The following is a 72,089-nucleotide window of genomic DNA, read 5'->3' on the forward strand; positions in this document are numbered from 1 at the left end:
TACTCGGAGGGAACTAGATGTACAGCATGAAGAAGTATGCCCTTTGGAAATGTAAATGACTACAGTTAAGAGGGTACACCGCCCTTTAAAAGAGTTCTTCTGATCTCTTAGGAGCTTTACATTTTGAAGAACATGGATGGATAAGAAACTTGATGTGGATTGTAAGTGCTTTTGCTGTAGATTTTATAAAGTTATACAAATGTGCAGGACAAGCTATGCAGAAAATATGTCTGTCACCTTTATGTTGAACTATACAGACCCACTTACATACATATTGATAAAGCAAAAGCACATTCAACGCTAAGTAAAGTTGAAAAATAATCAGTAATATAAAGATATCAAAGAAGACAGGTGGCTGGTTGGAGTCTTTAAGAAAATATGTTAAGCAAGGAAGAAATGGCATGTTTTCCACCAAAGCAAGTGTAATTTATTGACCTAAGGTCCAAGTTGTACCTGACAAAAATAAAATGTTTTAAAGTCATGAGACTAACACTTTTTGCTGAAGCAAAATTTTACATCTAGAGAGTTTCCAAATGAAAACCATAACATTTTCTAAAGAGCCTAGAAATCACAGTTGACATATTATGAAGAATCATAGACATTTTAATTTACACATTTTAAAAGTATCAAATTAATAATTCATTGGAAATTATTTAATAATGACATATCATGAAAAAATGTTGAGGCCATTTCCTTTATGATCATTCCACAATGCTTTAGATATTTTAGAATAATTGATCAGTCTAACACATCCTTGCTTTAAATTGTGAAATAATAATGCATTATTATCATTAATAATTTTGGAAGTATTTTCACACCCATTAACTTGATAAGGAACTATTCTAAAGCTGATATCCATATCTTTTTCCCTGTGAAGAGAGCAATATAGCCCTCTTGTGTTTCATTTTCCCTAATTCCACTAATATGCTGTGTTTACAACCTTTTAAAACTGTGATATATACTTCGTATTCAAAAGGGGCATGTAATTATATGTATGATTTAAAGAATAATGATAATATAAATGCCTATCTGCAGCATTATCAATATAAGAAGGAGAATGAGGGTGCATTTGTAGGTGTTATATGTTCTTCTCAAGCTGTTGCATTCCCTTCCTGCCAGAAGTGACTAATCATCACAGTGACTATCTCTAAACCATCAGTGTGCTCTGTGGGTGTTTCTAAGATTCTGTGGAAAAAGAGTTTGATGATAAAGTAAGGCTGGGAAACTGAAGATGTGAGCTAGACTTTCAGGCAGACTTTGTCTACTGTAGAATTTACAGGGCCTTAATATACTAATCAGCATTTAAATCTACATGCAATTTTATTTTTAAAAGTCTATTTTATCTTATAAAACATATTTTACGAAATATTGTCCTAAGTGTTTTATCAAACATTTGTATAATTCATCATGAATTAAAGGTCAGACAAATACAGACGTTTCCTCATAAGACTTGAAAAACATGTAATGGTGGTTGAGGTTTTACAGTGGATGAGCAAAATGATGCTTCAGTAAGAAAACTAAAAATTTCAGTAGCATAAAAGAGTAAAGAGCTATCTCTCACTCACAAGACAAGACCATAGTAGGTTTGGTAGGGGTTCTGTTCTGAGCATTCTTTACTTTGAGCCACTCTTTCTTGGACATTGCTGGATTAAGACACTTTTGATCAGACACAAAACAAAAGACACAGGATACAATTGACCTTAAAATCTCAACTACCATTAAATGTTCTTCAAGTCTTATAAGGAAATGTCCGTATTTGTCTGACCTTTAGTTCATTATGAATTATACAAAAGTTTGATAAAATACTTGGGCAATATTTTGTAAAATATGTTTGACACAAGACACCAAGATGTACGACACAATTTATTTGGCAGAACTAGTCAAACTGCTCCGCCCACAAAAGCCAGCCAGGAAATGCTATCTTACCATATATCCCACAAGGCAGAGAGCTGGAAATATTTGGGGAACAGGAATAATGATTATTCTTAGGGGCTAGGGGGAAGGCCATTAGTCTATGTAAGGGGTTGAATTTGTGGGAAAGGCAAGAAGATTCATTAGGTCATTTGGTTTGAAAAAAGCCTTAGGTCCCTCATGAATCTGATGAGGGAGCAACAGGATGGCAACTGGGTGAGAGAATTCTTATCTTTGATAAGCACAAATGTATCCAGTGCCTAAGAGGCTGGTGCTTGTATGTGAATCAGTGTCATTTCACAATGGAGGTAAAACTGGGACCCGGAAATGAGACACTTGGCACATCCATAAAATGTACAAATAGGCAGTGGATGGCTCCTTACTGGTCATAGGGGCTTGGTCAGGGTGACTCTGGAAAGCATGCTAATTCATAGTAGGACTAGACCATTGTGTAGAATGAGCAAGCTCATTACTCTTTCTAGCCTTTTCTTTATTTCTTTTCAATGATTTCAAATAGTATATATATGTAATATATAATGTATATTTATTTATATTTTTTCTAAAAATGCTCACCCATATCAGTTATATGTAATATATAATATATAGCACAATATTATCATATAACATATATTAACATATGACAACATATAAATATATTTATTTATTTATAATATTTTCTCTGAAAATACTCCCTGATTTCAGCTGTGCCTTTCACCAAAGGAAGAAACTACTGTTTGCCTTTGAATCAAAGGATGAAAAGAACTTTTGAGTATAGTATACAACGGAGGATCTATGTGATGTTAGCAACAAAAAATTAACAGAAGAGAAAAACAAATCTCAAGGAAAGAGAAATTTAGTACGAAATAACCTTGAACATTTAGAAATTTTTCATTCATGATTCCACCCCCCAAAAAAAAGATAAACGAGATGCTTCTGAATTTTATTTCAACAAGAGTGAGGGACTTTCCTATATAGAATCGCCTTCTCCATCTGGAAAGAGTTGCTTTTTCATCCCCTGGCTTCTATCAGAACAGCATTTGATGTTCTCAGTGAAATAAGAAGGTACCAACTGTTAATATATTCCTTTAGAAAGTTTTGATGCTTTAAATAGACTTAGTAGACGCTGTAACATCCTTTTTTGTCAACTTTTATTTTATAATCAGGGGATAAATATGCAGATCTGATACAAAGGTATATTGTGTGATGTTGAGGTTTGGAGTGAATCTGTCACCCAGGTAGTGAACATAGTATCCAATAGGTAGTCTTTTTCAATCTTTACCCTCTCCCTTTATCCCCCCTCTTGTATTGCCCAATGTCTGTTGTCCCCATTTTTATGACCAGACCATGTATACCCAATGTTTATCTCCCACATGCAATAATATGCATTATTTGGCTATCTGTTTCTGTGTTAGTTTGCCTAGGATAATTGCTTCTAGCTGTATCTATGTTGCTGCGAAAGACATGAAATCATTCTTTTTTATGGCTGCATAGTATTCCATGGTGCATATGTACCACATTTTAAAAATACAATCTACTGTTCATGGACACCTGGGTAGATTCCATATATTTGTTATTGTGAATAATGCTGTGATGAATGTATTGTTCTTTTCGGGAGAGCCATTTATTTTCCTTTGAGTATATACTAGGTAATGAGATTGCTGAGTCAAATGGTAGTTCAATTCATAGGGCTTGGAGAAATCTCCAAACTGCTCTCCACAGTGACTGAACTAGTTTACATTCTCAGCAGCAGTGTATGTGTTTCTTTTTTTCCAGAGCCTCACCAGCATATGTTATTTCTTGACTTTTTAACAAAAGCCATTCTTGTTGGTATGAGATGGTATCTCACTGTGGTATTGATTTGCATTTCTCTGATGATTAATGACAATTAACATTTTTTCATATGCTTGTTGGTTGTATGTATGTTTTCTTTTGAGAAATGTCTGCTCTTATCCTTTGCCCAATTTTTAATAAGATTATTTGTTTTTTGCTTGTTGATTTGTTAAAGTTTCTTATAGATTCTTGATAATAGACCTTTGTTGGGTGCATAGTTTGCAAATATTTTCTCTCATTCTTTAGGCTGTCTGTTTATTCCACTGATAGTTTCTCTTGCTATGCAGAAACTCTTTAATTATGTCCTGTCATTAGCCAATTTTTGTTTTTGTTGTATAAATTTTTGTTTGAGGATTTGTCCATAAATTCTCTGCCAAGGCTGATATTGAGAAGGGTGTTTCCTAGAGTTTCTTCTAGGATTTTTATAGTTTGAGGTTTTACATTTAAGTATTTAATCAATCTTGAGTTAATTTTTTGTATATGGTGGCATGCAGGAATCCAGCGTAATACTTCTGCATATAGACATGCCAGCTATCCCAGGAGCATTTATTGAATAGGAAGTCATCTCCCCTTTGCTTATTTTTGTCAAGTCTGTTGAAAATCAGATGGTTACAGGTATGTGGCTTTATTTCTGGGTTCTCTATTCTTTGCCTTTGGTCTATATGTCTGTTTTTTACTAGTACCATGCTGTTTTGATTAGTGTAACCATATAGTATAGGTTGAAGTCAGGTAATGTGATGCCTCCAGATATATTTTTTGCTTAGGATTACTTTGGCTATTTGGGCTGTTTTTGATTCCATATGAATTTTAGAATAGATTTTTTCTAATTTGTGAAAAAATTACATTAGTAATTTGATAGAAATAGTATTGAATCTGTAAATTGTTTTGGGCAGTATGGGTATTTTAATGATGTTGTTTCTTCCAATCCATAAGCTTGGGTCGTTTTTCAATTTATTTGTGTTGTCTTTTATTACTTTCTTCAGTGTTTTGTAATTCTGCATGTAGAGATCCTTTACCTCTTTGTTATCTGTATTTCTAGGCATTTCATTCTTTCTGTCGCAATTATGAAAGAGATTGCATTCTTGATTTGGCTCTCAACTTGAAAGTTATTGGAGTATAGAACTGCTACTGATTTTTGTACACTGATTTTGTATACTGAAACTTTGATCATGCCACTTTAACCTGGCTGACAGAGCAAGACTGTCTCTGAAAAACAAGAAACAAAAAAAAAAGAAATGAAAGCACAGTATATTTATGATTAATAACATTTAATTTCATTGAGATTCAATGTTAGTTGAAATTACCCATTTATGGGCATATTGAAATATCTATGTAGATAGCCACTGAATTAGCCTAGGGCTCCTGTAACAAACGTCTTCAAATTTGGTGGCTTTAAAAGCTCTGAAATTGATTCTCTCATGCTCCGCAAGGTCAGAAGTCCTAATTAAAGGTTCAGCAAGTCTTTGCTTTCTCCAAAGAATATAGGAGATATCTTTGCTTGCCTCTTCCAATTTCTGGTAGCTTCAAACAATTTTTGGCTTGAGATGACATAGCTTCGATTTCTGCCTCCATTTTACATGAGCTTTTCTTCTCCTTTCTCTCTCTGTCATCTCTGTTTCATTTGTTTTTCTCATCCTTCTTATCAATGGATATCTTCTCTGTTTTTAAGGAAACTTGTGCTTTGATTAAAGGCCCACCTGGATAATTTAGGATAATTTCAAGTTACTTTACTTCATTGCATCTACAAAGACTCTTCCCAAATAAAATCATATTCACAGGTTCTAGGCAGAACCTAGAATATATTTTGGGGGCCACAATTCAACTCTGTACAAGTACCAACCTAAATACATTTTACTTTGACATCGTTCCATCATGTTTAGATATTTTATTCAAACTGATATAGCTATAGTGCTAATTTTAGTTTTATGTCACTCTCTCTCTCTTTTTCCTTTTTTAGAGACAAGGACTCATTCTGTCACCCAGGCGGAGGTGCAATGGCCTGATCACAGTTCACTGCAGCTACTCCTCCACATCAGCCTCCCAAGTAGCTGGGACTACAGACTCACACCTGGGTACCTTCTCTCTCTTTTAAAAATTTTATTTGTTATCTTTTTCAATTTTAATGAAAATTTTATACATATATATATAACCCATCAGTTAATATAATTTGCTTGTATATGTTATATAAAAGGTCACTTCCTCTTGAATTTGCAAAATAGTTGTTTGCTTAGCATGATTGCCAACAATGTTTTTTTTTAAATTTAAAGATAGCCTACTCTCATATAGAGCAGATTTTTTTATTTTTTTATTTTTATTTATTTTATTTTATTTTATTTTTCTTTTGAGACAGAGTCTCGCTGTCACCCAGGCTGGAGTGCAGTGGTGCGATCTTGGCTCACTGCAGGCTCCACTCCCCTGGGTTCATGCCATTCTCCTGCCTCAGCCTCCTGAGTAGCTGGGATTACAGGTGCCCGCCACCTCGCCTGGCTAATTTTTTGTATTTTTAGTAGAGATGGGGTTTCACTGTGTTAGCCAGGATAGTCTCGATCTCCTGACCTCGTGATCCGCCCACCTTGGCCTCCCAAAGTGCTGGGATTACAGGTGTGAGCCACGGCACCTGGCCCAGATTTTTGAATATATAAAAATAATTCCAAATTTTATTTTATTTTCTGTTGCAAAGGCAAATAATTTTGGAAGTCTTTTTTAAAAGTTAAATCAATGCCATAATATACTCAAATTGTTACAAAGAACAGTCTATTGTAACACTCTGTGATTTATTGATAGCAATGAAGAGTCTGGACTTTGGGGCCAGGAATCCTTGCTTTAATTATTAGTTCTACTACACACTAACCACACGATGTTAGGCTAAGTCTTAACCTCATTTCCTATCTGCATAATTGCATAAGAATGCTATCAACTCATGAGTCAGTGCTCCTCAAGTGTTTATGACAGCGATAATGTATAATACAATAAGAACTCACCAAACGTTTAAGACACTATTTCTTAAAAATCAAGACAATGAAAACTTCTTCCTTGGCTGTCCATTTTTCTGCTACAGTAGGTTCAAAATTATTTTTCAGGTAGCCCTAGCCCTGTATAAGCTATTCATCTGACCTCTCTCAGAGGAGTTGGAATAGTCCTCTCTTCAGAACATGTCCATGTCGTGGTCCTTGGTTCCCCTAACCCTTCTCTCTTCTCATCTGTCAGTTAAGGCTTTGCCTTTAACTGCTAACATAGAGCTACATTTTAAGAGCCCATAATTCAATATGGAAACAAACTCCCTGGCACACTCTATTTCTTGAAAATTATCAAAGAGAATCAACAATTGTAAGGAAGTGTTGCCAAAAAGCTAGTTGCATCAAATGGTTTCTCTACGGGAACTTTTGTAGAAATTGCACTTGCTTGTAATGCCACTGGTCTACCCTAAGAGACTCTTTAAGAAAAAAGAGATCCTAAAGCTTTGAAGATATTCACTCCATTACACAGCATCTTCTTTTTGAGAACCCTTAGGAGACAACTTTTTTTCTGATACTAATATTAGAAATACTGTCACTTTACTGTATTTGGTGTTTGTCTTAAGGGCAATGTGAAATACATGATTTACTAGATTTTCTTCCCAGAGTTTTCTGTTAAACAGCTTAGAGGCAAAATTGTGGTCAGCTGGCCGGGCGCAGTGGCTCACGCCTGTAATCCCAGCACTTTGGGAGGCCGAGGCGGGCGGATCACGAGGTCAGGAGATCGAGACCATCCTGGCTAACACGGTGAAACCCCGTCTCTACTAAAAATACAAAAAATTAGCCGGGCGAGGTGGCAGGCGCCTGTAGTCCCAGCTAAGCGGGAGGCTGAGGCAGGAGAATGGCGTGAACCCCGGGGGGCGGAGCCTGCAGTGAGCCGAGATCGCGCCACTGCACTCCAGCCTGGGTGAAAGAGAGAGACTCCGTCTCAAAAAAAAAAAAAAAAAAAAAAAATTGTGGTCAGTTTATGGCAAATGTATAGAATTATATCATATAAAATTTTGACTAGCCTCATTTGTGGGTGGATTTTCATGTTGTATCTTGTATTTGCTTACTTTTCTTAACTTACTCAATTTATTCTACTTAGGTGTATTGTATATTTCTTATAAAGCCACCTGAATTTGTTTTTGGAACAATGTGACTTAGTATTTAATAACTATGTCACTTATAGTGAAAATTATAAGCCTCTTCATAATTTTATAAAGTACCATGGTATGTAACTAATAAAAAACTAATAATTAAAATATAAATGTTTTGTTGTTGAGACAAAGTTTAAGGTATATTGGGAAACAATGCAATACAGTTTTATAGGCTTTATCATACAACCAGGGAAATACACTTTTTGATTACATGTTAGTTTGGATTCTAAGAATTATTCATACAAAACATTTTAAACTGCTTGGAAATACAATAAAGGAAGAAAACTTAATGATATTCGGATTTTCTTTTCACAAAATTTTATTTCTTCAGAACATACAAATTGTTGCTGTACAGCTAAAGATTTTTCTATACATTTCTTAGAAATAAAATTATAAATGTCAAATGGCAATAATATACAAGGATAAGGTAAAGCAAACATAATTTATTAGGGAAATTGATTTTTTTATCAAGTGTTTCTCCTCAATTAAATTTCGCTGTGCCACATTTAGGGTTAATATCACATGAAATATAATTTGTATGTTAATAGGAATATTTTAAGAAAAAATATGAGAGTATAGAGTTATGTGTTTTTTCTTATCCATTTTGACAAAATGCTAAACTGAGAAACTCAAGGAAATATGCTTCCTCAGAACCATAATTATATAAAGTGACTATCATGGTCTTCCTCCATAACCTGTGGGTAAGTGTTAATTTTAAAAGATTACATGACAAGTGAATCATAAGCAAAAAAGGTAGTTCCTTGTGTTTACATACATTTGTCAAAAGAAATTATCTCTCTTTTAGATCGTGCTCTTTGAGTACTCAGAAATGACAAGCAATTGTTACATATGTTCAGCTGACAATGAGTCAGTGTCACCTGAAAGACAAGTAAAAAATTGGATTAATTTTATTATAAAGAGTTTTACATTTTGCTATTTCTAACATGTCTTTTGGAGATTGATGAATAAGAAATGAGATAAGAGAGCCCTTCAGAAACTACTATTGCTGAATATGGTAGAAAAATTGCTCTTGCTAGAAGATGTATCAAGTTTTTGTCAGGTAAAGCCAGGGAAAATTCTCTTGTGTTATCAACTAATCTTACCAGAGAGGGAATATTATGCAAGATGAATGACATTGCTTTCTCCCTCTCTTAGAACTGTCAGGCGGTTGTGCACTATGCCAATCTAACAAGATTTCTGCACCTTCTTTTTATTTATTTACCAGCTTAGCTGTGAATCTAAAGTATTGTCTGACATTTCCCATCCGCTATGCTTCTTCTGGAAGTTTTTCACCATTTTAGATTAATTATTAAATATTTAATGACAACAATAAAACAATCTATTGAAGTTATTTGCTTTGCTATTTTTTTCATTTTTTTCCTGATTGAAATATCTAACAGTGAGTAGAAGATAACATTTGAATTAAAGGATTATGTATTCTGTTACTTTACCTACTCAAAATCCAAAGCACATAACATATGCTTTCTCATAGAAGAGACCTTGTCTATGTCATTCATTGCCCAGGATTTTTGGTGCTCACTAAATGTGTGTTTAATGAAAAAATATAATTCCTAATTCTTTGAAGTACATACTCTTCTGTTAACCATAATCTTATTTTTTTCTTCAATAGCCTTTATTGTTAGTGTTTACAATAGCACAAAATCACAAAACTGTAATTCTGTTTAATATTAATATGCTATGGATTTCATTGGTGTTTTGCCGAGCACAACACTTGCAATAAAAATCAACTTGGTGTGAAATCTCATTCCGAGAAAAACATTTAAGAAGCCTAGACTTAAGTATACCAGAGTAAACAAACATTAGAAAGAAAATGCCCACTGCAAACAGCATATTTTTCAATCCCCATAGGAGGTATTTAGTGAAGTATTTTAGCGTCTTGACATAACATTTGAGAACATTTGGAACATCTGGAAGATCTTTGGATACTTTTTCTTTTTTTTTTTTTGAGACGCAGTCTCACTCTGTAGCCCAGGCTGGAGTGCATCTAGGCTCACCACTCCCCAGATTCAAGCGATTCTCCTGCCTCTGCGTCCCGAGTCGCTGGGATTACAGGTGCCCACTACCTTACCTGGCTAATTTTTTGTAGTTTTAGTAGAGACAGTGTTTCATTGTTGGCCAGGCTGGTCTCAGACTCCTGACCTCAGTTGATCTGCCCACCTCAGCCTCCGGAAGTGCATGAGCCACCGCGCCCGACGGGTCTTTGGATACTTGTAATAGCTGATCCAATAGCGATACCTCGGGGAGAAGAAAAGATACATGCTTCAAGCACCTTTGACTGTTAAAACACATAAAAATGATTACAATAAGTCATGTCATTCATTACCTAAAACCCTAAATGACATCTTTTTTTCCACATAGAATAGAATTCATGTTCCTTATCCCGGCCCGCAAAGCTTTCTGCACAGTCACCTGCCCTCGGTTGGCCTTCCACTTAGTCCTCATTGTAAAGCTGCCTCCTTTAGACAAACTCGGCTACAGTGGGCCCTTTGTAGTCCTCTAATGTTCTGACTTCCTTTGAAGGAGCTGTTTTCCCTGCCTGTAATAATCTGCCTCAAGATTCTTCACCTAGTTTGCTACTTTTAATATTCAATTTTCAGTTTGCATGTTACTTTTTCAGCAAATCGCTTTTTGATCATTCAATCTAAAGTAGACTTTCAATTCCTTTCCATTACATCAGCCTGTTGATTTTTTTTTTTGTCAATCCACATATGAACTACCTGATAGATATATTCCTGTTTATTGCTTATCTCCTACTGTTATAACATATGCTTTCTCATAGCAGAGACCTTGTCCGTCATTCATTGCCCAGCATATTGCTGGTGCTCACTAAATATATGTTTAATGAATAAATATAATCCCTAAATTATAAAAAGATAGCTATCTGCTACCTTGATATTATATAATTTGTGTAATAGGACCTCACTGTGTCTCTTTTAAATGATCAGTTGGGTTTATAGATAGAATTGTTGAAATCTCTCAGTTACGTATATGAAAATGTACCCAATTTTTTTGTGTATTGCTGGAATAAAAGTTGTTTGATTTCTATACATATGAGTGGAATATAATTTACATCTCCTCATTAAATTTTTGGCTACATTTAGTATGTTCTGTAAATTTCAGGCTCTATCACTATTTTGCGGGTTTCTCCTATATGGCAACTCTTGGCCTAAATGAGTCCACATATTTCAGTTCTACAGAGTAGCTAATATCATCTAATTTTATAAATGAATCTTAATGTAAGAAAATGGTATGCAATTCTTCCTATTTCAAGGTTGTGGTGTTCTATAATTTTATGTTGTCCTGGCATCCATTTTGAATACAGGTTTAACTTTCTTATATTAGAAACAGAGCTTATTCACCCTTGACAGAGTTTCTAGTCTTGCATCTCCTCCCAAGTCCTCAGTGTTGTCAATCCAGATATCTGGCTTATATAATCACCTCCTGGTGACGACCTCTCTCTGGGACATATAGGTACAACCTTCTTGACTGACTCCATCAACCCCCACAACCTTCATGGACTGGGAAGATACGTAACCACCTTTCAGTCACAGTGTGACCACTTAGAGTACATGCCTGCTACCTCTAAAGCTACTTATTAGAACTCCCCTTGGGAGAGCTGCTTGGGTAATACCCTGGATCACAGTAAAGTCCTCCACCCATATATCCATCTCTTTCTGGTTCCCCACTTGCTGATTGAGCATATTGTCCCTGTGAACTTCCCATTGGCCCTTATCAGTCTCCCTCTTCTCCCGTGGACCTGTGAGTAATAAACTGCTCCTGTAGTTTCATCTGTTTTTATTGTGTTGCCTCCTCTGGGTCTCACTTAGCTGACACATCCAAACCTAACTTTTCTCCCAGCCAAGAGGATATCTTGGCAGAAATAAACTAGACACAGGTCAGACAAGAGCAACAAGGGCATCTGCCAGTATAAACAAGTTTCCTATGAGAGGGACACCTGGTCACCGGTCAAACACTCAGGCATCAGCCTGTCTGTCGGGTCAAAAAATATTTTGTGAAAGACACCTTGTAAACATCCATGACCAAATTCCCTGGAGGCCTGTCAGGGCAGTGCGAGAGTTTATAGCCACTCTCCAGAGAGACTTCTAGATAAAATCAGAGAGAAATCCAACAAAGGTGAAAGCTTTTTGCACAATATCAACAATCATTTCTTAAAAGTAAGGCACAATAAAAAATCACTTTTTTTGCATATTGTCATGACAATAAATGTGAGACTAGAGTAAGAAAATTAAATCATTTATGTAAATTATAACAGATACTAATGTACATATGTCCCAAAGTTAAAAAATCAAGGTGAAGACATGATACTGAACAAAATATTATTAGAGTTTTGCTAAATAGAAAAATTGAGTTTGCTATCTGGAAACAAGGCAAATTTGTTTACTGGAAGAGAATTGGACTGGAGGAAAAATCAAAACCAATATAACAAGGCAAACTCTAGCCAAGCAACATAGAAAAAAAATTCCATTAGCTTTTATTTTTGAATCTGAAAGCAGTGTTGTAATGCAAGGTTGCACGATTATTTCTGTATTGCTTTATTCCTTCATTAATGAGATATGGATAATCCATTTCTTATTAATCTTTTAGTACAGCTAAAAGGAAGGATTGAAGTGACATATTTGCTTTGATAGAGCAGATGTATGATTCAATTAGAATGACAAGTACAGAGATGCAAAGTTATAGGTCATACTTGAAGCCTGTGGTCTCCCTTAGTGAAAGTCAAAGTTCACTATCTTGAAGATGGAAATTTGACCCTTGTTTGGAGAAGAAGCTCAGAGAGTCTATTATAAGTGATTTTTAAAATTTAATATCAGTTTTGTTTTATATATAGAGTGACTTAGAAATTTTTTAGCACTATTTCTTCCTTTCTCCTGTGCTTCATATATACTAATTTAGTATAAAATAATTGGATCAAACATAATACAAACAGTAAATATGTTCTTAAACCATATGTGTCAAGGAATAAAAAGTGGGGTAACATGCCTAAGACCTGCTTACATACTGCGTATATTCTAAAGTCCCATTCATGACCATTTTATCTTTGTTTCAGGGACGTAGCTGGTAGAAACACAGATCCACTTATTAGAACTATTTGCAATCACAGCATCAACTAATATGATTTTACCTGCTCTTTTCTTACATACCACTGTCACCAATGACTTCTTTCCTAGTGATGTGGTTCTAGCTAATTTTTCTTAATAGAGTAATTTTCCCCTTAAGCAGAAAAATATATGTTGAGATCATATAGACAAGCAATTTCAAGTTGTAAATATGTGAGCAATTGTGTTTGACGGGCCCCCACAAAAACTACAACATAGTATTCTCTTTACAGTGGGCATGATCATTATAGAAAAGGACCCTCTTTTCAGTGTTCCAAAGCATAAAGCATAGAAAATAAAATAATAGTTTTCATGTAATTATTACAGCATCTTTAGCTCCATTTTCATTCTAATATAATTAACATGTAACTGGATTTACTTAGGATCATAAATGTGTAATTTAAAGAGATTTACTCATGAAAATGAGATGGCTCATTTGTTTATGAATAAACTCAGTATTTCAAGGTTGATCATTCCATTTTATGTTTTAGCATTACGACACAGGCAGAGTTTATGTAGCCAGAGCAGTAACATTAAGTGAGACAAATATAAAAATGAATGTGTTGGTTCTGCAGTGAAAAATCAACTTAGAAATATTTATTCTAGGCACCGAATCCATTTTTGTATGTCATACATTATAATTCAATATAAACCTTCATTTCAAATATCTATTTTTGTTTATTCCATACTACCTATGTTACCTTTGAGCAATGGTTCTCAAACTTGAGTGTGCATCAAATATCAAGAGAGCTTGATAAAGCACGGACCTCTGTGGCATCCAGAGTTTCTGAATTTCTAGGTCTGAAGTGGGGCCCAAAACTGCATTTCTAACGACATCTCAGGGGATACTGATGCTTCTGGCTCAGGGACCAGAGTTCGAGAAACTGCTTTGGATAAATTTAATGTTTTGTCTCTCATCTATCTAACCTGTGAAATAATGATGTTAAGCTGAACATCATTTGTTTATTGAACAAATGATTGTTCAACAAACATACATTAAGTGACTCGTGTGTCAAGTACTATGCAAGGCATGGCCCCTGCCTTTGAGAAGAGCTCAGAGAAGAAAGTGATTAATTCTCCTTGTGGTAGAATTGGGGAACACTTCATACTGGAGATGAAATGTTCAAAGCCTTATTGGTTTTTGAAATAGTCTTTGATATAGTTTGAATATCTGTCTCCATGAAATCTCATGTTAAATTGGAATCTCAGTGTTGGAGATAGGATCTGGTGGGAGGTGTTTGGGTCAAGCAGGTTGGGGGGATCTCTCATAGCTTGGCACTATCTTTGTGATAGTGAGTGAGTTCTCTTGAGGTCTGGTTGTTTACGTGTCGCTACCCCCACTCTCTCTTGTTCTTGCTCTTGCAATGTGAGACGCATGCTCCCCCTTCACCTTAGGCCATAATTGTGAGCTTCCTGAGGCCTCCCCAGAAGCTGAGCCGATGCCAGTGTCATGCTTGTATATCCTGCAGAACCATGAGCAAATTAAACCTCTTTTCTTTAGAAATTACCAATCTCAGGTATTCCTACGATCAACACAAAGAATGGCCTAATGCAGGCTTGTGGTAAAAAGTTAAATCACATTGAAATACATAAATTTAGAAAAAATTATCTCTAGTCCTCTATTCTCACCTCTACTTCATCTCAGAATTCCCACTTTATAGATATAAAACTATCAATAGTTCAATGAAAAATCTGCCAAAATGTCTCTAAGTTTTCCTGCCTTCTGGAGCGATTTAATATAGCCAAATAAAATGACCTAAGCTCTATAGCTCATATACTATCAAAAGTTGAGTAAATATTTCCAAACATTGCCTAGGATTCCCCAGTATGTAGGGAATGTTTTGCTGTTAGCTCTGGCTCCAAATTCTTGATATTGGCTCCATTTCGATTCTGCACTCTTAGTTTTTGCTTCTTTGATTACTGTCTTTTCTTTGCCCTGCATTGCTTAATGCACAGACATCTTTATAACTTCCTTCCCCAAAGCACCACACATCCAAGGCTGTTGTGTATAACACACTTACAGTACATATCTTAAGTTAAAAATGAATAATTTCAGCACTGAAAAGGAAACAAGTTCAAAATGAAATGTTAACTATTATAGTTTCAAAAACTAAACCAGATATTCCTCACAACAAGAAATCTATAAGGGCTGTGTATCTGTTCTTACCATGGGATCTACTGCTGTATCGTTAGGAAATCTTCTCTTCCTATCAGAGAGCTTTAACTAATGTCCATGACACTCACTCTTAATTTAGGGGCAACCAGTGGTCACCCTCAAATTCCCGTTACTCTGTCATGTAAAGTATGTTTATATTATGCTAAACATCAATCTCTTCTCAATTAGACTACTTATGTGTCTTACATTTTATAATTATAATCTATTGTTCTCTTAAATTGGGCCTATACCCTTAGAAGCACAAAGCAGAAGTTTTAAAACATCTATTTGTTCAATAGCATACATTATCAGGTTTATTCATATGTCACAGTTCCAATTCATTTACGATATTTTGGATTGTAAACAATTTCTGTATAATACATTTCTAGAGGTGGAATTGCTGAGCTTATTTTTTAAATTGTATTTTTAAAAAGATTATTCAAAGCAGCACGGTGTGGTGGCTTACACCTATAAGCCCAGCATTTTGGGAAGCCGAAGTGGGTGGATCACTTGAGGCCAGGAGTTCAAGACCAGCCTGGCCAACATGGCAAACCCCTGCCTCTACTAAAAAATACAAATATTAGCTGGGTGTGATGGCACATGCCTGTATTCCCAGCTATGTGATACTTGGGAGGCTGAGGCATGAGAATCACTTGAGCTGAGATCGTGCCACTGTACTCCAGCCTGGATGACAGAGAAAGAAGTTGTCTCACAAAAAACAAAAAACAAAAAAAAAAAAAGAAAGAAAGAAAAAACAAAGATTATTCAAAGCAAACAAAGTTATAAGTTTATGGCAGAGATATCAGGCAACCTTTTGAGTGAGAATCTAAGACATAATGTCAATGGTCTTGAGAAATTATGAAGATACGAATGAAAGTAGTGAATGTGAATATGAACTTTGGATTTACATTTAGGTGATAGAATTTATAATACTATAAGAAAGATTGGATATAAAGGATGAGAAAGAGGAAGTGTTTGAAAATAAATTCCTTGATTCTTTTTGGGGTTATTAGATGAGTGGTTATGTCATTAACTTTTTTTTTTCTTTTTTTGAGGTGGAGTCTTGCTCTGTGGCGCTGGCTGGAGTGCAATGGTGCTGTATCAGTTCACTGCAAACTCTACCTCCCAGGTTCAAGCAATTCTCCTGCCTCAGTCTCCTGAGTAGCTGGGATTACAGGCATGCACCACCACACCTCGCTAATTTTTGTATATTTAGTAGAGACAGGGTTTCACCATGTTGGCCAGGCTGGTCTCGAACTCCTGACCTCAAGTGATCCACCTGCCTTGACCTCCCAAAGTTTTTCATTAACTTTTTTACCTCTATTATCTCATGTTTCAGACTTTGTTTCCATGTCAATTGTATGATTAAGACTTGATATATATCAAGAATGTGGCTGTTGAGAGGTGGGCTATTAACATACATTAGGCCCAAAGTTAGACTGAGAAATGTAAGTCTTTTATCTAAACTATGATAAGCACGTTTTATGTATCAAAATAATCTTTGTTTGTTTTTACCTGGCTGAAAATAGTAAACAGTTGATAAAAATTCACATTTAGAAAAAGAATAAAATGTTTACCACGTGATTTCTAGTGACAAAGAAAGCCAAGTGACGTAATAGGATCAAAGAGGGATGCTGCTCCAGTGTACACGTAGGACATGATGATACACATCAGCAGACTACATGTGAGATACGAGAGATCTGTAATGACACCAGGAAATCCAGTACCACATTTGAATACATGCAGAAGTTGACAACAAAGTATAACCGTGGTAAATGGAAAAGTTGTTAAATAGATTAAAAGTTTGTTACCTAGAGAGATTAAAGAAGAATTAAATATATGTTATCAGAGGCAAGTTCATAACTTTAATTAATTCAACTCTCTTTTTCTCTCATAGGAAAACATGAGGTAGAATTTTTAAGTGACTTGTGATAGATTAAGTTAAAAATTGCAGGAAAAATATAAAAGTAAAACAATAGTGTACAGCAATTTTTCTTAACTATTGGAGTGCTCCCTTCTGCTGAAACTACGGTTGCTCCTCAAATTAATGCAAATATGAATACAGACATATAGATTTTAAATAGTCCTAATAAATGCTGCTTTAACAAGGATTATTTCTGAATGTGTGTGCTAAATAACACTCTGTATAAATGTGTGGACTTTGAAGCAATATAGAGAGAAATTATTTTCCACAATCTGCAACTAAAGTGGTTCGTCACACGATAAAAGGAAAAAAATCATACTGACTTTTCAAGGCATTTTTTAAAATAAAAATATATCATCTGTAACAGCTATACATAATGTAACGAGAAGATTGCTGTGCTTTGGGGTAAGTCTCCACGGATTCAAATGCTTAAAAAAGATTTAGGATTTCTTTGATTCCATTTTATGCTCTAAAATCAAGTATCTTGAGACTATTTTCCCTTTCATTAGATTAACCTCTTAAAGTTTTGTTAGTCTTAAAGAATTTATAGGCTCTGGCCGGGCACGGTGGCTCACGCTTGTAATCCCAGCACTTTGGGAGGCCGAGGCGGGCAGATCACGAGGTCAGGAGATCGAGACCACGGTGAAACCCCGTCTCTACTAAAAATACAAAAAAAATTAGCCGGGCGTGGTGGCGGGCGCCTGTAGTCCCAGCTACTTGGAGAGGCTGAGGCAGGAGAATGGCGTGAACCCAGGAGGCGGAGCTTGCAGTGAGCCAAGATTGCGCCACTGCACACCAGCCTGGGCGACAGAGCGAGACTCCGTCTCAAAAAAAAAAAAAAAAAAAGAATTTATAGGCTCGGCACAGTGGCTCATGCCTGTAATCCCGGCACTTTGGGAGCCTGAGGTGGGCAGATAAACTGAGGTCAGGAGTTCGAGACCAGCCCGGCCAACATGGTGAAACCCCATCTCTACTAACAATACAAAAAAATTAGCCGGGAGTGGCGGTGGGCACCTGTAATCCCACCTACTCGGAAGGCTGAGACTGGAGAATGGCTTGAACTCGGGAGGCAGAGGTTGCAGTGAGCCAAGATCAGGCCATTACACTCCAGTGTGGACGACAAGAGTGAAACTCCGTCTCAAAAAAAAAAAAAATCGAAATTTTATAAAAGTGGAAGGCAGTTTCTCTTGTAAAATTATATTTATTTCTTTTATGGTGTCAGAACAATAAATTATATACTTTTCTAAAAAGTGCATATGCTATTGGTTTCTGTTTTTGTTGTTGTTGTTGTTACTTAGGTAAAAGATTTCACCTATGAAAACAAAAATCTTGTGTTCTCTGAGGCATTATTTTTTCTGATGACATTACATTTTATTCCCCTTTTGAAATGTGCTTATTGAGATACTATTCACATACCATAAAATTCACTAGCTTTTACTATATAGACAGTTTAAAATATTTTTCCTGACCTCGTGATCCGCCCGCTTTGGTCTCTCAAAGTGCTGGGATTACAGGCGTGAGCCACCACGCCCGGCCGAGACCATCCTGGCTAACACGGTGAAATCCCATCTCTACTAAAGAAAAAAATACAAAAAATTAGCCAGGGGTGGTGGCAGGCACCTGTAGTCCCAACTGAGGCTGAGGCAGGAGAACGGCGTGAACCCGGGAGGCGGAGCTTGCCGTGAGCCCAGATCGCACCACTGCACTCCAGCCAGGGCGACAGAGTGAGATTCCGTCTCAAATAAATAAATAAATAAAAAATAAAAATATTTTCATCATCCATAAAATGGAGGCCTCAGGAAACTTAAAATCATGGCAGAAGGGGAAACAAACCCTTCCTTCTTCACATAGCAACAGCAAGGAGAAGTGCCAAAGAGGCGGGAAAAGCCCCTTATAAAATCAGCAGATCTTGTGAGAACTCACTCACTATCATAAGAACAGCATGGAGGTAACTGCTCCCACTATTCAATTACCTCCCACCGGGCACCTCCCATGACATATGAGGATTATGGGAACTACAATTCAAGATGAGATTTGGGTGAGGACACAGCCAAACCATATCAGGTGGTTTCCTCTTAATATATGTAGCCTTTTGATTCTGGTGACTTCCCGGTAGGGTAGTCAAAGCAGGTATTTTTATTGCTATTTACAGGTGAAAGACTGAATAATAACAGGTAAGCAGGTTTAGAACTCATCCTTCCTGACTCCTAGTCAAGGAATTTTTCTTTATACTGCTCTTCAGAAGACTGTGTCACTTGTTTGCATAGAGTCAACCACATGTTTAACCTCCAGACCAATAAAACTGAGTGACAATAAATCATAGTTTATTTTGGTAGTATATGTTGAGTTTAGGAGAGTTCTAAAAAGAAACCAACAGGAAACTTGAGTTTCTCTGCTGTTATAATTTGAATGTTTGTGTTCCTCTAAAATTCATATGTTGAAACTTAATCACCAAGATGATGGTATTAGGAGGTGGGGCATTTGAAAGATGATTAGGTCATGAGGATGAGACTCTCAGGAATGAGGTTAATACCCTTATGGAAGAGGCCCTCAGGAGCTGCCTCACCCCTTCTGCCATATGAGAACACAGCAAGAAGGCAACATTTATGAACCAGGAAATGGACCCTCACCAAATTTTGAATCTGCTGACACCTTTATTTTGGATTTCCCAACTTCTAGAACTGTGAGAAATAAATTTCTGTTTATAAACCATCCAGTCTATAACATTTGTTATAGCAGCTTGATTGAACTAAGGAACCTGAAGAGAATGGCTTACTCTACTCCGTAACTTCACATCAAACATGACTCACATCAAACATACCCGTCTTATTCCAATGACCTTTTTAATCTTGATGAATTAATAAGAATGAAAATGAAAGTGACAGCAGCTGGGAGCTGTCTGAAGGGATGTTTTATGTCATTATGGCTCCAACAAAAGTACCATAACTGTCATTAGCATTAGGTGGTAGCCCCCAGGGAGCAAATCCACTACCTGAAATGTTTCTTCCATTCTATGGAATTGTTTGAGAATTCAGTTCAGAGTCTAAGGTCATTTCTATGATAAAAGAGCTTAGGAACTGTATGACAAAATATCCTAAGATGATATTTTTGTTGTTATAAACTAATGGATATATTTAATGGCTTATCTAGCAAGTATACTTTGTCTAATAACATTGCCAAAATATTAATAAAATTAGGTTGCGTTTGTCTAGATTTGTTTACACTGAAATATCATAGCTAATGTGAGAAAGCATTTTTTCCTCTGAATCATTTAAAATTAACATTTTTTCTTCCTAATTGGCTGATTTTTTACAAATGGCTCTTATGGATTTCTATTTAATGTCTCACACTTTCCTTCTGTGGTTGGTTAAGCAGGCATTGTTATCCTAGTTTTCTAAATGAGGTAAGGGGGTATCAGAGAAGTTGAAATAATTCAAATATTTGGCACAACTGTAGGAGTGAAGAAAAGTGGTAAACACCTGAGTCTGTCTCTTGAGTCAGTGATCTTTCCTCTACTCTAGTGAAGTTCAATGTCTTGCTCCACAAACCCTTGCTCTCTTCTTATAACTCCAAACACTCCATAGCAATGGGTTGTGGGCATTTGAAAAATTTCAACTTGCTAACAAATGGCCATTTGCTGAGTCCTAAATTTATGGCAGGCACAGTGCCAAGCAGGTTAGATGCATAATTAATGCTCAAGGCACCCTATATTCCAGATGTCTTCATCCCATTTTACAGTAAGGATAATTGACTTTTGAAGAAGTTAAATAACTAGCCCAAAGCCACATAGCTACTCTCAAATGAACACCAGAAAAATTTTATCCTCTCTAATACATGCCAGAAATTTGGGAAAGGAAGACCAAGAATTTATTCTACTCATCAAGAGTGAGGTTTTAAATATGCATCACTTTTTCATATTTGAAGAAAAGAAATTATGGAGAAGGAAGCAGAAGGATGCCTGAGAATCAAGGTAGCATTGTTTATTCCCTCAACTCTTCAAATGGGCTGTTAGTTCATTGAATGGCAAAGTCGTGCCTGACTTATCTTTAAGTTCCAACTGGTCTGATAATTTGAGAATAATAGAAGCTCATTACATATTTGTGGAAGTAATATTTTAGAAGCAGAATTTTGGAAAACTTGTGTATGTGCAACTGTCCCCTTCAGGGATCTGCTTGTGTTTTATTGGCTCTCCATTGCTCCTGTACACACCCTTGCCTTCATGTTACGGACTCCTGCTGCTCCCTGCCTTAAAGCTTTTTCCTGCAAAAAGAGCAGGTATGTCCCTTGTGCAAAGCAGAATGAGAACGCCGGAGAGTTATTCTTCCAGAGTAACGACACGTGGGAGTCATTGGAAAAGTAACCCACCATCTTACTCCTTGGGTAGGAAAAGTCTGAGGAATGTTCTAGTGTTACTTCGAGGTCCTCAGCTGGACTAAGTCCCTACTACCCCTCTGGGATACCTGCTCATTTACAACCCTGTTTTGTCACCCTTTTCTTCTCTGTCTCAACTCTGCAATCTACTGTGTGTTCTGAGATTGCCTCCCAAATAAAGTCCTTGCACTAAAATTCAGGGTTTGCTTCTGGGGAAACCCCCAAAAGCTGTCTTCCTCAAAGTTTCAAAACAAGCCATTCAGAAGGCTGTGTGTAATAGGTAATAATAGCTAGCACTTATTAGTGAACATTTACTATTTGCAAGATACAAATTGTTCATGTCTCACAATTCTAATAAGAAGATAATAGTAATTATTGCTATTTTACAGATGAGAATACTAAGGCACAAGTTGATTAAGCAGTGTGCTCAAATGTCACAGCTACTGATGATGGACATTGAGATTCTAACTCCATAATCCAATCAGCTTTTTGATTTTAGAAAAGGTCTTGCTCTAATTATGATTAAAAATAACTGATTTACCATCAGAATGCTTGTTGAATATGATACTTTGGAGACCTGAGTATATTATTTTGCTTAAGTAATGCAAATGTGTGCATTTATTATTCAGTATATGTGATCACAACATTTATAACAAAAGCAACTTGTGTGTAGGGATGTTGTCAAATTTCTGGCAAACTTGGACTATGAAGAGCGGGTTTGTGTAAATTTCAGCTTTCAATGAAGCACAACAAGGACATGTATTATCAGAGTTGATTCCTTCTGACTTGATACCCCATAGTATTTCAGTTATATAATTAATCAGGTTTTTCTTTTCTTCCCTCTACTTCTTCTGTTCTTCCTTCTCAGCTTTCCTCGTTCTCTTCTTTCCACTCTATCCCTTCCCTTACTCTTCCTTCTCCTCTCTTTTGCTGTTTTTACAATGGTTCCAGAGAACTTAGTTTTCCTTCTTTCCTTCCTTCCTTCCTTCCTTCCTTCCTTCCTTCCTTCCTTCCTTCCTTCCTTCCCTCCCTCCCTCCCTGCATCCTTTCCTTCTTTCTTTCAAACACATTACAATGTTAATTATTAAAATTCAACAATTAATAAGAGTTAAGAAATTACAGTAAACTAAGAGAATCATTAGATATTTATTAATCATCACTGATTGAGATTGCCAGAAGGACTGCTGTACACATTAGATTTCATAGAACGACGTGCATGGATTGGATTTTCTCTTTTTGCCACAGTAAGTGAAAAGGAAATGCATCATTACCTATAAGAAAATCATATAAGCACAAAATGATAAAGTAGCCAACTGTGAACAAACAATACACATGTAAAACATTACATTTTCAGAGCCAGTGGGAGAGAGGTTTTCTAAAATGCCAGAAAGTCAAATGTGAATATAAGCCAAATAAGTGTAAAAAAATGTAGGATTGGAGGTAGGAGGGGGAGTGTGAAAAGCACTCTTAAAACAGTGACTATTCCTGGACATAATTTTTTTAACATTCAGATGAGTACACTACTTAATAAAAATTATTAATTGGAAATACATAGTTATTTAAATACTATAAATAATTTCTGGGCAAAGAGTTTACTAAGAGGTTAATTTATTTCTAGATTTAAATTAGTTCTACTTCAGAATTAAAATGTAACCCATCATCAAATTTCCAGAATGTACCCTGTTCTTCAGTATGAATTATTAAACTTTCCTTAAGTATACAGACATTATTGCAAGTATATTTTTCACTCTATTAATACACATTCTTATGTTAATGAAACCAGTATATTTTTAATTAAATAGAATTTCATGAGGAATTTCTTATAGCATGAAGTTGTAAAATTATATAAGGTTTATGGAAACTCAAGATTAACTTGCAACCACATATATAGTTTAGAAGAATGCCTATCTACTTCACCGTCTATCTCTCTCTATTGCTTTTTGTAGCGCTGATATATAATCTTGTTACCAAAATCTTTCTTTCAGGTTTCACAATATATATACACTGATATGTCACATTTTTTAACTCCTAGGAGATACGGAGTCATCCTTGTGGCTTTTAAGCCTTCTTGGTTTAAATTCTTTGATGGAATAAAATGATTAATAATATATTTTCTAATTACTGAAAAGGGAACTACTACCACATGACCAATTGTGTTTGGTGTCCCTGAAACCAACTCTAATTGGGAGAGTGACTGGAAGATTCCTAGTTGAGGTATGGCTTGAAAATAGCTAATAAACATTTGTAATCTACGTTGAACATACACGTTAAGGAACATATTGCATAATACACATCTGAAGGAAAACAGTCTGTACTTTTTATGTAGAGATATGCTTTATGAAGTCTACTGTGTTTTCAGTTTGCATGGTCTGATTTATCCTCATCTTTCTAGAAAAAAATATTTCCTCTTAAGACAGTAATTTTTACCTGATGTTATATTTATATTGTATATATGAACATATATAATTCTCTACTGGACAAAATATGCCCTTGTATATATTACAGTAAATTAGCACAGTATTCTGAAAATGTTAGATACAATTAATGCATGTTGAAATAATGAATAAGAAAAAGATCTGATGAATGGGTTACATGATTCAGAGCAGGCAGAGTGGGAACATAGTTTTACTTTGCCACTCTGTTTTTTTGTTTTGTTTTGCTTTATTTTGACTGATGGCAAGTCCCCACATTTTTCTGCACTAGAGTTCCATCATTTCCAAAATAAAAGTCTGGGACTAGATACCCCAAAGGCCCCTTTTAGCACTGACTTCCTATGAATTTATGAGAGGGGGGAAAGCAGAGTAATGAAAGTGCAGGGAAGAAAAGAGGTTATTATTACAAGCATTTTGATAAATAAATGTTGCCTGTCATTAGATTTCACTAGAATAAACTTCATTTTCACTGAGATAGTAAACATCATGACACAGAAAATTATTTTGACAGATTTAATGCAGTTTTTTTACTTATTTTAAGATTATTCCTGATTGTACAGATTATTTTCTGACATATGTGTGTATTCAATATCTTAAATATGGAGACAAAAAGAACAAAGAAGGAAATAGATTATTCATAATTTCACCACCAGATAGAATACCTGTTAATATTTTAGAGAATTCTATCATCTTAGTATATCTCTATATCCTTTTAAAAGTCAACATCCATGGTCTATCCATTTATGTATATATTTATTTACCCATCTATTTTCCTATCAATAAAGACAAATATGTTATTTATAGACATGCACAATGCAATATCGCATCCATTCATTTAAATCTATCCCAATTTTCTAATCTCAGTTAAATGACTCTGAAGACATTATTTTAATAGCCATTGTGATGACTAAAATTATCTGTTCGGCCACTTTGAATTTCTCCTTTTTCCTTCTTTTGGTAATAGATATTTTCTTCTTTATGATGAATTAGTTCTGAGTAGTTCAGACCCAATGCCATAAGTCTGGGCACATGGCTAAGCCATAGCCAGTCAGAACACTACATTCTTGGCTGCAGTAGTTTAAGAGAAAGCAAATAAAACCAAAACAACTAGTATGGATGAATGCTTCTATGGTGTTTTGGTGAAACCACTGAAAGATAGGTAGTATTCTCTTGGAAGGAGTAGTTATAAGATTGATGTAAGTCTATTTGCCAAAGAAAAAAGTCCACACAGAAAATAACAGTGTTGAGGGATGGTGTAAGGCCAGTAAGACTTTGGATGATATCTTCTGATTCTCTGGTTCAGTCAATTCCTGAAACTAGTATAACCATGAACTTCCTATTATGAGAGTTGATGGAGTCCCCCACCACCTCCTTTGTTCAGTGAGTTAGGTTTTCATGCCTTACAAAAGAAACTGTCCTGACTAGTACATTTAGATAAGTGGCATATGAAATCTAACATATTTTCCTGTTTATAGTATTGGATGTATCCATCTTTCTTCTATAATAATATAAAAATGCATTTTTGTAATTTAGTCTTTGCCTATATATCTGAAGAATTAAGTAGGACAGTACAGGGATAGTCTCCTGAAAACGAAATGTACAGAATAAAGTGTGTGTGTGTGTGTGTGTGTGTTTCTTATTCTATGTCCGTTATCAAAATGCTGCTCAGGGACAGGCTCGGTGGCTCACACCTCTAATCCCAGCACTTTTGTAGGCCAAGGCACTGTAATAGCTTCAGACTCTATAGTCCCAACTTTTTAAAAAGACATCAAATCTAGTTTTTGTTTTGCCTAAAGTAAAACTCGAGTATCTGTGGTCTGGCATGGTGGCTCATGCCTGTAATCCTAGCACTTTGAGAGGCCAAGGTGGGCAGATCACCTGAGGTCAGGAGTTTGAGACCAGCCTGGCCAACATGGTGAAACCCCGTCTCTACTAAAAATACAAAAATTAGCCAAGCCTGGTAGTGCATGCCTGTAATCTCACCTACTCGGGTGGCTGAGGCAGGAGAATAACTTGAACCCAGGGAGATGGCGGTTGCGGTGAGCCAAGATGGCGCCACTGCGCTCCAGACGGAGACAGAGCGAGACTCCGTCTCAAAACAAACAAACAAAAGGACCAAAAAAACAAAAACAAAATGACGTTCAGATAATTGGACAGCTTGATTGTTACCAACACTAATCTTTGAGGTAGATGCTTCAGGGCTAATGGCTTGCAGCATAAAGCACCTCAAGTTCATTATCTATTATACATTAAATTAATTGGATGGTGCTGAATCTTCCTTTGTCTGGCAACCCTGTGGTTTTCAGGCTCACTCTGTCATCATACAAAGCCATATAGATGACGATTAAATATCCCTCCCTTCTCTAGCTTGTTTGTTGGGGACACGGAAGCATCAAAGTCAGGAGGGACACACAAATGGCTACTTTTCCCTTTCTCCACCTTGATATTCAACTTTTTTTTCTCTCCTTTTACAAATATAATTTTCTGTCATCTAAATATCACTCTCTCCCTCCCTCAAGTTGAACTGAGAACAGGAAGAAGAAATTCAAGAAGAGAAGGAAAGTTTTTTTAATACTGCTACCTTTGTGAATAGACCTTGAATTATCTAGGGCCGGGAGTTTAAACACTCTTGAGAACTGTTGTGTTCTTTGAACTTCTCACCAACAAGAGTCCCTCCACTCTTGCTCATCTCTCCTTTAGTTACATTGACAATGGCAAATACTCTCTGCTACCACTGGTTGCTTGTTCCTATCACAGCCTCTATTACTCTGTTGAGATAGTCTCTTCTGCTAAAAAGAAGGTTACTGTAACATATTAGATAGTACATGATTGGTAAATAGTGGAATGATATCAATATAACAGAAGAAGTTTCAGAAGGTCATATGTGAGTTTGTTTTCTGGCATATTTATATTTTTGTCCACCAGTATCAGCAGTTGAACACAAAGTACACTAACAGAGTTAATCACAGCAAACTACTGAAGCATGCAGTTGCAGATATGATACCCAATCAACGCACGTTCTCCTTCTTGGCCTAGCTTGGCCATATGCTCTGCCTGGGAAATGCTTATTGCATTATTATCTCTATTCTGTGTTCATTTTGCCCTTCTCTCCATAATTTCTCAGTCTCAAGCCTTCCTATGTGCCCTACCATTGTATGCCCTTTGCCTTAAAGATAAAACCCTTCATTTACTATTGTATTTATTTATTCAGAATTTAACATGTGCTTTTACATGTTAGAATTATCCAGCTCCTTTGCAATTATGTGTGTGTGTGTGTGTGTGTGTATGTATTTCTATTCTTTTTTTAGTAATAAGATTACAAAGGTTGCCTGGGTTTTGTCATCTCTCTCTAAACTTTTTATCCCATAAGCTCAGGTTATTATTATTTTAAATTTTTTTTGAGATGGAATCTCGCTATGTCTCCAGGCTGGAGCACAGTGGCTCAATCTCGGCTCACTGCAACTTCTGCCTCCTGTGTTCAAGCGATTCTCTCACCTCAGCCTTGCAAGTAGTTGGGATTACAGGCATGCTCCACCACGCCCAGCTAATTTTTGTATTTTTAGTAGAGACGGGGTTTCATCATGTTGGCCAGGATGGTCTCGATCTCCTGACCTTGTGATCTGCCTGCCTTGGCCTCCCAAAGTGCTGGGATTACAGGCATGAGCCACTGCGCCCGGTCAAGCTCAGGTTATTTTTGCAGGTCATTCAGGATGACATATTTTATTACTACAAATGCCTGTACCTTTATCTTCTCTCTTATGAGGCCTGCTACACCTTCCAGGTGACCCTTTTTGACAGCAGAACCTAAGACGAGTTAACGTTGATTCTCTTTTTCTCCAACATTTTATCCATAAGAATGGTGATGGTATTCTTTTCTCCACTTTGAGAGAAACTTTGAGAACGTGAATAGCCACAAATTTCGAAGTTTCTTTTTTGCTTTGCTATAAACATGGCCAATAATCCTGTATCTTGCCTGTGATCTTCCAGGCAGGTGGCAGACACAAGTCTACTGTGTTTCCCCGTGGGGATGCATATTAAGCATCTAAGTGGTATCCTTAAGGTCTCTCTGTTTACATGGAGTTAGAAAGTAGCACAACTGACACAGCCCAGTTGGGGATATACATCTCCCTGCACAGCTCTCTCCAGTGAATCTTCCTCAACACTCCTGTTTCGTTTTGTTTTTCTCTATGATAATCTGACACTTTTATATTCTTATTGTGGCATGGAATTTAAAAGCTCTTTAATCTATTACTGACAATGTACTTTTTAACTTCTATACCACTTTTGATATTGATTATTTTTTCTTTTTTTTGAGATGAAGTCTTACTCTGTTGCCCAGGCTGGAGTGCAGTGGCATGATCTCGGCTCACTGCAACCTCCACCTCCTGGGTTCAAACGATTTTCCTGCCTCAGCCACCCTAGTAGCTGGGATTACAGGCATATGCTGCCACGCCCGGCTAATGTTTGCATTTTTAGTAGAGACAGGATTTCACCATGTTGGCCAGGCTGGTCTCCAACTCCTGACCTCAGGTGATCTTCCCACCTTGGCCTCCCAAAGTGCTGGGATTACTGGTATGAGGCACCACGTCCAGCATGGATATTGCTGACTCTTATGTGTTCTGGAACTTTCATTCTAAGTTCCTGTTACATATATCTCTATGTATGCACTTATCTATAACTATTTTGAACCATATTGCAGACAAGCTGGTAAATTGGTATATTTCATTTACATCAAGAAACATGTAAAGCCTGTATTTTCTTCCATTTAAGATTGCTTGTATTTTTAAGATAGCTTGTATTTTTAAGATATGAAGTGATTCAATTTAAACAGTCAGGCTTTTAATTTATTTGAAAAAGTGTTATTGCTCTGAAAGCAAATGGAGACACCTTAAGTGACTCCATGAGCTATGAACACGTGGCTCAGTGTTGTAGAGCTGGCTATAAAAGGATGCATCACATGCTTCAGAGTATATATGCTTCTTGATTACTTTGGTCAGAATAAATAAGTGCTGCTAGTAACCATGGACTCTCCTTCTAAATATTTACCATGTGATTTTTGTCTCACATTTTTCTCTTTGCTGGGGCATACTTCCTGGAACCCACGGTTTCAGCTCATCACTTTCGGTTTCCAAAGGAATACATAACAAAAAGTACCAATGATAACAGCATATAAACCCTGGGCTGGTTCTGAATCATTCCCTTGAAATATAAATAGTACCAGTATTCAGAGACACTCTTCTGATTTAAGGTTTCTTTATCCACCTGTTAAGAAATACTTTTTTAAAAAAGCATAAAATTATGACTCTCATAGAGATATAAAATGATAATATGTCAAAGATCTTATTTGACTCATTAATTAATGAAAAAAACAGTGAGATATGACAAGTGGTTTGTAAGATAACTCAAAAGCAGCACATTTACAGTCAGATAAGAGATTTTAAAACACATTTACAAATGGATACAAAATGGCAAAACTCTTAAATGTCTACAGGGCCATAATCAATTGCATTCAATGACATAATTTGCAGTTTTATGAACAGGAATTATTTACATCAGTATTAGTGTACTGTAAACTAATTTGTATCTCTATAGAGTATTAAAATAGCCTAGTCAAAGACAAAGAGAAATACAACCCTGATAAATGAGCCAGCCAAGACACCCACCAAATTTAAAAGCCTTTTGCAAATTTCTTTAGGGAAGCATATCTCAAATCCTTCTATGTACTACTTCATATATTAGGTGGAAATGCTAAATGCTTAACATCCTACATATACACTGTTAGTTAAAGCTTTGTGGTAAATGATCACCGTCACTGAGTATTATCTAAACTGTCTATACAGCATGCTTTGCCTCTGTAGTTGAGTTCTGATTGCCTTGTTGTCTGATCCCTGATAAAACTTAGGGCACTTTGAGGCCAATGACTATGCTTTGTATGCATCACCCAGCCCGATCCATGGTTCACATCAGGTACTTAGTTAATGTCCAATGAGGGCATAAGTGATTTGAGAGAAAATTATTCTAAGGTCACTCTACTAACTTAAAAGATAATTTTTCTCCTTCTCTAGAAAAATTTAGTTATTCAAAAGCAAATACTGAAAAAAGATCTCAAGGTATATCATGCTTATGTATAAAACAAGTATTTGGTTTTTTATTTTTATAAATATTTTTGCTTGGGAAAATATTAGTTGGAGACAATTTTACATACTTTCAGTTCTACATCACATTATTCTAAGGCTCAAAGTATTCTTTGTCCTTAATTTGAAACATTTGGCATTTATGCTCTGAGGAGCAGCTCTGGTAATGAGAGAATATGTTTTGCATACGCCTGGTTCTGCCATTAATGTTTTCAAACTAAAAATTATTTTTTAAACAGCAGGCTTCTGTGACTATGATACTGTTATTAAAATCTCTTTTTGGCACAATATCCTGCTTTCTGTAGTCTTTGTTGATGCTTTTGTTTTTAAAAAGTTACATTTTATGCTACATTGGTAACTTTTTTCCAAAATTAATATATAATCCAAAGTATATTGGAAAATAAAATAGAAATGCAGTAACATTACATAAGCCTGAAGTTAGTAGGATCTTAAATTTTTATTTAGTAAGTTGGAACAGGGCACATTTTTTTCTGGAAACAAATAAAAAGGATAGTAAAGGAATGTCCTAAGAACAAATAGATTAGGGCATTCTACAATATTTGAAGACAAAGGTAAGATAATAATAGTAATAATAATAATAGTAATAAATATCCATGCAGTTCCACAGTCAAAATAACAAAATATGTTACAAATTAGCATTTATATTATTTTTGTACAAAATTTTGTGTTTTAGAGATGTTAAGATTTTCAAGGGAGAAGAATATCAAAATTATTTCTGTGAATTACCTTGAAAATATTACTCATCGAAACTATCTCATATTTTTAGTTTTAGAATACTAATACTTGGCTTTTAAAAGCAGCAGGAAGAACATTTAGTTGTAGATTATGAGTCTTATTACTAATAAAGTTAGTTTGCCAGAGGCATTTGCTGGTACTTCGTTTGAAATTTGACTCTCAGTTTCCAAATTGATTCGTTCCCTTTTGGAAAAAAATAGAACCACCAATTTTAGTATGCTTGTTCCAGAGAAAAATTGCTGCCTAGTTCAGTTCAAGCCAGTTCATTAAGTATCTCTTGACAGTCTATTATGTATCAGACCTTTTTGAAAGTATAGGGGTACAAAAATGAATGACATTTTTAGACTAGTGGGAGAGATGAATGCAAATATAACTTCCTGTTCAAGGAAGTAGGATGCTAAAGAATCACTTAAAATCTCCACAAATTCAAGAAGACCTTTTTGGAAAATGTGACCCCTTGGCTGAGGGTTGAACAATAAACAAGTTAACAAAGTGGAAAGGCGAAAAAAGCTTTACAGATATGGGGTGTGTGTGTGTGTGTGTGTGTGTGAGTGTGTGTGTGTTTGTGAAATGGTGAAGTGAAGTACGGCAAGGAGATGCGGATGGTGAGAAGGGAGTGGTGTGTTTCTAGAAACAGCTTTGGGTCCCACCTGGTTTCTCCTTTTAGGGAACTCCCACTCTACTGTGGGTACAAATATTAAAGAAGTTTTTTATTTGACAAAAGTGTGGGATACTGTCAGAATACTTAGGAAAGCCTCTTTATTTAGCTGGGTTTAGAGTAGACTTCTGGGATTTCCTGGTATAAGACAAAAAGAATGAGGATGGATTAGTCATACAGAAGAAGGTGGGAGGAAAGGTTTAGTAGAGGCAGTATAGAGGCAAAACAGAGCATGTGATAATGGAGGAGCTGTTAGAAGTTTGCTAACAAGTTTTTGTTGGAAGAAGTTCGGTGTACTGTGTGCCAAGAGAAATTGGCAAGACATGAGGCTGTACCTCATGGGAACATTATACACACACATACCTACACACACACACACACACGTATACACATATGTGCATATATGACTATATATAAATCTGAAAATTAGCTTTTTAACTTTACAACAGCATTACATTAACAGAATTATTGCCAAGAGAGTACAGAGAGTTCTCATATACTCTATTACCAATTTCCCCTTTAGTATCAATTACATGTTATATTAGTACGGTGCATCTGTTATAATTAATGAGATAATATTGATACATTGTTATTAACTAAAGTCCATACTTTATTCATCTACTCAATGCCCGTTTTCTGTTCCAAGATCCCATCCACAATACCACATGACTCTTAGCAGTCGTGTCTTCTCAGGCTTTCTCAGTTGTGAGAGTTTCTTAGACTTCCTTTATCATTTATGACCTTGGCGGTGTTGAGGAATGCTAACCAGATATTTTGTGGAATGTTCCAGATATTTTGTGGAATGAACAAGTTCAAATTTGTTTTATTTTTTCTCATAATTAGACTGGGTCACTATGTTTTAGAAGGAATACCAAAAAGGCAAATTTCCCTTACCATCACTTCATATCCAGAGTAATCACTGTTGATATTAACCTCGATCACCTAGCTTGGGCTACTGTCTTAGATTTATCACTGAAAGCTTTTTTTTTCTCCCTTTCTATACCGTGCTCTTTGGGAAGAAGTCACTGCGCAGTTTGGACAAGAAGTGGGAGCTGGATCCTCCTTCTTTTGAGGGAGGAATACCTGCATAAGTTACCAGGAATTCTTCTATATAGGATATGTGTTGATTCTTTCCTCATTTAATTATTTATACAAATATGTATTCAATCAGTACAAATATTTGTATTTTCAAAATATTTTGAGTTATAACCCAATGGTATTTTCTTTTCGTTCTTCAAATTATTCCAGTTACAGCCATTAAAAGATCTTTCATTGGTTGCCATGTACTTTTGAAATACCACCAGCATTGTAGTTTTATTATTATGATTGTTATTACCATTTTCTATGTTTTTGGCACTACGGTTGCTGTTGGTTCATCTTGTACATCTTCCTGCCACAGTCCTACAATCAGCCATTTCTCCAAGAAGCTGTGATTACTTTTATTCTGGTCATTGGGTGTGCTCATTGCTACTAACATGTGGTTGCTTCGAGGGGCTTCTCAGCTGACAGAAAAAACAAATATATGCATGCATATCAGCCTAACATATCCACCTAGCTACAGATATTTCTATATGCAACTGCCTGTATCTAATAGGTTGGTGCAAAAGTAAATGTGAGTTTTGTCACTGAAAGTAATGGTATTAAGCTCAACATGAGTCCCACTGATGTCTTCCACTACCTTCCATTACCGCATGAACATTCTAGCTTCCTATCCTTGCTTATCTGTAAACTCTTACCCCCAACAGTGAGAAATCTGGCTCCTAACATCCACAATTTATCTACTTAGCTCAATTTCAGTATAAATGTGTTGTCATTTCAATTATTAACCCATTCTCTCTGAAAAATTACTTTACCAGTTAGAGTACAGTGCAAACACTTCCTGTGCTTCACCCATTCAACCTCCCCACGCCCCACCAGCTTGAACTCCTGGCAACCACTGACCTATTTATCGTCTCTACAGATTGCCCTTTCCAGAATGTCACATAATTGGAATCGTACATTGTGTGGCTTTTCCAGACTGGTTTAATTCACTTAACAATGCGTACTTAAGATTCATCTCTGTTTTGCTATGGCTTGATAGCTCATTTTTTTAAGTTGCTGAATATGGAGGTAACACAGGTTTGTTTATCAATTTTGCTTATCATATTGAAGGACATTTTGGTTACTTCCATGTTTGGGAAATTATGCATAAAACTGCTGTAAACATTTGTGTGCAGGTTTTGTGTGGGCATAAGTTTTCAAATCAGTTGGGTAAATACTATGGAGTATGATTGCTGGATTGTAGGGTAAGACTATATGTAGCTTTGTAAGAAACTAGCAAATTGTCTTTCAAAGTAGCTTTACTATTTTTTATTCCCAGCAGCAATAAATGAGAATTCGTATAGCTTCATATCTTCATCAGCAGTTAGTATGGCCAATTTTTAAGGTTTCACTATTCTAATAGTTGTGTAGCGGTATCATATTCTTGTTTTAATTTACAATTTCCTAAGAATGAACCATGTTGAACATTTCTGTATGCTTATTTGTCATTTGTATATCTTTGTTAGTGAGGTATCTAGTCCGATATTTTGCTTATTTTAAAATTTAGTCTTTTTCTTATTTTTGATTTTTTAATTTCTTTGCATATTGTGGATACAAATCTTTTTCAAATATGTGTTGTGAAATATCTTCTCCCAGTTTTTCTTTTTATTCTAAACAGTGTGTTTTGCACAGTGGAAGTTTTCAGTTTTAATAAAGTCCATCCATTTTACTTCATGGATCAGATGCCATATTTAAAAACTCATCAGCTCTGAAAAGATGTTACACATCGTATGTCATCAGGGAATTACAGATAAAAATAAAAATGTAATGCCACTACACACTGATTATAACGGGCAAAATTCAAATGCTGGCAAGAATGTAGAACAACTGGAACTCTCACTCATTACTGGTAGAAATGTAAAATGGTACAGCCACCTTGGAAGACAGTTTGGCTGTTTCTTACAAAGCAAAATACACTCTAAATATGTGATCCAGCAATTGTGCCCCTTGGTATTCACCCAAAGGAGGTGAAAGCTTATGTCTACACAGAAACCTGCACACAGGTATTTATAGCAGCTTTATTAATAATTGCTGAAACTTGAAAGCAGCCAAGATGTTCTCATGTGGGTGAATGAATAAAGCGTGATGCATTCATGTAAAGGAATATTACTTAAAACTAAAAAGAAATCAGCTACTAGGCCATGAAAAGACATGGAGAAAAAACGTACAAGGAAACTTCAAAAAGTACATGAAGTAAATGGAATTAAAAGATAAAAATAAAAATATAAGATTTATTTCTCAACGTAAGCTTCATCAAGGTCAAGATACCTTTATAAGCAATGATACCAGCCATTTAGTTCATCCCTAAAGAACTGAGGGTCATGGGAATTTAACCACGTCAATGTAATCTCTTTTACATTATTAACTGGAAAAAAAAGGGTGCCTTTTATAAACTTTTTTCAGATTATGAAACAAAACAAAATCAGAAGGAGACAAATTGGGACCATAAAGTGGATGCCTAATGATTTCCCATCAAAACTCTTGCAAAATTGCTCTTGTTCGATGAGAGGAATGAGCAGGAGCATTGTTGTGGTAAAGGACTCTGGTGAAGGTTTTCCAGGTGTTGTTCTGTTAAAGCTTTGTCTGTCTCAAAGCCCCTCCCTCATAATAAGCAGATATTATTGTTCTTGGACCTTGCAGAAAGTCAACAACCAAATGTTTTGAGCATCCCAAAAAACTATTGCTATGACCTTTGCTCTTGACCAATCGACTTTTGCTTTGTCTGGACCACTTCCACCTCTTCTTAGCCATTGCTTTGATCGTGATTTGTCTTCAAGATCACACTGGTAAAGCCATGTTTTATCTCTCATTACAATTCTTTGAGGTCCTGAAGAAATGTTTCAGGAGCTTGATCTGACTTGTTTGAAATTTCCATTGAATGCTCTTCTCCTGTCTGCAGCTGATTTCAGTGCAATGATTTTGCCAGCAATCAAGTAGAAAATTTCCTCACCTTTAATTTTTCAATCAGAATTTTGTAAGCTTAACTGATGGAGATGCCTATGGTATTGGCTATTGTTTGTGCTGTAAATTGTTAGTTTTCTTCAAATAGAACATGAACAAGATTAATTTTTTCCTTGCAAATTGATGTGAATAGTCTACGTCTGCAATCTTCTACTTCAACGTTGCCCCATCACTTCTTAGAATAAGTTTATTTGGGGCATTGTCTCAATAAAGTTTTCATAAACCACCAATGATTTTATCACTCTTCCACCCAGGCATCGTCATAAATTTGATGTTTGTTATTGCTCCAATATTAGCCAAATTTATGTTGCTCTGAAAGGGGCTCTTTTCAAACTGATGTTTTATCGTTTGTATTTCCTCAAATCAGGTCCTGCTCGGCAATGTTAGTACAAGTTAGTACAAGTTTATTTTGGTCCAAAAAAGTTGATATCCATGCAGAGTTTTTTTTATAATACACATGTTCCATGAACTTTTTGAAGACTCCTTGTGTATTACTAAGTAAAAGAAGTCACATACTATTTGATTCTAACCATATGGCATTCTGGGAAAGGCAAAAACCATAGATATGGTAAAACGATCAGTAGTTGCTAGGCGATAAGGGGAGGGAGAGATGAATCATCAAAGCACATAAGATTTTTATGGCAGTGAAACTATACTGTATGATATTATAATACATATCATTATATATTTGTCAAAACTCAAAGAATGTACAACACCAATATACAACACCTAATGTAATAGTGTGACCTTGGGTGATATTGTTAACGTAGGGTCATCAACTGCAACAAATATTCCACTCTGGAGGGGAATGCTGATAATGAATGATTGATTCTATACTTTTATTATATATAAAAATATTCAAGTTATCTATTTCTCCCATGTGAATTTAGTAGCATGTTTCTTTTAAGAAATTGGTGCATTCTATTTAAGTTACCAAATTTATGGGCACAAAGTTGTTCATAGTGTTTTCTTATTATTCTTTTAATGTCATTGAGATATATAGAGATGATGCTCATTTCATTTTTAATATAAGTAATTTTGTTTTCTTTCTTGGTTAGATTTACTATAGTGTTTTTAATTTTGTTGATCATTTTAAAAAGTGTACTGTTGTTTCATCATTTTTTCTCTATTGTTTTTGTGTTTTAAATTTCATTGATTTTTGTGCTACATTTTATTATTTCTTTGCTTCTTATTAGTTTAGGCTCACATTGCTGACCTTTCTCCAGTTTCCTAAGGCACAAATGTAAGTTATAGATTTTAGATCTGTAACACTATAAATTGCCTCCTGTATTTGTCTGTTCTCATGCTGCTATTAATAAAATACCTGAGACTGAGTAATTTATAAAGGAAAGAGGTTTGATTGACTCTTAGTTCCACATTGCTGGGGAGGCCTCAGGAAATGGGATAGTCTAATCTGAACATCCCACTGTCTACTGGCAGGGTTTCTGCCTAGTTGCACCCTCTTGCAATGCAGCATCAGCTGCCCTACTACAATGCTTTCCAGCAGCCACCACTGTATCTCTTTCTCTAGCAGACCCTGCCTTCACAGTGGGTGCTTTTTTCAGATGAAACTTGTATTAGTGTGTTTTCACACTGTTGATAAACACATACTTGAGTCTCGTAATTTATACAGAAAACGGGTTTAATAGACTTACAGTTCCACGTTGTTGGGGAAGCCTCACAATCATGGTGGAAGGCAAGGAGGAGCAAGTCAAGTCTTACATGGATGGTATTAGGCAAAGTGAGAGATTGGGTAGGGAAACTCCCCCTTATTATGCTGACAGGTCTCGTGAGACTTATTTACTATCAGGAACAGCCTGGGAAAGACCTACCCCCATGATTCAATTCCATCCCACGGGGTCGCTCCCACAACATGGGGAGATTCAAGATGAGATTTGGGTGGGGACACAGCCAAACCATATTATTTCACCCCTGGCCCCTCCCACATCTCATGTCCTCACATTTCTGAACCAATCATGCCTTCCCAAGAGTCCCCCAAAGTCTTAACTAATTTTAGTATTAACTCAAAAGTCCACAGTCCAACATCTCATCTGAGACAAGGCAAGTCCCTTCCACCTATGAGCCTGTAAAATCCAAAGCAAGTTAGTTACATCCTAGATACAATGGGGATACAGGCATTGGGTAAATACAGCCATTCCAAAAATATGTTGGAATTCAAAATAAGATGTGGATGGGGACACAACCAAACCATATCAAACCTCAGCCAACCTGCATCTGGCCGCAGCTTTCATCTGTGTGCAGCCTTCCTCCACCAGCCCCCACCATGCGTGTGTGTGTAAATCCCTGCCACCCTGCGAGTGTGCCTGCAAACACCCACTGCCCCATTGGTGCACAAAGTGTTATGGACCCCCAGCCTCCCCACTGCAGTGCTTTTGCTGGCAGCCCCTGTCAGAGTGTTGTTGCTAGTATACTGGCAATACCTTGGCCTCTCCAGTGCAGCAGGTGCTTGACCTCAAGGGACAAGAGAACAAAGCTGTGGGCCTCGTCCCAGCACCCTAGGGTAGAGCACATAACCCAGAACTGATGAGTTGAGCCTTGGTCCCTGAAAGCATCCAGAAAAAATGCCAACTGACTAAGCTCAACTTATGACACAATCAAAACCGCAGGAGTATCGAAGAAAATAGAAGCAAAAGACTCCATCCAGAGGACAGAAAGTTCGAAGATAAGGAACATCAGCCTATGCAGAGGAGAAAAACTGGTAGAAGAATCTGGCAATTCTAAAAGCCAGAGTGTCTTCTTACCTCAAAAGCCAGAGTGTCCTCTTACCTCAAAATAACTGTAATGGTTCCCCAGCAATAGATCTTAACCAGATGGAAATGACTGAAATGAAAGACATAGAATTCATAATCTGGATGGCAAGGAAGCTCAATCAGATACAGGAGAAGGTTGAAACCCAATCTAAGGAAAGCAGTATATTGATCCAAAAGTTCAAAGACAAAATAACCATTTGAAGGAAGCACCAAAATGAACTTCTAAAGATGAAAAATTTACTATAGGAATTTCATAATGCCATTGGAAGCATTGATAACAGAATAGACCAAACTGAAGAATTTCAGAGCATGGAGACTGCTTCTTCAAATCATACAGAAAGACAAAACAGAAGAAAAAAATTTAAAAATGGGCAAACCTCCAAGAAATATGGGATTGTGTCAAGAGACTAAATCTACTACCTTTTAGAATTCCTGAAAATATAAGAGAGAAAGCAAGCAACTTGGAAAATATATTTGAGGATATTGTTCACAAAAGTTTCCCTAATCTTGCTAGATAGATAGACATGCAAATTCAGGAAATTCAGAGAACCCCTGTGAAAAAATACACAAGAAGACCATCCCCAAGACACATAGTTATCAGATTCTTCAAGGTCAACTCAAAAGACAACAATCTAAAGGCAGCTAGAGAGTAGGAACAGGTTATGTACAAAAGAAAGACCATCAGGCTAACAGTAGACCTTTCAGCAGAAACCTTACAAGTCAGAAGAGATTGGGGACCTATTTTTGGCATCCTTAATGAAAAGAAATTCCAATTAAGAATTTTATGTCCAGCCAGACTAACCTTCATAAGCAGAGGAGAAATTAAATCCTTTTCAGACAGATAAACAGTAAAATAATTTATTACCACCAGATGTGCCTAGAAAGAGATCCTTAAGGGAGTACTAAATATGAAAACAAAAGAACAATACCTGCTACCACAAAACACATTTAAATTTAGTGAATTTGCCAGGTGTGGTGGCTCACACCTGTAAACCCAGCACTTTGGGAGGCCAAAGTGGGTGAATCATGAGGTCAAGAGATGGAGACCATTCTGGCCAACATGTTGAAACCCTGTGTCTACTAAAAATACAAAAAAAAAAAAAATTAGCTGGGCATGGTGGCATCTGCCTGTAATCCCAGCTACTTGTGAGGCTGAGGCAGGAGAATTGCTCGAACCTGGGAGGTAAAGGTTGCAGTGAGCCAAGATCACGCCACTGCACTCCAGCCTGGAGACAGAGTGAGACTCCATCTCAAAATAAATATATAAATCAATAAATTAAGTGCATTTATATACTTAACTATGTATTAAGCTATAAAGCAACTATGCAATCAAGTATACATAACAAATAGCTAGCAACACAATGACAGGATCAAATATTCACCTATCAATACTGACTTAGAATGTAAATGGACTTCACACCATACCTAAAAGGCACAGTGGCAAGACCTAATTGTTTGCTGTCTTTAAGAGACCCATCTCACATGCAATGACAAATATAGGCTTAAAGTAAAGGGATGGAGAAAGATCTGTCAAGCAGAAATAAAACATAAAACAGCAGGTATTGCTTTGCTTATTTCTGACCAATCACTGTAAATCAACAATGACCAAAAGGACAAAAAGGGCATTACATAATGGTAAAGAGTTCAATTCAATAAGAAGACTTAACTATCCTAAATATATAAGCACCCAACATAGAAGCACCCACATTCACAAAACAACTTCTTAGAGAACTACAAAGAGAGTTAGGCAGCCACACAGTAATAGTGGAAGACTTCAACACCCCACTGAAAGTGTTTGACAGATCACAAAGACACGAAACCAACAAAGATAGGAACTAATCTCAGCAGTTGATAAAATGCATCAGACATCTAGAGAATACTCCACCTAAGAACAACAGAATATACATTCTTCTCATCTTTACCTAGCACATACTCTAAGATGAACAATATACTCAGCCATAAAGCAATCCTCAACAAATTAAAAAAAACCTAAATCATACCAACCAAATTCTAGGACCACAGCACAATAAAAAAAGAAATCAATATTAAGAAAATTGCTCAAAGCCATATAATTACATGGAAATTAAACAACCTGCTTCTGAAAGACATTTGGGTGAAACATGAAATTAAGGCAGAAATAAAAAATAAATTTGTAACAAATGAAAACAAAGATATAATGTACCAGAATTTCTGGGACACTGATACAGCAGTGTTAAGAGGAAAGTTTATAGCACTGCATCAATAACTTAGATCTCAAATTAGTAATCTAACATCACACCTACAGGAACTAGAAAAGCAAGAGTAAACCAACTGCAAAGCTAACAGGAGAAAAGGAATAACCAAAATACCTAGGGATACAACTAACCAGAGAGGTGAAAGATCTCTACAATGAGAATTACAAAATGCTGCTCAAAGAAATCAGAGATCACCCAAAAAAATCAAAACAACATTCCATGCTCATAGATAGGAAGGATTAATATTGTTAAATTGGCCATACTGCCCAAAGCAACGTACACATTCAATGCTATTCCTATAAAACTACCAATATCATTTTTTTCACAGATTTAGAAAAAAAACTATTTTAAAACTCATATGTAATTTAAAAAAGTGCTCAAATAGCCAAAGCAATCCTGTACAAAAATAACAAAGGTGGAGGTACCATACTATCTGATTTTAAACTATACTACAAGGATACAGCAACCAAAATAGCATAATACTGGTACAAAACCAGACATGCAGTCCAATCTAACAGGATAGAGGACTCAGAAATAAAGCTGCACTCCTACAACCATCTAATCTTCATCAAAGTCAACAATAATGAGCAATGGGGAAAGGGCTCCCTGTTCAATAAAACTGCTGGAATAACTGGTGAGCCTATGCAGGAGATTGAAACTGGACCACTTCCTTTCACTACATACAAAAATCACCTCGAGATGGATTAAAGACTTACACATTAGTCCAAAAACAATAAAAACATAGAAGAAAATCTAGGAAATGCCATTCTGGATACAGGCCTTGGCAAAGATTTCAGATGAAGTCTCCAATAGCAATTGCAACAAAAACAAAAATAGACAAGTGGAATCTGATTAAACTGAAGAGCTTCTGCACAGCAAAAGAACCTATCAACAGAGCAGACAACCTACACATGGGAGAAAATGTACACAAACTTTATATCTGACAAAGACCTAACATCCAGAATCTATAAGGAACTTAAGTAAATCAATAAGCAAAAACCAAATAACCCCATTAAAAAATGAGCCAAAGACATGAGCACACACTTATCAAAAGAAGAAATACACACATCCAACAACAAGCATAGGAAAAGGGGTTATTATCACTAATTATTAGAGAAATTCAAATGAAAACCACCATTTCACACCAGTCAGAATGGCTACTATGAAAAAGTAAAAAAGTTACAGATGCTAGTGAGGTTTCAGAGAAAAGGAAATGTTTATATACTTTTAGTGGGAATGTAAATTAGTTCAGTCACTGTGGAAAGCAGTTTGGAAGTTTCTCAAAGAATTAAAATGGAACCACCATTTGGCCCAGCAGTTCCATTGCTGGGTATATACCCAAAGGAATATAAATCATTCTATCAAAAAGATCCATGTACATGTAGATTTATCGCAGCAATATTCATAATAACAAAGACCTGGAGTGAACCTAGATGCCCATTAATGGTAGAGTGGATGAAGAAAATGTGGTATATATACACCAAGGAATACTATGCAGTCATAAAAAATACAAACTTTTGTCCTTTGCAGCAACATGATTGAGCTAGAGGCCATTATTCTAAGTGAATTAATGCTGGAAAGATAATCAAAAGACTGCATGTTCTCGCTTATAAGTGGGAGCTAAACATTGAGTACACACTGACAAAAAGATGGAAACAGTAGACACTGGAGATTTCTATTTTTTTTTTTTTTTTGAGACAGATTCTCACTCTGTCACCCAGGCAGGAGTGCAGTGGTACGATCTTGACTCACTGCAAGCTCTGCCTCCCAGGTTCACACCATTCTCCTGCCTCAGCTTACCAAGTTGCTGGGACTACAGGCACCTGCCACCACGCCTGGCTAATTTTTTGTATTTTTAGTAGAGGCGGGGTTTCACCATGTTAACCAAAATGGTCTCGATCTCCTGACCTCGTGATCTGCCTGCCTCGGCCTCCCAAAGCCCTGGGATTACAGTTGTGAGCCACTGTGCCCAGCCAACACTGGAGACTTCTTAAAGAGGAGGGTGGGAATTGGGTGAGAGTCAAAAAACTACCTATTGGGTATTTTGCTCACTACCTATGTGATGAAATCATCTAGACACCAAACTCCAGCTACATGCAATTTACAAACCTGCACACGCACCCCTTTAACATGAAATGAAAATTGAGAATGCACACACAAGCACCCACACATTTGTATATATAAACTCACTTCCTGCTTGCATGGTTTCTGATGGGAAGTCCAAAGTGACTCTTATCCTTATTGCTCTATAGGTAAGAGTTCAGCCTACACTCCAGCTTCTGTCATAATTTTGTTTCTGGTTGTCTTGCATATGGTATTCCTAGGTGAAATTGTATTTTATTTGCATTTGTTATGCTTGGTGTTCTCTGGGCTGCTGAATCTTATTTTGTGTATGTTATTAATTTTGAAAAGTTCTTGGCAAATTATTGTTTTAAATATTTTTCCTTCTGCTCTGCTTTCTATTTTTCTTCTTCCACTATTCCAGTTACGAAAAGATCTTTTAATAATGTCTCAGAGTTCTTGGATGCTTTTGCTGTTTTTGGTTTTGGTCTTTCTTTTTGCAATTCAGTTTGGGAGGTTTCTATTAACATCACTTTGAGATTTTTTTTTTTCTGATCTGTTTTGATTATACTAAGACCATCAAAGATACTTTTTATAACAATATTTTTAATATCTAGCATTTACTTTTGCATCTTAGATTTTCTGTTTCTGTGGTCTCATTACATATCTGCTCTTGTATGTGGTCCATTTTTTCCATTATATCCCTTAACACATGAACATTAGACATTGTAAACTTCCTGTCTGGTGATTCCAACGTTTGTTTCATATTTGAGTCTGGTTCTGATACTTTCGTTGTTTCTTCATATTGTGTTTTTACCTGCCTTTTGGCTTGAGACATGTTTTCTGTTGTTGTCGTTTTTGTTTTAACTGGAAGCCAGACATGTTATCTGGCAACAGGAACTGAGATAAATAGGCTTAAACTTGAGAATTTATGTTAATGTTGTAAGAAGTTGGGTTTTGTTTAGTGTTTGCTGTAACAATAGGTACTAGAAGCTTTGAATTCCTCTCGTTTTTAGGTCTCCTCTTGACTTTGGCCTCTCCTACATGCTCCTTCTCAGTCAGAACTTTTGTCATATAGATTGTTTAGCTGTAATCCACTGTTGTTATACTAGAGTTATGTTAGTGTGGTAGCACATTATGAAAACGGGATTATTTTATAATCTCCACTCTCCAATAATTGAGACAAAAAGGTTAAAGGGAGCTGGAGAGAAAGGAATGCCCTTCCCACATGGTCTGGGAGAAGGCTATGGTAAGATTTTTCCTTCTGAATACTAAGCTTTTGTTATGGAGAAGGCTCTGGGTACATTTCCCAATAAATACTCTTCTTCTCCTTTAGTCAAAGCTTGGAAGTGGTCTTTCCAGAATCTTTACTGTGAGTACCTGGTTACATTTCTGTACCTTCCTATGAAAGTTTTGGGATCTACCTATTATTACTCTGGTTTTAGTTTTTAAATCTCATGCTGGTCTACATGCAGCCTCTAGCAAATTTTCAAAATTATCATTTATCTTTAACATCATTTTATGGCTCCAGTGGCTTTTGTTCCAGGTAATCAGGTCTCTGCTTTGATTTTCTGGATTCATCTGTCTTCCAAATTTTTATGATAGTCGTTTGCCCTGCAAACTCAGCTCTTTTGTAAGTCCAAATAAAGTGATAATTTTCAGTTAATGTAGACTTTTATTATTGTAAGTTTCAGAATAAAAATTACTGAGATCTTTACATATTAGAGCTGAAACTAGAAGTCTTTATACGTACTTTAACATTTTTATTCAAATTAAGTTTGATGTTGATATTCATTTCACTAATATGGGGGAATTTTAGTTATAATCTTCATAGTGACAGTTATTACTTAGAATAAGATAAAATAATCCCACATCTCACACAGTGTCAAATCATTGAGGTCTCTTAGGTACTGGCTTTTATACCCACAGAGCTTCTTGTCAAGGAGCCTATTACCCTGCACTGCCTAATGCATTTGGATGGCTGCTACCCTGCTGCTTTTGTTCAATTTGGGGCACAAAAATCTTGGGAAGGTTGGTAGTCCATGTACCTCAGGATTAAATTATTTCTCTTAGATGCTATTTGATATGGTTTGGCTCTGGGTCCCCACCCAAATTTCACCTCAAATTGTAATCCTCATAATCTCCCAATGTCAAGGGTGGGACCAGGTGAAGGTAATTGGATCATGGGGGGGGGTTTCTCCCATACTGTTCTCATGATAGTGAGTGAGTTATCATGATGGTTATATAAACATCTGGCATTTGCCCCACTTGCACTCACTCTGTCCTGCTGCCCTGTGTCCTGCTGCCCTTCTCCTTTGCCTTTCAACATGATTTTAAGTTCCTGGGGCCTCCACAGCAATGCAGGAATGTGAGTCAGTTAAATATATTTCTTTTATAAATTACCTAGCCTTGGGTATTTCTTCATAGCAGTGTGAAAACAGACTAATACAGTACATTGGTACCAGGAGTGGTGTATTGCTATAAGATACCTGAGAATGTAGAAGTGACTTTGGAACTGGGTAACAAGCAGAGGTTGGAACAGTTTGGAGGACTCAGAAGAAGATAGGAAGATGTGGGAAAGTTTGGATCTTCCTGGAGACTTGTTGAATGCCTTTGAACCAAAATGCTGATAGTGATACAGACAATGAAGTCTAGGCCTAGTGATCTCAGATGGAAATGAGAGACTTGTTGGGAACTGGAGTAAAATTCACTCTTGCTATGCTTTACCAAAGAGACTGGTGGCTTTTTGCCCCTACCCTAGAGATCTGTGGAACTTTGAACTTGAGAGAGATGATTCAGCATATCTGGAGGAAGAAATTTCTAAGCAGCAAAGCATTCAAGAGATGACAGAGCATAAAAGTTTGGAAAATTTGCAGCCTGCTGATGAATAGGAAAGAAAAACTCCTTTTCTGGGGAGAAATTCAAACTGGCCGCAGAAATTTGCATAAGTAACCAGGAGCCAAATGCTAATCACCAAGACAATGGGAAAATGTTTCCAGGGCATTTCAGAGACCTTGGCAGCAGTGTCTCCCATCACAGGCCTGGAGGCCTAGGAGGGAAAAATGGTTTTGTGGGCTGGGCCCAGGGCACTCGTGCTCTGTGCAGCCTCAGGACATAGCACTCTGCATTGCAGCTGCTTCAGCTCCAGCCATGTCTAAATGAGAGAAGGGACAGCTCAGCCCATTACTTCAGAGGGTGAAAGCCCCAAGCCTTGGCAGCTTCCATGTGATGTTGAGCCTGTGGGTGCACAGAAGTTGAGAATTGAGGTTTGGGAGCCTCTGCCTAGATTTCAGAGAATGTATGAAAATGCCTGAATATCCAGGCAGAAGTTTGCTGCAGGGGTGGAGCCCTCACAGAGAACCACTTCTAGGGCAGTGCTGAAGGAAAATGTGGGGTTGGAGTCCCCAGAAAGAGCCCCCACTGGGGTACTGCCTAGTGGAGCTGTGAAAAGAGGGCTCCTGTACCCCAAACCCCAGAATGTTAGATACATCGGCAGCTTGCACTGTGTGCCTGGAAAAGCTGCAGATACTCAATGCCAGTCTGTGAAAACAGATCGAAGGGAGGCTGTACCCTGCAAAGCCACAGGAACGGAGCTTCCCAAGGCCATGGGAGCCCACTTATTGCATCAGCATAGCCTGGATGTGAGAAATGAAGTCAAAGGAGGAGATCATTTTGGAACTATAAGGTTTAATGACTTCCCTATTGGATTTTGGACTTGCATGTGCCCTGTAGCCCCTTTGTTTTGGCCAATTTCTCCCACTTGGAATGGCTGTATTTACCCAATGCCTGTACACCCATTGTGTCTGGCTAGTAACCAACTTACTTTTGATTTTATTGCTCAGAGGCAGAAAGGATTTGCCTTGTCTCAGACTTTGGACTATGGACTTTTGAGTTAATGCTGAAATGAGTTAAGACTTTGGGGGACTGTTGGGAAGGCATAATTCATTTTGAAATGTAAGAAGACATAAGATTTAGGAGGGGCCGAGGGCACACTGATATGGTTTGGCCCTGTGTCCCCACCCAAATCTCACCTCAAATTGTAAACTCCAGAATCCCCATGAGTCAAGGTTGGGACCAGGTGAAGTAATCAGATCATGGGGCAGTTTCCCCAATGCTGCTGTCATGATAGTGAGTGAGTTCCCATGAGATCTAATGGTTATGTAGGAGTCTAGCATTTCCCCTGCTCACACTCACTCCATCCTGCCACCCTGTGAAGAAGGTGCCTGCTTCTCCTTTGCCTTCTAACATGATTATAATTTTCCTGAGGCTTCTCCAGCAACATGGAACTGTGAGTCAATTAAATTACTCCTTCATAAATTACCCAGTATTTAATATTTCTTCATAGCAGTGTGAGAACAGACTAATATCCTATTTGTTGTAGACTTTGTGGGAGTATAGCAAATAGGGTCTAGGACACAGATAATTATTGATCACAGAATATGTAAACCTCCATTTCTCTGTCTCATCTCTGTGAATATCAGTCCTGCTGCTTATTCTAGCCATTCTTTTCTCTTGTCTGTCCTCTCTTTTTTCTCATAGAAAACACTCTTCATTATAGTTTCAATATATTAAATGTTTAAATATCTACTCAATATATTACATGTTAAGAAAATGAAAGAGACAAAAAGGAGTCATTTGGGAAACCTAACTTTCCCCTGGATTATATCTTTAAGTTCAACAGATTTGATATTTTCTCAATGTAATGTGCACCACAGGTCCACTAGCTTTGTGTATCTGTGTGTGAATACATACGTGAAAATACATATGTATAGGAGGCAAAGCAAAAACATGGGAATAATATTGGAAAGTATATACATTTAACAGTAGTCACTGCTTTTGGTTTGTCTGTTTGTTTATTCCATTACACTGACATCTTTAACCTAGATTTTAAAAAAGGGTATCTACAGAATATTCTTTACTCTTTTATTTCAACATGCTTAGACTTCTAATGACTACAAGCCCTGATATATTGTGGGATTCAAAGTCTAATTGAATATGATATAAAGATTAAAATGTCTAAATTTCAGTGTTTTCCTCTCATTATTTCCCACATGAAATCCTAAAATAAAACCTCTACAATTGTTTAAATAATAAATACCTATTTAAATTTTTGTCTTACTGCTCTAGTATTGAAAATAGCCATAGACATTACAAAACATATACTCAAGAATAAAGTACAAGATCCAGGGTAAAACAGAGAAATTTATTTGGAATTTATGAAGCCTATACATACTGTATTTATGGAATATAGATAAATTAGCTGCAAAAAATAATTGGGTAAGGGGAGTATTTAAAATACCCAATAAATTGCAGCACAATGGGAACAAAGTGCTGATGCTGGGAACTGAACTCCAGCCTTCTGTTTCCATAACCATTTCTGTTTTCACAATAGATCTCTGTTCACAGATAACTCCCATGGCAATTTTAGTTAATATATGTGTAGTGTAGGGTTGGAAAAGAACATGTTTGTGTCTGTATATGTACAAACATACAATTTAATAGCAAATATTTATTTGTCCATGATAACATGCTTGAAGTGTTTTCTAGTGCATAACATATATTTTACTCATTGTATTTTTTACAACCCTGGTAATATCACTACTGTATCATTCAATATTTACATATTGGATAGATGAAATAAGAGACTTGCCCAAGGCTACATTGCAATAAACAATTCAACTTTAATTAAATACAGGATTTAAGTCCAGTAAATCTGGCTCCAAAGTCTATGCTCTTAACTCATTCATTCGGCTCACCATTCTGGGATCATTGCATTATTATATTAATGTCTATGTGAGTAACAGCACAATATAAATATCATACACTATTTGTTTCTAATCCATCAAAGTTTTTCTTTGTGAAGCACTGATTTTAGTGTAGAATAACAGAGGATTGTTTTTCCCGTTTTACAAAAAAAATTCTATGCTCTTTTATTTTCAGTTTATTAAAGCTATAAAAAACACATAAAAATAAGGTATCAATATACTAATATTAGTTTATCAATAGATATTTATTAATATTATGTTATATAAAGTAGATTGTTTTAATAAGTAATAAATATGTATTATAATTATCTCTTGAGACAGGACATACAAGGACAAAAGGGTTTGCTTTATAACACAATGGATTGACTTGAGTAACATATTTTCAGTGCTTCATTCACCTACACAACCTCTAGATGCCTTCCAGTAGTTTCTATTAATTCGTCATTCAAATTGCAATCAAAAAGCTAAACTCCAAAATAGTCAACAATTTTTCACAATGAAAGTAATGTGAAAAGAAACCATATTTCTTAACTGTAGAATGTCAATGTGTCTTCTGGGATAAACGGCATTCTGAATATGTTCACTATTAACTTTCCCTTCCAGAACACAGATTGGGTTTGTTATCAGTTATATTGATGGGTTGTCCTCAGATGGTTGAAGACTGAGGCTGCAGGGATGATTGAAATCTGTAGGCGGAAGAGACAACTGCAATTCCTGGAGGTGTTAGAACTCTGCAGTGTTTTGGAGGTCTGGTGCTGCCATTTATATTTCTCTTCCCTGGAACTCTTTCTTCATAACAGATTTTGAACTAAAAATAAAGAAAATCTCCCATACTCTGTTAGGAGTTTGATTTTTCAAAGAAATCTTGCCACCTCCTTTGAGAAAATTTCTAATGAATTTTACACCCTTTCCTCCATTTATTATTTCTACCAATCTGGCCACATTTTTATTTTAAAATGAGAACATTAAGGTCAACATTGTCTTTTAATTTTACAACTCTCTTGTATGTTTTCTTTCTACTAGTTCTCTAGAAACTCTTAGTTCTTGGAGCCAATGTTCATTAATTGTATGTTTTGATTAATTTCTTGACTTTTATTTGATATTTAGTAAAACTTTTATGTTTGGTCACTCAGTATATTACTCTCTCTCTCTCTGTGTATCTCTGTGAGGCAGAAATAGTTGAGCTTTTTTGTTTGTAAATAATATAAGCCAATGACCTACAAATAAGTGCTTACATTTATTTTGCCATAGACAAGTTTTTTTTGATAAATGTATATTTTCTCACTGGAAGTACATATCAAAATACTCACAAAGAATTTTTAAGTATATAATCTTTGTTAATCTTTTGCACAATTTATATTGAAGAAGACTCTAAAGGCGAGATGATAAAAGCTTTTTCAGAAAGAGGATAGAGCTTTATTAAAACTGTACCATAGAATCTATTTGGTTATGTGGAAAAATAATTTAAAATAACCACATTTTTAGAGATTAATTATTATAATGTATATCTAACACGTAGTTTTAACGTACTCCAAATCCACAGTTTCAGGCCCGGGTACCCAGATGTTCTGCAGTTGGCAATTAATACTAATAAGCGGAGCAATTAGAAGAAAAAGTGCACTACTAAGATACACCCAGCTTTGGGTTTTAAATGGAGAAATTCTAGACTAATTGGGAATTTTGAAAGTTAATAGTATTTTTTAAATTCTAGAATAATATCTTTCGAAATAAGAGAAAGAACCCTTTAAGCATCTACATTTGGGCTTTGGACATATTTCCTAGGCAAAATATTTTTTGAGACAGAAAATTATTTTGTCCTCAGGGGGAAATCACAGAATCTTAAGTTGAAAAGGGTCTAGGAAGTCACCTGGTCAACTGACAACCAAGATAGACATTACCTTTGTTCCATGCCTGATGGATTACATGGTGGTCACCTAGTTGCTCTCTGGACACATCTATGAAGAGTGTTTTGACCTCTTTTTTTTGAGATGGAGTCTCTGTCACTCAGACTGGAGTGAAGTGATGTGATCTCCACTCATCACAACTTCTGCCTCCCAGTTCAAGGAATTCTCCTGCCTCAGCCTCCTGAGTAGCTGGTATTACAGGCATGCGGCACCATACCCGGCTAATTTTTGTGTTTTTAGTAGAGATGGGGTTTCACCATGTTGCCAAGCTGGTCTCATACTCCTAACCTCAAGTGATCCGCCGACCTCGACCTCCAACAGTGCTAGGATTACAGGTGTGAGCCACTGAGCCTGGCCTTGACCTCTTTTAAGAGTGATTCTAATTGTTACTGAGTTGAAAGTAATGTCATTAGACAAAAATTTCCCCACTGAGTTATATTCTTCCTTCTGAATATAACTGAGAATAAGTCTCATTCCTCGTTGATCTAAGATCCTTTATTTGAGGATAGCTAAACTGTTTATCTTTTCTTTTCTCCTTTAAACTTAGCTTAGTCATTCAGATGAAACAATACTGAAGAGACTTTCAGTCACTACTCTTTGGAGTCCTGTTGCTCTAACTTTATTCCTTCTTAAGGCTCGTCTCTTCCTCATTTCCTCTTCTCCCTCAATTCTGTTAGTTACTGTGTCTGATTCAGTGGGTTCTTTTTGTTCTGAAATTAGGTGTAATTGAATTTCATTGTTTGGGATCAATGAACTTCATAGTAGGAAAGTTATCATCATCATAATCATATCAACATATATGGGTAAAAATATTATATATGTTTTGCATTCAACTATTTAATGTATTTATTTTATCTTCTAAAAATTGTGTTTTGTTTTTCCTTTGTAAATCCAGAGAAATAATGTATTTCTCCAAATGTTTTGACAGTCTCTTGACACAGCACAGCACTGCTACTCTTGTGAGTAAGGCTACCACTATTTAATAAACACAATCATGGCCTCTTAGAAAGAGTCATGAGAAAAGTAGTGCAGGATTAGATTTTAACAAGTAGTCAGAGAAGATGAATTTTATGGTTGAGATATATGATTGTTAATGCAAAGTAACATATTGGATTTTAGTAGTTAAAACATGAGTATGTTTGTGTTTTAGATGCTTTCCTTAACTAGAAAGCACATCACTGTCTAAACTGAATGCTATTTAAGGTATTTTCAGTAAAATTCATTAAATAATTCATTCTGGCAATGTACACTAACTTATATGAGCAATAGCTTCAGTATTTATGATTATTGCCAGATTGTCTCATCTTCAGAAATATCACTTGCTGGCTTACACCTGAGGAAGGATGCTTTTAATTCCTGTTCATCAACAATTTTAATACAGTAGCTTTTTAGTATTTACTGAGATATATAGGAAATAGTTAAGCCTGTCTGGCAGGCACATTCAACCTTGCATGTCTGACTGAGCTCAGCTGGGTTCCACTAGGAGGATTCAAAGTGGGATATGAAAGACAAAAAAAAAAAAATGAAGATTTAGTTAGAAATAACACGATCATGAACATTTAGGTACTGCTGGGTATGGATGATGCTTTTATCTGTTTTACTCTTTATTTTCCAAAGAAATGATACCTGTGACACCTAACAGTGAATATTTTACCTATCCAGAAGGAGTTATAAACAGCTTTTTCATTATATATTTGTTCTTGTTTTCTCTTAACAAGTTCAGTCATACTCTAGTGCAACAAGAATAACTTACCACGCAAGAATTGTTATCAATACACTCAACTTTCCACTCTAATTTTAATGTTGGATGCAGATGATATGGCAAACAGATAGATATTTATTGGGATCATGTCTCTTTCATTCTCTCAATGGCCAAATAACTATATGAATTTATTTTGTGCTTTTGTTAAATGCTGTATAATTGCCCCAAAGAGGGAGTATCTTCTTTAAACTTGATTTTCCCCCTTGTGTGTGTGTGTGTGTGTGTGTGTGTGTGTATATAAGATTTCTGTATTATTCTTATAACTTTTCTGAAAGTTTGAATCTGATTAACATAAAAATTTAAAATAAACAATGTATTCAGATGTGTACCAAAAATAGACACAAAATCTCATAATGTCTGTTAAATCCTCCTACATCCAAGAATTTCAAAGACAATTTAACTCTTCCAAAAGAATATATTTGGGAGTAGTTTTTGTGCATCATGGTCTTTTGTCCTGTAACATGTCAGTTAGTATTTCCTAGGAACATGGATATTCTCTTACAAAAGGACTGTATAGTTATCTAGTATAAAAATTTAACACTGGTACTTAATTCTATGAGTCATAATCTGATTTTTGTCCCAATAATACCTTTGATACCTTTGTACCTTCAAGAATAAGGTCCAAGACCACATATCAAATTTAGATGTCATGTCTGTTTAGTCTCCTTCAATCTGGAAAAGTTCCTTAGTCTTTCTTTGCTTTTCATGACATTGACATTCCTCAGAGTCCCGAGTAGCTGGGACTACCGGAGCCCGCCACCATGCCTGGCTAATTTTTTGTATTTTTAGTAGAGACGGGGTTTCATCGTGTTACCCAGGATGGTCTCGATCTCCTGACCTGGTCATCTGCCCTCCTCAGCCTCCCAAAGTGCTGGGATTACAGGTATGAGACACCGTGCCTGCCAGGGAATCATTTTTCTACAGAGAACTTCCAAAACACATCCTCCAACCCAAGTATATGCTTTTTTTCTTCTTATAGTGTAGGTACAACATTGATGAAATGATGCAAAAATCTCCAACAATGAGACAGCTGCCCAGTGTACTCAGAGCAAAGACAGACCAGAGGAGTGAACAGAAGCAGGATAGATTTGACCCAGAACTCTAATTCTAACTCAACACTAACTCCAGCTTTAACACTAGTTCTAACTTTAGCTCTAGCTCAGACTCTAACTCTAATTCACTCTAACTCAAATTTCCTCTTAATCTGGGCTCTTTTTACTCTTGTGTTAAAAAGGTTGCAAGTCAATCCATAGTTCTTGATTTATCTGTCTTTCTCCACAAGTTCTAGTTGATCTGTAGGAATTTTTTCCCTAAGTTATATCAACTTAACTCCTTCATGCCTCTTGGTCTCTTTGCTGGATTTTACCACTTCACTACTTCCAAGTGACACACCATAGTCTTTATATTATGCATGGAAAATTGAATTTGTTAATTCCTTAATGAGATAATAATTAAAAATATATAATCAGAAAACATACTGATCATCATCCACAGTTTATAGTAAACAGGTCTATAGTATGTCAATCCTTTATTTTATATTCATTAAGTCTCTAGATAAAAGATGTAATGAAATGAAAAAAATACCTAAAACACAATCAATCCTCCAGTGCTTATAATATGCACAATAAAGTGAACAGACCCTTTTGGATAATAGCTTAATTTCTGTTGAGTTGTGACACAAGTTACAGCTAATTATGGGTGACACTAAAACAACTTATTTCTGTGCTTCAAGCGCTTAAAAAATTGGACAGAAATAAAAATTATTAAACACATATAAGACCAAAATGATCAAGCAACATTCTACTTCTATAACTTATTTTTGTCAAGCCTTATTGGGTTGAGGTATCACACTTTACTGTTGCTATTAATATTTATCCTACTTGATATCACACTATTAAAATATGCGTTAGAATAAGACACATAAACAGAATAATAAAAATGTAATAGACAGCAAAAATGCAAAATTATAACTTGAAAACTACTTCTGAAATAAGTTGACAATATTTATCATAGTTATTTATGATTGAACTAAGCGTTGCAATGTAGATTGTAGGGCACAGGTAATATATAAATGTTCAGGCAACTTGGACAACAGTGAATCTGTAGCTCACATGATGATATGTTGTATAATTTAAGAACTTGGGAAGTAGTGAACATCCGTTTAAGATGCAATGAGAAAAAGTACTTATTTTTGCTTTTATTATCTTCAGCATTTTCATGTCAATGACTTTAGAGGGAACAGAATAAGAGGGTGGCAACACCAGTAATGATGCCATCACCATTACTGGTGAAATAGTTTGTTCTGATGATCATGTATTAGACGGATATAAGAAAAACTGGTGTTCTCACTTTGTTTGTTACTCCCTGAGTGACCTTGATTAAGGCATATAAATACACCAAACAATCTTAGAGTTTCCTCATCTGTAACATAAGGAAGTTGAACCAGAAACACAATCTCTGAAATAATATAATTCAGGGAAGTACTTTGCAAAAGCAATGGCACTTGCCCTCTGCCTCAGCTTTTCCTGTTGAGAAACTGACCATAATGGAGTGAAAGTATAGGAGTAATTTTCCTAATGTAGGATCATCAGTTGGGTCACTTGATTTCTTTTAAGCCTGCCATTTCATCTGAAATTTCACCATGTACCTCCCCTAGGGGAAAAAATTGCAAATCTGGCAAACTACAACCTGAAAATGGAGCAATTGCTCCTAAAAGACACTTTCTATGTAATCCTACAATTATGAGCCAATTTTCTTCTTTCCATCTATTATATTCTGTAAGTCTAATGTATTTAAAAAGGTTCACTGCCTGAGAATGTTGTGATATTTATATAAGCTCTGAGTTCTTTTATGCCATTTGAGGAGGGTCATTAATGCACATCAAGTAAGTATTAATAGTGGCAAGACTTAGGCCCATTTCAAATTGTTGCATCAAAGGCTCATTTTGGTTCCTTATGAAGCTGTATTTTTCATGTTGTACTATTCAATCAGGGAAATAATAGTTGTACATACTGTCTACTCAGTTTATCTTCTTCAGGGTGGACCTATGATGAAAACCTCTGTGGCCCCCCAGGAGAGGGCAAGGGGAACCACATACAGAAATTAAAAATAGGTAAGTGATTAAGAAATGAGCCTGGATGACTTTGAATGAGAACCCCTGAGATTGTAATTTTACTCTTTGTTCCTGTTTCTTAGTATTGCTTCCCACTTGCACCACAGCTTCTCTGCCACTCTTTTATCTGTTTTCCCAAAGGCAACTTGGCATGTGGATTGCATTCATCAAAACAGTAAATATAATACTTTTGAAAATCAGTATATCATGATTATTGTATCAGTTTCCCAGGGTGGCTGTATCAATACAACACACAGAATTATTTAAACATCAGAAATTGTTATTTTCTCATAATTTTGGAGGCTAGAAGGCCAAGATTAAGGTGTTAGCAGGGCCTTGCTCCCTCTGATGGGGCTAGGGAAAGATCTGTCCCGGGCTTCTGTTCTAGCTTTTCGTGGTTTGTGAGCAATCTTTGGTATTCCTTTTTTTCCTCAGTCACCCTCATCTCTGCCTTCATCTTCACATGGACTTCCCCCAGCATGCTTGTCTTCTACTAAGGACACTCATCATATTGGATTAGGAGCCCATCTTACAACAGCATAACCTCATCTTCATTTAATGAATTGTATTTGCAACAATCCTATGTCCTGATAAGCTCACATTCTGAGTTATTGGGGTTTGGGGCCTGTATATGTACATTTTAGGGGAGATATAATTCAGCTCATAACTCTTATAGAAAATGATCACAAATTTGGTCACCTGCTTTGCTTTGACTCTTCTCCAAGATGAAGTCACGCTTCACATTGCTGACAGTGCTTTCACCTTTGCTATTTAAGTTTCCCTGTTTTGCCTCTTTTGCTGTTATTATCAATTCCAAGTAACTAGTCCACTTGCTGGCGCATGGCATGACTGTGAAATTGAAGTGAAATAGTTAATACTATTGAAATACAGCTTTCTTCCTATTTTGTCTATTTTCCCTCTATTTCAAAGACCACAGAGATTTGTCCCTGTTCTGTTCATCCTTTGCCTTTACTCCATCAGTCTTATTTCCATTCAGGTAAATGAAAAGTCAATATTATTGCTCAGATTAGCATCTGTATATGAAAGTCTCAGCAAATTTTTAAATGCCTGTGAGATGATTACAACTTTATGACATAATTTCCATTTCCCTTCAAATGTATAAATCAGGACAAAATATTCCCTATGGTGTGAATACTTCCATGACCACATTGATCATAATAAATAGACTTAGACTATTTTAAAGTACTTTAAATATGTAATAGATTTTTCTAAAATCTATTTAAAGCAAAAAGTTTTGTCAATTATTAGTTCTTAATGGATTCTTGTTGTCAGTTGTTCATTTGGTGTGAAATAACATAGAAATAATTGCAGCCCTTATCTGGTGGTGAGGACCCGTGTTTTATACGACATTTGAATTTGAAATCAATATACCATTGATGCTTTACAATGTAATGACTTGTAGAGATCCTAAACTGGAAGGTTAAATGTAAAATCTGCTGACTATGACAATGAACTGAAGTCACTATTTATTAAGGTCTTCAAAGAAATACAAAGATATTCACTCTCTTAAAAAGAAAAAAAGCAAACCTCAATAGTATGTCTTGCAATTGCATAATTTTAAATGCTCAAGGCAATATGGGAGATACTTTTGAATTAAGAGAGACTGCTCTGTTTGTTTTCCAAATGTCTGTACTACCTTTAGCCAGTCAGGGGTGATTTCAAGTAATCTTCTCTTGGCAGCAAGCCAATGAGCCCCTGCACACTTTGGTGTTAGACACAGGGCACTAGTGCACGCTTGGTCTGTCAGATCACTCATAAGACCAACACTGCTTAGAGCAATTTTTAAATTTCGACTGCAGCTTTTATCCCAGAAACACAGAAACAATAAGGATTTCAAAGACAGTACTAAAAAGTGAATGCTGCTTGCTGGTGATGCAATTAGAGAGAAGACATAAGAACTTTAGGAATTGTCTCTAATTCCTGATCATTATGTTTCATTTATATGCTGACTAGTTAATAAGGATTTTTTTATTGTTAAAAGAGAGTTTCCATAAATCCTTCCTCATTAATACCTCAGAGACCCTATACAGATGTAAATAAACAAATCCAAAACAAACCAAGAAGGACAAAAAACTGAATTGAACATTTGTAAAATTCCAACGGAAGTTTATAATCTAAGAATTTGCTTTAAACCCTAATCCATTTCTGATTTTGGAGCTCATAGTCAATTTGTCTGACATTTATCCATAATTAATATCTTTTTATTCGTCTCACATATATTTCATTATATTTTCAATTCCATAAAAGATACAAAGTTTTGAGATATCTTTGTATAAACCTTGGTTTTCTCATCTTTACAATGGAAAGCACAGTCTCTTATACACTATGGGATTTTTTTGAATATCAAATGAAGGCCTATATATCCAACCATTTTCTGGGCATCGTTAAAACAAGTTAAGAACAATAATTCTAGTGCATTACTATATAAACAATAGTCATTTATAATTACAAAAAGATTCACTTCAGCCACTTGATGAAACCAAAAGCTGATAAGCAAGCAAGATTCACTTGTCATTTCTTCTTCCTGTTTTTCTAGTTTACTAAAACTGGTGCTCAGAATTGTTCCTTTATTCCTCAAAGCAGTGTTCTTTTGAATGCTTTTAGTTCTTTACTCAAAATTTATAATCTGTATTATATTATAATGTAGATTGAAGGATTAAAACATAACTATAGAGTTAAGGGTCTCAATTCTGGATCTGTCTTTTGCTTACTGTCATTCACATTGAATATGCTTTTCTGCCATACAAGATTACCAATAAAATAAAAAACATTAAATTTGGAAGAGATTTTAAAAATCCTGCACTTTTACAATCGCATTGAAAAGGTGGCAACTATAGCCAAGAGAGAATAAATGACTTTCAAGAGGTTACCTTTTTAGGAATAGCAGTCCTATCTGGAAACCACATTTCTTCCAAGTCCAGGCCCATTTCTTTTCTTACCATTTTTTTTCCTCAATAGTTTTGTAATTTTAACATAATTGACGGAAGTTTAAAAGCTCTACCAAGAACATATAAATATTATCACATTACTTCAGGAAAATTATAGATTTTTAACTGATGTTTTTCTTATTAACAACAATAGCAACAAATCATTGTCTTCTTAGCAATCTTAGAAAAGAGTAAAGAAATCATGACAGGTCCTCACCCTTTAAAACATAGAGGGAGTAAATGCATATGAACAAATAATAATAATTGTGGGAGATAAATGCTATGTAATAAAAGCACTTGCAAAGTATTTTAGGTGGAATGAAATTAACACATGAAACAATAATGGAAAATGTTAAGACCAACCTGTAAACTTATGAATAAATGATTTGGGACTTAGTCAATCCTTACTATGGGTTATATTACTCGGAAATGTGTTAAGGAGAAAGTGAGAGTGCAGGGGGCTTGCAAAATTTTAATTGTGACTCATGATAAATAATTTTTATATTGTAATTCAAATACAAATATGTAAATGTCATACACGTATCTTAAAGAAGATTCATGAACAAGTCTTATTCTTACTAATTACGATACACTCTGATCTATTCCTTTCCATTCCAGTGTCTGGTTGTGAACCATGAAATTGATTTTACAATCTGCAGTCTGAAATACACTGAACTAACATGTATCGAACATCTGTTATGTATCAGTCTGTTGGATAGGCATTACATACATGCCACCTTACTGAATTTTCCCCGGATTTGGTAAGGCAGGTATTATTACATCTTTTTAGAAATTAGTAAGTTGAGTTGCATTCTGAGAACATCTTGTGATGCAAAGCTGGCACATCTGAATGCCACAGTTTCTGCCCTGGTGAATGGTATGAAGATTCAAAAAAGCTTGGCAAAGGGCAAGACATGAGAAATTTAGAGCAAGCTTGGACATATTGCCTGTACCCAGGCCCATCAGGTTTCATACAGACCTGTTGGCTTTTGTGGTAGCCTATCCTACATTTTTCAATTCTATAGACTTCTTTTTTTCCCCCTAATAAACCATTGTCCTTCTTACAATATGCGGCATCTCTGCTCTCCACTCCAGTGATGCCACAATTCCGGTATTTGAAAGATTTGTTTATAACTAACCTCAAGCTAATGTACCTCCTACCACACGTAGCCCTCAAGAAAAGGTCAGGCATGTGTGCCTTAGGAGCTAAGTTGACCTGAGCTCAGATTCTTGACCTAAAATTTTTGATTGTGCTGGTCTTGGCCATGTCATTCAATCTTTCTGAAAATTAATTTATTTACTTATAAATGTAACAACCTTATGAAATATTCTGAAAAAAATGAAAATAGAACACGAACTGGCTGGCACACAGTGAACACTCACAGCATTACTCTTCCTGGGACTAGGCTTAAAGGAAGCTCTCTTGTCCATAGCACTGAACAAGCCTGGGGGCCTCCTGAAGAATCTCAGCATCTTCATGATGAGGAAGTTCCTCAGACAGACACTCTCTTTTCCTTTGTGTCCATTTGTTCCTGGGACACATCTGTGATCATCAAAAATATTCCTAATTCTCAATTTTGCTGACAAAATGCCATCCAATTGTAAATTTCATGAAAGTGAAACCATATCAACCTTTACCTTTTCACATCACGAGGTAGTTAGTACAACTCAGACATTATAATGATAGAAGGAATGCTTTGAATTACTTTCTCTCTGAACTTCTGAATGCCTCAGACTCTCAGAACAAGACTCCTGAATTAGTAATAACTAACATTTCTTGAGGACTCACTCTAGTCCAGGCAGGTACATTATGTTTCTGACCTCAACTCTGTTAGACAAGTGCCATCATTATTCCCATTTCACAGATAAAGGAATTAAAGGTGGTAAGCAACTTGCCTTTGATCACATACCTAAGATCTGTTGAAGCCTATTTTTTATCTTAGGCAACCTAACTTTAGACACTGTGCCTTATTTTTTATTTTTTATTATACTTTAAGTTCTAGGGTACATGTGCACAACGTGCGAGTTTGTTACATATGTATAAATGCGCCATGTTGGTGTGCTGCACCCGTCAACTCGTCATTTACATTAGGTATATCTCCTAATGCTATCCCTCCCCCAACCCCACAACAGGCCCCGGTGTGCGATGTTCCCCTTCCTGTGTCCAAGTGTTCTCCTTGTTCGACTCCCACCTATGAGTGAGAACATGCGGTGTTTGTTTTTTTTTTTTGTCCTTGTGACAGTTTGCTGAGAATGATGGTTTCCAGCTTCTTCCATGTCCCTACAAAGGACATGAACTCATCCTTTTTTATGGCTGCATAGTGTTCCATGGTGTATATGTGCCACATTTTCTTAATCCAGTCTGTCATTGATGGGCATTTTTATTGTGGCACTATTCACAATAGTAAAGACTTGGACACTATGCCTTTAATCATGAAATGGCACCACTTCCTTTGTGGATTAAAAATCCACATTGTCTTTAGATTCCATTTCACCTGAAAAATTTGACCATGATGCCAACAAGATTATGAAAACTACTGGAAAATGTAATTGTAAAAGTGGTCTTTATTTCTGTAGTGTCTGTAGTGGCTTTTCACAAGATGCCCATTGACTAGAATGTAACATATTTCAGATACTCTTCTACAATTGTGTCCAATTCTTTGTTCTAAAAAGGTTGTTAAAATGTTATTTTTTTCAATACCTTGCTTTATTTCCAGCTTCGATAATTAAGTACTTTAATTAAAAAAATTAAATGTGAAAGGTCATTAATAAAACCTTAAAAAGTCAGAAAGTCCTTGAAAAATCTGTTTGTGACTCATAATTACAGTAATTAGAGTTACTGTGACCTTTTAGAGTGATCAATATTAAAAACATTTGTATATATAAATATATATATAAACACACACACACATTCAACTTTAAATTCTGATGTAACAAAAGTAACAACCTTGCTTTTCTTGCTTTTATAACAACAAAAAGTTGTAAGCTTTTAAACTTTAAGTTATGACCAGCATCCCTTAAAGTTCTATTTTACAAACTGTTTCCATTTACACAATTTAAATTGTATACGATTTGTGCATAAAAATAAATTTTTAAGAAGGAACAAAAGGAAAGTTTATTTAAAACAGACTGAACTAGGGGTTTAAACAGCTCGTCTTTTCTCACAAAGCACAAGGAAAAAGTGGATAGAGCTGTAGAAAATACAATTTTATGTTGCTGGAAAAATGAATTATTCCACTAGGTGGCAATGTTGATTCATCTAATCACGTTTGAACAGAAATTTTTTATCTTTTTGAAAGCAGTAGGAGTCTGAGTTCTTTCCTTTTTTTTTTTTAATCTAATGAAAATTCCTGCATGGGAAAGAGCTGATTTGGGCAATTCTGAACTGGAAAAATGGGTGCTTCGTGCCGTTAGAAACCTTATAAATAAGCCTGCACCAAATAGGTTAGTTCTTTTGGCATACAAACAAGAAGGTTGATGACATATGTAACTTCCATCTGGATTCAATAGGTTTAGAAGCAAACTGTTTTTATCTCATCTATCTCTCACTGTTTGGAGATTCTTTTAAATAGGAGCTGTGTTATTGAAATATCTTTCCTCCCTGTTATCTGCTTTCTTTGGTAATCAGAGATTCTGGCATACCCAAGGAATCTCAACTTTGAATGGCTTTTTAGTCTGTGTTGACAGAGGCAATCCAGCATAAGCCCTGAGTGTCCCTGCATATTCTTGCTGTGTATCCCAAGAACGCAAGGCCTTGACCATCTGAGCCATCTCTCAACCTTGTTTTGTTTGCAACCCTTAACCTTAAGGGATGAGGTACTGTCTCCATCGGGCAAAGAGTAGGTTTACTTTCAATTACCATGAAAGTGGTGATGACCCCAAGCTCAGCATTCTACCCTTTCAATGAAAGCAGCTGTCATGGATTCTTGATGTCATCACCTTGGGACTTGGGGGACACAGGGAATTTATGCAAACAAGCATAAAGATCTGGCTACCATTTTTGCCATGAGCAATAAAGCGTTTTGTCTCTCATTCAGTTTTTTTTTTTTTCTGATAGTGTCCACGAAACACTGAATCCCAGATCCTACACAGTTTCTGACAGTCTATCCTGTTCTCCATCTATTTACAGCAGAATAGATTTTGGTTCAGAATAGGCTGAAGAAGTCATCTAGTGGAGTTGAGCTTTCTAATCTGATACAGAAAGACTTTCTACAAGTTCTCTGAATAATAAGTTGTTCATTCTTAGGTTTAACCACTCCAGTGACAGGGAATTTAACTTAAGTAGCTTATTGCAATGTAGAATGACTTTATTAAAAATTTGTTCTTCATTCTGAACCTAATTCTGTTACTGCCTGTCTTTCTCCCTGTAGAACTAGTTCTGCCTTCCAAAACTACCTAGATATGAGAACATTTCAGTCTTCTTTCTTTTTCAGGCTAAATATCTAAGTAGACTCTCTTATTTCATTCATTTCTTCTACACATTCGTTCTGAATTTTCTTTATATTGAGGCTTTTCCTCATTTATTATGTGCCAGTGCATTAGATTTTTCTTAAGATACAGTCCTCAAATAGAGCAAAAATACATCACATTTTAGAAATGATCTGATTCTTCTTCACTCCAAGTGCTTCTTTCCATACCTTTTCTCATGAACAAATTAACAAAGTCGATGACTTATGCTACCTCATCTCCGTGTCATGGGTGTCAAGCACAATGCTTAGCACTTGGTATATTCTCATAAACATTCCTTGAAAGAATTAATGAATGAATGAGTTGCACAGATTGGACTATTATCACTGCCACCATTCTGAATATTAGGCTTCTATTAATGTGACCTGACTTTTGTATTTATGAAGTTTCATTACTCTGTTGAATTATAGAGAGGAGCTAGGCAGGGAAAGAAAACAAACTCACACCCTGCTTCTGCTACTTACTAGAGGTGGGACACAGGGCAAATTATATTTTATTCTGCTTTAATCTCCTCATTTGTAAAATGAAAAACAAAGAATATCTACCTCATCTGATTTTTGTGAAGATAATAAGCAAATAAATCACCTAAAATGTGTAGATATTGTGTATGACATGGGATAGCTACTATGTAATGGTTGACTATATTGTTTTAAGTTTCTATGGGAACAAACATTATATTCTATCATCTAAGTGCAGTCGAAACAAAGTAAAGAATAGCACGTATATGTACAATAGAAAAGCAGAGTTGGGGAAGGCTTCACAGAGGAGTTGCCGCTTGAGAAGGTGTAGAAGAGAACACAAAGAATTTGCATGCTGAGATAGCTGAATGAGTACAGATTAGAATTGGGAAACTTTTAAAATTCTCCACCACCGTTATCTCCAACATGATATATGGCACGTATACTATCAAAACGAGGCACAGATTTTATGCTGTACGTGCAAACCGTCAAAACAAGGAATAATATTTTTAAAGAAATAATGAAAATATCACTTACAGACAGCACCGATATAAGGAAAACAATCATTTATAGTTCATAGTTATTATATAAACTACCATTCATGTAACCCTTTACAGTTTATAAAACCACTCTACCTACATTATGTCATTGGATTCTCAAAAAACAAAACTAACCAAAACAAAGGAGCTGATCAATACTGCCCCTGTAACGTAAGCTTCACTTCTTTTCTCCTTTATGAGAAACAATAATATTCTTATTAGCCAGATAGATAAATAGTGCAGTAAACATCAGTCTTCATTTACAAGAATAAAATACCAATGCACAGTGTACCAGACTTCCACACATAGAAGCCCAAGAAAGATTAATGTAAATAACTAAGGGAACTTGAATAACTACAGAAACGATTCTAAGTTTGTTTGGAATAGAGAAGAAGAATAGAAGACAACACTAGAATTGACATTTTTTTCCCTAAGCAAATTGAGACTTTAATGCAAGGCCAATAAAAACATGAGCAGTATCTGTGTTTCTATTTCTGTTTTAGTTCCACACTGTTAAAATACGGTAATTTTTTTCTGGAATATATCCATCAACAGATATTTATTGAGAACCTATTATGTGACAGACACTGTCCTAGACACTGGAAAGTAGCTATGAACAAGGCCAGGCCCTTGTTCTCAAGGAACTTATGTTCACCAGTACAAGACAAAAAAGCTAACAGAAACAAGAAATGGTGTAATATCAGAAAATGGTAAAAGCTATCTAGAAGATAAAACAGTGTAATATGGAATAGAGTATGGAAAGTGACATGCTTTATTAAAGGTGGTTTGTGAAAAATTTCTAAGGAATGATATTTGAGTTAAGATATGAATGATAAAAAGGAGGAAAAAATGTAGAGATCAGAAAAACACTAAATGCAAATACTAAAATACAAATACTAAAAATAGAAATAAGCTTGAAGTGTTCAAGAAATCAAAAATGTCAAACATAAATGGAGTGATTATAAATAAAGGTGGAACAGAGGCAGATGATATTAAAGATATAGCTAGATTTTTAAGACATTATAGACCAAGTAAAGAATAGTGTTTTTTTAAATAAGTTGGTGAGGTGATGAATATGATAATTAGCTTGATTTAATCTACTTATACATAGGTCAAAACGACATTGTACCCTATAAGTATAAAAACATTATTTTTCAATTAAAAATCCATTAATAAAAGAATAGTGTTTTTTCTTTACTATTATTTATATTATTTTTACTTATCACTTATTATGAAACTCAGTTTATTTGTTACTTACATAATAAGTAAGTAACACAATTGTAGCTTACATAATAAGTAAGTTACTTACTTAAAGCTTTTAAAATAAAATGTGGGTGTAATGTGATTTGGTTCACTCTGACTTCTGTATGAAGAATAAAGTTTGGGATGTGGAGGCTGGTGATTATGAGGGCTGTTAGAGCAGTTACAAGTCGATTGTTTTATATCAGGAGAAAGGAGAAGATGGTTGGCATTCTAGGAGTGAAATTTGGGTTATATTACAGAAGAAGAGTGACAGACCTTCCATGTGGGAAGGTTAGGGATGTGAAAAAAAGGGAAGAATCAAGAAAGCTGAGGGCTTTTGTTCTGTATAATTGCAGAGATAGCGGTACCATTTCCTAGTGACATCTTTGGACAATGAATTTGGAAGGAAAAATACAAGGTGATGTTTTAGCCATGTTACATTAAAAGTGTTCAATATGTAGCCAAGTAGAAATGGCACATTGGCAGCTGGATACACCAGTATAGAACTCAAAGGAGACAGCTGGACTAGAGGCATAAATTTCATATTTATCAGGGCATTGACGATATTATGAATAATAGAAACAGATGAATTTTCTCAAGGAAAGAATGTAAGTATAGGATTACAAAAAATAACTTGTATCAAGTTCTGGACCACTTGGTATTATATTTATTCAAGAGGTAAAACCAGTAAAGAAGACCAAGAAGATAGAGCCTAAGAAGGAAGGTGCTGCCAATTTGTTTGGGGTATCCCAGAAACCTAGTTGCATGTTCAACCTGGTCAAATGCTGTTCGGATTATGTACAATGAGGACAAGAACTAAACATGAACTCTGATCTACATTATCATCAAAGTTACTCATGGTTGAGTCTAAATTTAGAATGAAATGTACTAACAAGTAAACTGAGTTTCATAGTAAGGAATTGTTTTGGATCTCAACTTATTTTCAATATTGATTCCAAAGTACTTTGTAATCATCAGCTTTTCCAGTAAAGTTTTATCATCATTTATTTTAGGATGAACAAGAGCTTGGATTGATTAATTCTCATCTCTTAGGTGCCTTGGATTTAAAATGTGTTGTTATTACATCATAAAGAATAAATAAGCCAAGTACATTTTTAATTCAAATTAAAACAGATCTTCACCAAGCTATTTGTGCCTTAGTACATTTCATCATCTATTATTTTTTTTTCTTTCTGTCCCACTCTTTTCCTACTTTTCCTTTCTGTTAAAGTTTTTTGGTAACTGCTTTTTAAAAAATATTTCCTTCTAGTTTATATTTTCCGAAAGCAAATTGAAAAAAACAAATACACACACATACACATGCACACAAACACAACTTTTAAACAGCTATGATGTGCTTTAAAAAAAGACAAGTTATACCATACACACACACAATTGCCCTAGAAGAAGCCTTTTGATTAAAAAGAAAACATTTTAACTGCATTTTCAGGGTCAACAAATAGAAGTATTACTTTTGTGAGAGAAAAGTTGAGTACAAGAGGCTACTTCAGAGAAAAATCATCACTTTTCTTTTTCTTCATTGTCTAGATGGGGAACATAAATTCTTCAGTTAATTTGTTCTTCTTAGTCCAGTTAATGTTGTTAATAGAGTGAAATCTCCAAGAAAATCACAGTCTAAATATATTGAAGGTTTAGAAACTAATGAATAACTTTGAGTATGCTCCGATAAAAATTGTTCACATCTGATAGCCTGAGTTTCTATGCTCTCCAGGACTTTTTGAAGCTCTTTTTAACATAGAGTTCTTCTCTTTGGCTTCTCACACACTTGTTTTCTACTTTTCTTTCCATGGCTTTAAAAAACAACATATCCTCTTCCTGTTATCTTTCTTTCCACTTTCCTGTGAAAATAAGTGAGATCACACTTCTCCCACCCATGTTATTTTCATCTTAATTCCCTGGACATTAGCAAAAAATGTCCAGACATTTTTTGCCAATGTCTGGACAGAAAAATATGTCATGCTCTATCAATAAACCACAGGAGAGTGATTTGTAAATTTCTCTAAGGCTCCAGTCTTAGCCTCCTCTCCTATGATATAAAAATAAGTGTGATACCTGCTTATCTTCTTCAAGGTTTGGGAAAGAATGGAACGTGATCAGCTTCATACATGGGGGAAGTATGAATGTTAGTTATGTACATTTTCCTTAGTATCCAAGTTTTATGTAAAAAAGGTTTGAAGTAAAGTACATGTTGACTTCATCACATTAATTTCTCTAATGACATTTGTCATTTTACTTATTTGTTTCATATGTTCAGGATATACTTTAATAAAAAAGCAAAAAAAGTCACATTAAAGATTGCCAACTCTCTAGTCAGTGATGTCAAACTTAAATACGAGTGATGATTTTTTCTGAGATACCTGTTAAAAGTAGGTTCTTAGGTCCAGCTTGCAAAACTTTTTTATGGAGTAATTCCAGATAGAATCAAGGTACATGAATTTTTTAACAAGGTCCCCAGGTGATCTCTAGGCCATCAAGGAACCCCACTTTGACTAAACGCTGCTTGAATCCTGGTCTATTGAACTCTGCCAGTGTTGTTTTAGTCGATGTGCTTTGGAATCAATGGGGCCAGAGTTTGAAACCCTGCTTCATCACCTTCTATCTGAACGACTCAGGCAGATTGCTAGACTCCTCTGAGTCTCTTTGTCTGCATTAGTTTCCTAGGGTTGTTATAACAAACTTCCACAAATTGGGTGGACTTAAAACAAGAGAAGTGTACTCTTTCCCAGTTCTGGAGGCTAGAAGTCTTAAATCAATGTATCAGCAGGACCATGTTCCCTCCAAAAGCTCTCTGGAAAATTCCTTCCTTGCCTCCTCTAGCTTCTAGTGGATCTGGGCAGTCCTTGGGGTTCCTTGGCTTGTAACTGCATCACTCCAGTCTCTGCCTTTGTCTTTTCATGGCTTTCTTCTCTCCATCTGTCTCCTTTTTTTTATATGTATGTGTGTCCTCTCCTCTTCTGATATGTACACCAGTCATTAGATTTAGCCTCCATCCTCATTTAGTGTAATCTCATTTTAATTACATCTGCAAATACCTTATTTCCAAAAATGGTTACATTGTAAGAGTCTGGTTGGATAAGAATATTGTGGCACACTATTCAATACACTACAGTGTCCCTACATTAAGAAGAATCATTATGATAGCATTTTGAAGCATCTAGTTAGTACCTGGTGGTAGATGCTCAGTAACTAATAGCTTTTCTTTCTTTGTGAGTGTAGCTTAACCATTGGGTCTCAAATACAAGTCTGCAGGCCAGGAATAACTGCATGAGATTCTCTACGGGAGTTTTTGAAAAATATAGATTCTAGGTATTTCTTGTGGGTTACTGCTTTCAATAAACCTGGGGAGAGGCCCAAGAAGCTGTATTTTTTAAAGGTTAGCCAGGTTATTCTGATATACATCTAGGCTCAGGAAATTTTATTTTCGAGTCTGATTATCTCACTGTATTGCTCAGGCTGGAACGGAACAATTTATTTGACTAAGAATTTATTATTTCATTCATAGAGCTGGAACTCAAAGGTATCTCATTTGCAAAAAATAGCATAAAATTCAAAATACTTACTTCTTATAACCTACATTTGTCTACTAAATGATGGTGATAAAGTTCAACCAAAATTTTAAAGAGATGCAAAGGCCGTACACAGTTGTAATACTTGGGAATAGAATCTTACCATTCTGATTCCAGTTTCAAATTTCAAGGAAAGTCTTTCTTTTCTTTTTTCTTTTCTTTTCTTTTTTTTTTTTGAGACAGAGTCTCGCTCTTTCGCCCAGGCTGGAGTGCAGTGGCGCGATCTCTGCTCACTGCAAGCTCCACCTCCCGGGTTCACGCCATTCTCCTGCCTCAGCCCCCGGAGCAGCTGGGACTACAGGCGCCCGCCACCACGCCCGGCTAATTTTTTTGTATTTTTAGTAGAGACAGGGTTTCATCGTGTTAGCCAGGATGGTCTCGATTTCCTGACCTCGTGATCCACCCACCTCTGCCTCCCAAAGTGCTGGGATTACAGGCGTGAGCCACCGCGCCACGCCTTTCTTTTCTTGATTATGGGCTTAAATAAAACTAAATATGAGTAGAAGAAAATTATAATAAGGGCCAAATATTATGAGTCTCACTTTCTCAAATCATTGTTTTCTTCTGCAAGTTCTGGCCATTTTCCTTTGAGCTAATGAAGCCTCATATTTATTTCTTCCACCTCCCTTCTACTGAAGTCATTTTTACTAATGTTAAATGTCTTCTTTAGAGTCTCAGTAGTTTAAAATTTGCTTGTCTCTGGGAAGTCTCCAGTTGCTTTCTGAAAAATCTCACACAAATTCTTACCAAATGCTACTGAGCACAGTGGTTTCCTCACAGCCTAGTGGGCCTACTGGCATCAGAAATCGTTAGCATCCCAGGCAATGAAAATCATAGTGACAGTGAAATTACTGAGAATGCAGTGCGGCTTGATGATTGTAACACTCATCCACTCCTGGGGTACCCTGTTCTGTTGTCATCAGCAGTTGTCACTCCTAGTTTGAAAGGAACATAAATAATTATGTCAAAATAAAAAATTAGTCTTCTATAAGAATTCACATTTTAAACTATTTAGAACTTTAAAAAGACTATTCAGCTCTCTTTTCCATCACCCTTGTGGATTAGCTTGGCAACTGGATCTGATGCTTTAGAACAAAATGTGGATATCTGCTCTTTCAGCCAAACAGTACACATTTCATGTGAAGACTTGACTAGATTTTTTTTTATGCTGAACTCAGGGAGATAAGCTAACTTTCCCTGAGTTGCCAAGGGCAACTTGATTGCACGTGAAATTAGAAGCAACTCTGAGAAAATAATGTCTAGACTCATTCTTATATTTCTTTTGAGGGAAATATTCACCTAATATCTGTTAACTCCAGCTGTCAAAATACTGATGAATACTGCCTGTCCCTGGAATCGTGAATCTAAACTCTGTGAAGGAGTGAGCAAAACAGAAGTGATAATATTTCCATGTAGCAAGAAACTTCATTTCATCATAGAATTGTCAAGCAGCACTAATACATTTGACTTCTTATTTTATTTGTGTTTAAAATTGTTGAAGTATGTTCAGGTTATGTCTCCACTTATTTCTTGAGAAATGTCACTATGTTGAAGATTTCCTTCTCTGCCACTCTCTCCTATTTTTGTTACATATTCAACTCCTCAAGTTGCGAGTTACAACTGTGATGCTTTTTCTTAATAGCAGGTAATTTATGTCATTTATTTCTTCTCTATACTTAACGATCATTCTGCTCAGAATGTGAATATTGATGTACATAAATGTGGCTTTGACATATGCTGTGAAAGTCAAAGAGGAATAAAATGTCAGAGGTGGGGATTGCTGAGCTACTGGGGCAGCCCCGTTTTTGTGCAGTCGTATCTTTGTGGTTTTCAAGTCTCAACTTTTGATATGGAGGTCTAAAGTAACTTACACTCAGAGTGAGTTAGAAACTAGCTATGACTCATTGAAACAAAATTCATGGAAGATAATGTGTAAACCACACACTGAGGGAGTACTTTCTCATGATAAGTAGCTGACAAGAAGATCCTAGTACTTATACCAACATCTCAGGACAGAATTCAAATCCACTGGGTGGAAAGTCTATCAATAAATCAATTTATACTCTGGAAGTTGACAGGTAAGCTTGGATTAGAGCAAGGGGGCAGATCAGAGGCGGATGACCCATCTAGCACTATTTAGGATGCTCTTGCTGACCCTGTGAGTATGTTCAGGACAGTACTCTTCACCGTCACTTGGGCAGAGTTGGGGACACACTGACAGTTGTTCTTCTTTGGCTTCTTTTGGAAATTGTCTTGGCTTTGGACTTCAGACAGGCCAACCATCTAATTTTTTTCTTGGATGCCACAGTATATAATGGACTTTGACTTTATATGTCATAACTAGATTGTTACGTTTCACTAGACATATGTTTAGATGTCATGCCTAGATGTTTATACGTCTGGACTAGATTTCCAGACCCTATCTTCCTGTATTGAGCCTTTGAGACATTGTGTTTTTTTTTGAGTTATACTTTAAGTTCTGTGGTACATGTGCACATGTAAGGACATTTCACTTGCTTTAAATGATATTCAATCCAGAACCTCATAGGCAGCTACCTGAAGGAACTCACTCTGGATCAGAATAACTGAACGTGGGGTACCAGCACTGTTCCTCTGGATGCCATTTCTTTTTGGAGTTTTCCAGAATTGTTTCATCTTAAATTGCATGACCCTTTTCTTTCATGTCTTTCAGCAAAGCTGAGAAAGGCTGGCACTTGCAAACAGGTTTAACTAAATACCATCTAGTAATATAAAGAAATTAAAGAATGAGGCCATTAGAAATCTAAACAATGTATGTATAAAAAGAGGTTTGCACTCCCAGACTTATTAGCTCTATCTTTTGAGGCATGGAATCTCAAGAAAGAGTCAGGTCCTGCTGATGTCTCTTGCTTTCCACTTTTGGCCACTGCCATTTTAACCTGTAGCATGGAGAGGCACCATCTTAGCTACACTTGGAGAGTATAGAAAAGTGAGACTAACCCTTCTATTGTTATTTAAAGCTTGTCCCCCGCTCTTCCAGTATGAATGACAACCACTTCTTCAGATGATGGATAATTGAAGTGAACTCAGCCTTCAAGACAATCTTCATATTTATAGATATCTAACTGTATGGAGCATAATACATAGACTATACCGCAGTCCTTCCTGATCGTTGGTTTCGCTTTCCACGGTTTCAGTTACTTGTAACTGTGGTGCAAAAATATTAAATACAAAGTTTCTTCAGTGAATAAGTCATGTATTTTAAATTGTGTGCCTTTCTGAGTAGCGTAATGTCATCTGGTGCCCATTCCAGGATGTAAATCACCCTTTGCCCAGTGCACTCACGCTGTGTATGCTAACCTGCCCCTGAGTTATTTACTAGCCTTCTGTTATCAGATCAACTGTTGGGGTATGCAGTGCTGGTGTTCAAGTCACCCTTATTTCACTTCATAATGGCCTCAAAGAGCAAGGGTGGTGATGCTGGCAATTCGGATATACCAAAGAGAATCTGTGAAGGGCTTACTTTAAATGAAAGATGAGTATTCTCAACTTAATAAGAAAAGAAAAAAAAATAGTATGCTGAGGTTGCTAAGATCTAGAGTAAGAACAAATGTAACTGTGAAATTATGAACAGTATATTGTCATAATTGTTCTATTTTATTATTGGTTATGGTTGTTAATCTCTTACTGTGCCTAATTTTTAAATTAAACTTTATCATAGGTACACGTGCAGAGGAAAATCATAGTGAATATAGGG

This window comes from Nomascus leucogenys, chromosome 20, assembly GCF_006542625.1.
Source record: "Nomascus leucogenys isolate Asia chromosome 20, Asia_NLE_v1, whole genome shotgun sequence".
Lineage (NCBI taxonomy): Eukaryota > Metazoa > Chordata > Mammalia > Primates > Hylobatidae > Nomascus > Nomascus leucogenys.